This window comes from Rutidosis leptorrhynchoides, chromosome 4 (genome assembly GCF_046630445.1).
Source record: "Rutidosis leptorrhynchoides isolate AG116_Rl617_1_P2 chromosome 4, CSIRO_AGI_Rlap_v1, whole genome shotgun sequence".
Lineage (NCBI taxonomy): Eukaryota > Viridiplantae > Streptophyta > Magnoliopsida > Asterales > Asteraceae > Rutidosis > Rutidosis leptorrhynchoides.
The window spans coordinates 354,941,946-354,993,531 of record NC_092336.1 but is presented as its reverse complement, the minus strand read 5'-3'; the positions used below and the strand labels follow the sequence as shown (position 1 = coordinate 354,993,531).

The 51,586-nt window shown below is 31.5% G+C and overlaps 1 pseudogene; it reads right to left on the bottom strand.

Moving 5' to 3' along the window:
- Positions 1-3,766: 3,766 nt before the first annotated feature.
- On the bottom strand, positions 3,767-49,327 carry LOC139841782 (nucleobase-ascorbate transporter 6-like; annotated as a pseudogene).
- Positions 49,328-51,586: the final 2,259 nt, after the last annotated feature.

Here is a 51,586-nt window from a genome sequence, read left to right as displayed (position 1 = left end):
TGCTAGGCGTGTTTCTGTTTATTTATTTTCTTTGTATTTGTATATTTTACATCGATATGAATATAGATTGTGTTTGTAGGTTATGCGAGATGGGCATATCACACGTATAAAAGAATTGGGTAGTAACAATTGTCATATACCTACATGGGAAGTAGTACTATCAAAGTAGTTTGAATAACTGTGAAATTTGAATGATAAACTTCTGTAACTAGGTTGACTTTGGAAGTAGTACTAACAATTGTTCATATACCCTTTTGTAGTTGTCCTGGAAGTAGTTGGAGAAGTTAAGAATGGTACGCATCTTACATGTTCAATTTCCGATATTACTACTACAAGTTTATAAAGTGCAAATTTTTGTGTCCATTTAATTATAAAGCTTTTAGTTATTATAATCTCCATTATGCCGGAAAAATTGTATGACTTTGATAAATGGTGTTGTATGACTATGCTAAATGGTATGCTTATATAATGAACATAGAATAGGAATTAATAGGAACTGATATAGGTTTACGACTTTTTTTTATTACCTTAACTCCATTATATATACATTGTGGGTGAACTTTTATTTCACATTAATAGAAACTGATATAGGCTTTCCACTTTTTTCTTTGCAACTGTTATGTTACTTTTATTACAGTTTTGTTTAGTCCCGTTAATATTGCAGCCTGTTAGTTGTATGTTTACATGTTAGAAGAGAAACACAGACTCTATTTTAGTAACTTAGTAGTTGGTTCGAACATTCGAAGTTTTTCCCATAGTTTCTACTTCTTGACCAGTTCAACATTCAGCTATTGAGGTGTCCATTTTCTATTGCATAGTTAACTAAATAATACCTGGTTAAGAAATATTTTCTAATCAAGCTTTCAGGTCTACTCATGGAAAGCAATGTAATTGATAGGTAGTCCTCTCTTGCGATTCTCACTAAATTTATTATTTGTGAATTATATGTTTGAGTCATTAGGTAACTTGTCAATTCTTTTTCATTATACTCCCAACGTCCCTATATTATTGTCCACTATTCCATTTTGGGATGTCTCAAATTAATTGTCCACTTCCATAAATAAAACTGTGTGTTTTTTGTCTGGTGACAATAAATATGGGACGGAGGGAGTATCTTGCTTCAGTCCAACATAGTGAATCTGTTTTTTTAACTACCTTTTCGCAGGGATCTTAGCTTAATATACATTGAGATTTGTCTAAAACTTATGTTGTGCAGATGAATTGTAATTACGTATATCATTTATATACTTGCATAACCATAAACACTTGCACCATCTATGTGTATATCTTTGTAATTGATTGTATAACATTTTGTTAAACATTATTCAACATATCATTCAAGTATTCGGTTATTCAGTTAAACATTGTTGTTTTCTGTTTCGTATAACTTGAAGAATTATATTATTTTATCTAACATGATTGTATAGCATATCATTCAATAAATTCTCTTTAAAATCCCGTGATTTCACGGGTCTCTGGACTAGTAATAATATATAATATATAATACGGAGTATATAATATAATTAGTGAAATGACCCGTGGAACCACGGGTTTGTTTAAACAAAACAGTTTAATGATAGGTATTAAGTAAACGTAAATGCTAAAGTTATTTAGTTTTATGACTCGTGGAACCACATAGTCCGACTAAGAAACTCGTCAACTAAACATTTCATCAAACACCTAAAATGCATATTTAACAATCTACATCCAATTATAAGAGATAATATTGGTTGTCATTTTATTTTAAAAGTGGAAATCAAAATATAATTGTAGAATTAGTTTCCTTCTGCCTAACTTTTATACCTTCTCGTACTTAATTTAAAATAATTAATTAAAATTATTTAATTTTAAAAATTAAAATAATTATTAATAATATTTAATAATAATAATTAATTAATAAGATTTAATTTTAATTTAAAATTATTTAGATTAATGACATCACTCACAATGCTTAGATTTTTTTTTTTTTTTTGATTTTTTCTTAACAAATGAATTAGTCTAATAATGACATCATCATTTTAGCATTTTAATAGAAACTATAGATAGATAAGTGAGGATAAGGAATAAAGATAAGATAAAGAAAAAGATTCCCTTAAACTTCAAAATGCACGTATATTACTCTGATAATTTTTTTTCTATCATTTAGTGAAAAAAATCATTTTCATTTAATTATTTTGTGAAAAATATTTAGTGGTAGTTTGGATGGGTTTAAAAATAGTAAAGGACAAATCACGCTGGGCTACGCACATCAAGGTATAAGTATGAGATCGGATTATTCGTCTTCTCGTATATCCCGGGCATGAAAAACCTTCTACGGTTTTACCTACATATTTTGTGAAGAAATTTTGAGAAGACTATGTAAGACCATATATAAAGCAGCGTAAAAAAAGGGGTCAGATGAGTTGTCATAGTGCTTTGACGCCCCTGACGCCTCTAACGGGGTGTCACCTCTAACGCTCAAGGGGCGTCAGTCAAGAATCCGACGCAAAAAAACTAAGGCGTCAGACTTTTTGTAACCAAACAGAATTAACCATTAATTTTTATATATTATTTATTTATATATTTTATATCCAACTACCAATCATATTTTACCACATCACCCATCACAAATTTAACACTCAAATTTGGGTTAAAGCCAAAAATAGGCTACAAACTTACACAAATGTACCGATGTCGCCCACAAACTCATTTCCGTCCTACTGTCGCCTACAAACTTTCAAAAAGTGTGCTAATATCAACATTTTGGCGTTTTGACCTGTTTAGCCGGTAATTTTGAGCTGATAATTTTTTTTTATTTTTTTTATTTTTTTTTTATTTTTTAAGAGTTAAGATCCAATCAACGAACGACACGTGTCAATTTTGACCTGTTTAGCCGGTAGCAAGTCATTTTTGTTTACATTGGTACACTTTTTGAAAGTTTTTGTTTACATTGGTACACTTTTTGAAAGTTTGTAGGCGACAGTAGGACAGAAATGAGTTTGTGGGCGACATCGGTACATTTGTGTAAGTTTGTAGCCTATTTTGGCTTTAACCCTTTATTTAACTTCACTTCATGACATTGCCATATCACTCAAAAAGGGTACCATTTGACTACACATCACCACTAGGGTTATATATGGTCTAAACAAGATTGAGGGGTACGCGTACGCGCTACGCATCTATGAATTATTGAATGCTATTTTATAAAAACTAGTCAAAGACCCGCGAATTCGCGGGATTTTTTTAAAGAGATTTTTTAGATTAATTAGAAATAACATGAAACAATAATGATATTCAAATGTAATACTGCTAGAACATAAAACTACAAATTGAAATAATTCAAGTGAGTACATCAATCTTGTTACATTTTTGCAACTGAAAGATTTTAGTAATTTCATCATTAGTATTGCAATTCTTATCAGAAAGTTCCATGGGTCTTTTCTTCCTCTGAAGCAATAAAATGACACTATCATAGCACATCAAAACCACTAAATGGCAAGGCCTATAAATACTAACCCAGTAACTCATCCATAAAAACAATGACGATGCTACTAAAGAAGGCGTAATTGTTGAATATAACATACCATTAACTTGACTTTCCCTTTTTTGTTAAACCTTGGGAAGCAAAAAAGTAAATAAGTAAAAGAAGTACAACAAAAAATAGTTAGTGTCAAGACTCACCTACTGCATTCTCAAGACTCATTACAACTAATATAAATTATAAATAGGTCATAATAAGAATAAATTATGAAAATAACATATGCTGTGAAAGTCAAGTAATTATAGTTTATGTTCTGAAACTGTTAAGGTTGCAGAATTGAAGGAAACTTAAACCGGATGAACCTACACCAAATTTTTAAAAGACATTATTGTAATATATAAGCCTCTTGTTCAAACATTAAAAACGATGGAAAGAAATAGTATAGGATGTTCGTGTAAACTTACCCACGTAAGCAAAGAAAACGCAATACAGAGCAGCAACAATGGGTGCAGGAATTGAAGCAAAGACTGTTCAAAATTAACCTGCATGATCATTTATTTATGAACTATTATGGGACAAAAGGGTCAATTCGACCAAATGGATAGAAAGTTTTCCAAGCACCGAAGTATGCAACATGTCAACCTCTTATAGTTTTTTTGAGAACTGAAATTGTTATTGTAATAATATAGTTTAATAATCACTTAAAACACTAAAAATTTACAAAAAGAGGTTATAAAAAATTCAACCTACCCATATTGTCATATCCATTTGAAATAATTGCCTAATATAAAAAACCTATTTTAAAGCCTTAAGAAGATAAAACCTATTAAAAGATCGAAAAATTGAGTAAAAGGAAAGATAAAAAAAAAAAATATATATCAAGAACCGAAAAGAAATCATGAACCCTGTTGAGATCTGTACAACTCTTCTACTTCCTACACGGGTCACAGCCAAAAGACCAACATTGAAGGATTGATTACTCACATAGATGCCGATACAGTTCTAAACAAAGCATATAACATAATTTCAATTCCATATCAACAAAAAACAGTATCTATAACTAAAAAATATGTATGCAACGGTTTCCATTTTTGAATGCCCTTTTCAACCTCATACTTATATATGAAAACACAAGTGTTAAAATAATGGTAATTACCTGCCAACCGATACCACAGCTTAGAATAGATGGACGCACGGGAGTCACACTCGCATACCTTGAAACAGCAATGAAGCTACCAGTAGTAGACTGATGATACGATTACCACAAGTGAGAACAAATATATAATATAACTAAGCATAAAATAATAAAAAATGAAATAATAAACCATCAAGATTTGTTAAAAACAGACCTCTACAAAAGCAACAAAAGCAGACATCATCATTGCAAAAGCTTCACCGGCATCAAATGAGGGTGATCCTCATTGAAATGGAGATGGAACTCGTATCCTAATTATTTATTATTTAAATAAATATCATGTAACATTAGTAATGTATTTACAGCGTATACAATTATGTATGTACTTGCTAAATTTAAATTATTATATGCTTAAAATAAAACAATAAAACCTAAATAACTAATGAACTTAAACCCAGTCCCAATATGATGCATTAACTTACCATGGTACCCAGTCGCGATATGATGCATTAACTTACGATGGTGCAGTCTCAATTAGGATGGTGCTGTCTCAATTAGGCCAGATCGATCCATACGACAACTTAATTGCGTCTTTGGTGACATGTGATTGTAGTTCCCACCAACAGTAAGAAGGTGAGTGTAAGTCCAAATAATCACAATGGACATCAGAACAACAAATTTTTCAAATATCGATTCCCCGAATGTATCATATGAGCCACATACTGCATATAATTAAAATAATCAAATTCTCAAAGTTATTACAAAACAGATTAAAGTTAATAATCAACGCATTTGAACTAAACTTGAAAAATGAAACTGTTTTGTGAGTGACAATTAAACATTACCCGTGACAATACAAGTACGATAATGAGTTGAGGCGGCCTTATTTTAATGCATCTAGCAACCAACATAATATATTCATGTTTAAGTACACACACGCTCTTGAGAATATCTGTTAACAAAACCAAACCCACGGTTGCAAAACAAAAATTATCAGAAACACATAATATTAATCGAAAGATTTCATGGATTAATTCGCGAGTGACATTCAGATGATCAATAGATGATCTAACCATTCGGAAGAAATACTAACCGGATTCATTCCAAAGTAGCTCCTTACGATTTTAACATCAAAAACACTAAAAATAAATTTACTACGACAATAATTCCAAGAAATACTGGCTTAGTATGCAATAAAAAGATTAAACTAATACACATCAACTGAAGCATACCTTCAGATTTTAATATCCCATCATTACTATCATGAAGAGAACGACATATTTAAGCATTGTTAACAGATAACTGCATTAAAGAGCAGGTATGTGACAACCCGTAAATTTCCGGCAAAATTTAAACAAAAATCTTTATATGATTTCATTTAACCTCGACTAATTCCGACGATTCACGAACAATTATTTGTAAATAATTACGCATTAATTTGATATATTAATATTATTATTATTAATATCCTTTTTAAACAAGATATCAATAATTAATATCTTTATTATCAGTATTGTTATTATGAATAAAAAAAATATTGACAAATATTCTTGAAAAAGTAGTAAATCAATTTGTTTATTTTTAAAAAAATATATAAAAAAAATCCTTAAAATAAATGATTTTTTTAATAAAATAAATAAATAAATAAATAAATTACTTTTTAATTAAAAATTATAATGGAAAATTAATTTTATTATTTTATTTTGGGCATTATCCCATTACCTAACATTTAATACTTTTGAATTTTAAAATCCCATTAAAAATTAAAATATTTCTTTTTCTTTTAATTATTTTATTCTTTTTACCTAATTTTTTCAAGTATAAATACCCCTCATTTCTCATTCAAACTCACACCAAAATTTCTCTCATTCTCTCTTTGAAGAATTACTACTAGTAAGTATTCTTTTCTTACTTTTTACTTTTTACTATTTACTTCGGTTTATTATTTTTTACCGAAACATGTAAATAATGTTATAAATTATATTCAATTAAAATAAAAATAAATAACATGTTATAATTAGTAATATATGTTACTAAAAATTATAAAAGTATTTTTATGAATTAATATATTAATATATAGGAGTTATAATTAAAATCGAATTAATGAATATATATGTATATACGCACCTAACGTGAAGGTTATAATTAAAGATAGCGTACAAAGACTACAAACATCACCGCTACTTGTGGTCTAGGGTGATCCTTGTTACCATTATGGGAAGCTTGTGGATCTCGAATGTCAAGACTTAGATTCTGGTCAAGAGATCCTGGGCCACTCGGTAACAATAGATCATTCAAGTGACTTGCATGTTAGCGACGAAGTTTGGGCGAGATTGTACAACATCTTTGTTAAGAATTATAACCCGAACATTCTTAAACTAGAAGCTTACTATAAGTGGAAGTTTTTCATAAGTACTAGGTTTCCAAAAATAGAAACTTTTGAGAAATAGGAACTTTTCTCGAAAACCATCACTGTCAATATAGTTGCTATATTAATAAACAAACTTTATGTCAAGTTAGATATTAACTAATCAAACGTTATACCTCAAGGTTGATATCCAGATCACTTACTTGCTTTACTTTCCTTCTTGCGTGGAATACTTCAACTGCTATTTAATGTGAGTTCATCTGCTCCCTTTTTATATATTTTTGGGCTGAGAATACATGCACAACTTTTATAACTGTTTTACACGTATCAACTATTAAACTGTGATATGTTGGGCTATGACCAGCAAGTCCCCAACCGACAAGTATAAACGATAACTTGTACGGGGCAAACTTGAAAGTCTAGTCTAAATATCAGTACCAACCGTTAAAACTATGCTATACCCGGCTATGTCCGACTAAGTCCCTACAGTGATATTTTTAATTGCTGCGGCATTCTTAATTATTGGGGATAGGCCTATCGGGAGTAACGTCCCCGATACATTTGACTAAGTCTTTGTATTACTTGATAATGAAATTAAACGAAAAGGACAGAACAACTTGTCACAGGGCAAACAACGTTTAGTCTAAATATCACACACTGGCATAACTTTTTGATCCTGCGGGAGATCAACTTGACTAGATCTGAGTGATCTACTTATGAAAACAAATCTTGTGGTCTAACACTATTGCTGAAATCATTATATATGACAAACCTATGAACTCACTCAACCTCGTGTTGACTTTTTAAGCATGTTTATTCTCAGGTACTTAAATATTGCCTCCACTGTATATCTGCTGCTTTGATGATGATTGCTTGCTATGCTTGGAGTCTTCATTACATATCATATCAATTAAAGAAATATTTATCTTCCGCTGCAAAACTCAACAAAACGTCTCATGTAGAGTCGTTCTCGTTTATACAACTGTGATTTGATATATTAAGTCACGTTATTCTTCCAGGCCCTATCTGGAGGACGTGACAGATTGGTATCAGAGCTGGTTTAACTGCGTCCAAAGTAACGACCGATTAACATTACCAACATTCGGGTTCGGTTAACGGCAACGACTTTGGGTGATTTAGTCGTAGAGGGGGTTCTCACAGTGTTACCTGTGACGAAGCATTGGCTCTTACTCCTTGCGATCCTTTTATGGTTGGCCAAATAACAGTGGTGACGCGGGCTGTCACACCCCCCAAAATGGACCAGGGGTAATTGTGACCAATCATATCATAACACAGTTGTATAAACGAGAACGACTCTATATGAAACTTTTTGAATAAAACCTTTGTTAATAAAACAGCGGAAGCAGTAATACATGTTTACATTATTATTAAAACGTAAAATAAATGTTTATGAACTAAAATATAATATGCGATGTGGACTCCATGCAAGCATCAAATCTATCATCACAAAGTTGCAAACAGCTAGCTCAATCATCACCTGAGACAAAACATGCTTAAAGTGTCAACCAAAAAGGTTGAGTGAAATTCACAGGTTTATAAATAATATTCAAAGTTTTAGACCACAAGATTTAGTTTAAAGTTGATTGATATAGAAATATCAATCTAAAAGTGTTGCTACATTTTGTAATATCGCTACTAAACAAGTTTACCCTATGACACCTTGTACTGTCAGTGTCGTGGAATCATTATTATGTAACCAAAGACCAACGGTCGAATGGTTAGAGACGTTACTCTCAATAGGCCTACTCACAATAATTAAGTTTGCATTTAAACGTAGCAATTGACGATATTACGGTAGGGATTTAGCATGAATCAAAGCATGACAGCATAGTTAACAATTTAGTACTTGTGTCTAAGTGTAAAACAGTTATAAAGCAAGCATGTGTCTCACCCTAAAAGTTATAAATAGTTAAGTAAACAGTAAAAGTGGGGCTATGAAAATCACCTTAGTAGCACAAAAGAGTATTCCACGAAAGAATTGAACGGAAGGACGTGACCGAGATCTCAACCTAGAGATAAAACGTATGATCAGACATTGCCTAACAGACAATAGTATATAGTGCTATATTGATAGTAATGGTTCACTAAAGAATTTCCATTTTCGGAAGGTTACTATTTATGGAAAGTTTCCACTTATAGTAATTTTCAAATTTTAGAAAGTTCGGGTTAATCTTTAGCATGACGTTGTATAACTTTACTCAAACTTCGTTGCTATCAAATAAGTCAGGAATGACCAGATGTAATCGGGGGCCCAGGACTCTTGACCAGAATCTAAGTCATGGCATTCGAGATCCACAAGCTTACCCATAAATGGCAACCTAGACATCATTCACTTACGACCGTGAGTAGCGATGAAGTTCACATGAATTGTACATTATCTTTGATTAACCTTAACTTTAGGTTTATATGTTATTATATATGTTATATTATATTTATTAATGTATTAACAATTTGATTATCTTATATTATATACTATAAGTTATTATTATTAAATTAGTATAGTTATAAAATAAGTGTTTATTAATAATGTATTGTTATTAACTTACATTATCAGCATTATACTTTATTATATAGTATACTTAGTTATTAACCGTAAGTTATAATAATAATATTAATTTAGTATATGTAATATACTTATGTTAATCGAAAATCATACTAATATATGTTAATTCAAATATTAATTCATTAAATATTATATTTATAATTTTTATAAACTTAGTTAATTATACAATTCAGTAGGATATTTTATAAAATTAATTTTATCAAGTTTTTGTATTTATTTCCCACTTTTCTTTATATATATACTCAGTTTATATTAATCAAATTTAATTAAGTAATAAATATTAAATCGAGCTAAATAAATAATTTTATATTTTTTAAAGGTTCTATATTATGTAAAAATGTTATAAAAATTATTAAATCAAATTTTATATCAAAATATTATTTATTTAATGTTTTCTAATTATTTAACCATTGTAATCGGCTTATAATTAAATAAATAGGAAGAATAATTTAAAATTAATTTTTATATTTTTTTTAAAGTATCTAGTGATGCTACTAATCATATAAAAATTTTATAAAAATATTTAATACATGTTTGTATTTATTTTGTATTTTCTTTATTATTTCTCTCGGTTTAGAATAATGCAAAAGTAAATTATTTTTAAATATTAATCGTCCCATTTATTTAAGTTTTATAATTTTCACTTGTTTATAAAAGTATAATAATCTCAAAAAAAAAAATAATTATTTTTATTACTGTTTAATATTTTATTACGAATTTTATATTGTTTTTATGTTTAAATACTACATAATTCGTATTTAATTATAAATAATATTCCATAAATTATCAAAATTATTTTTATACATCATAATACTTATAATACTAATTATAACATGTAAAAATAATTTATATATATTAAATTCTAATTTTTAAAGAATATACAAAAAATAAAATTAATTCGATAAAAAAATAGAAAATACCTCAAGTACTTTCCCAAGTTTGTAAGGGAGTTTTTCCAAAGATTTGATACAAGTTTTTATGAAATGGAAGTGGGTATTTATTGGAAAAAAATGGTCGGTGAAAATAAAAAATATAAATAAAATAAAGGTGCCAATTTTGACAAAAAATAAAAACATGTTAAAAATGTTTTTAATAAGTTTTTGTTTTTGAAAATATTTAGTCAAAATTCATGGGCTCATTATTTAATTTATAAAAAAAAATCTCTTTTTTTTATAAGCTAAAAATATATATATAATGATTAAAATAACTTATCATTTAATTAATAATTATGTTTCATATAATTTTAAATATAATACGCATTAATATTAATATTAACTAAAGTTATTTTATATAATTAGTGTAAACTTTAGTTAACAAAAAGTGTCGACTAAAAATAAATATTTGATCAATGTCAAATTTAATTATATATTACGTATGGATAACAACCCTATAGTCAAATTAGTCAATTCAGGTATAGAAATATGAGGGTTGTTATAGTACCTACCCGTTAAAAGAAATTTTGTCCCGAAATTTAGTTGTTGCCATTAATCGGTGTTGTTCGTACATAGACGAGGATATTTACGTTTTATTTGGTTTTCACGTTCCCAGGTATGCTCGGGGCCTTGCGTGAATTCCAACGGATAGAATATTGTTCTGTTTCAAGAATTAAAATCATACAAACCATAATTTCTACAAGTTCTTCTACGAAGTGCATTTTATTATTAATGCGGAGATCATTCAAAATGATGATGTTTTACAAGTCATTTCAGTAAATTAGATACATAAAATATGTTATGAATAATATTGTGCTCATTTAAAACCTTGAGCATTTATGCCACAATATTGGGGCAGATAAGACAGAGAGGAGTTCGTGAAATCATATTCATGAAATTTGATAGAGATCATCGTTGTTTACAACAAGAATATCTTAATGATGAATATGAGTTGAAAAATAAAGTTTTATCACTATTTAATAATATGGATAAAACGATTCGATTATAGGAAGCGTATAAACGAAGCTATCGTAAAAGAGTGATTGAGAAAATTAAATGTTCGCCTTAACTTTTGACGTAGTCACGATTGATTTCCGGAATTCAAGGGATTAAAGGAAATCTTCGTAATCTATAAGATTTGATTCTCCGGTATTCACGGAATTTTGAGATTTCTTTGATTAAATGCGGATAATTGCCTTGATTGACGTTTTTGGAAATTTTGCTATAAATTAGCTTCTTCCGTTTCATTATCTTCACCACTTCTATACTTTCTTCCTAAATTCATACTTCCAAAAGATTTGTTAATATGTTCAATCCTGTATTGATACTTGTTATTATATTGACCATATATGCAGTCATTCTTCTTTTTCTTTTACCACCAGAGGAATCTGTTTACTTCTACTATGCTCTTGGGGTTATAGTGTTTTTAATTCTCCCGTGTCTTTATATTGCTATACGCATTGATATACACGGTTTATAGTTTCGGAGTCGTTATCGGGCTTTATATTTTCCCTTATATGTCAGAGCTTTATGCTTTTGTTTCTTCTTCCCGACTTCAAGTCAAGCAAATAATGGTCCAGAACTCGAAGGTATGAAGTTTCGAATGATCATAATTTATAAAGTAGAAAGGAAAGGTAATAGCACGATTTGATTTGTCAAATTACCAGAATATTTGGAAAAGACCGAATCATCAAGAAAAATATTTTCTTGATATGTTTAGAGGTTAAATAAAATGTAAGAGTCGTGTAACATGACGAATGATGATTTATACAGTCTATGAATCATCATCTTCCATTAAAAATTTAGCATGACTTACTGTAATATAATCACGTTGGCCTGACGTCATTATATTATACTAACTCATGCTTCAATTCCCAACACTTCTTCAAATCATTCATAATTTAAACTTGAATTTTACAGAATATAGAAACTAATACAGTTTCCTTTATGATGTGATAAAGATATCGCAAAGAGATAATTAATTGCTGACAAGAATCGTTATGATGATATCATCAGAAATATAGAGGATATTTATGATGATATTTTGAAATTTCTAAGTTCGAAAGTTGATGAAGAAAAATTTTTCGCAAGCTTTTAACATGACTTCGGAGCAAGATATTCTCTAAAGAATTCATCGGATCCAGAATTACCTGGATTCTTTGAATATAGGGTTTGGTCCTTGTATTTGTCCTTGGTCTCCTCCATGGTTAGCTCAATCCGTTTTTCAGTTTCAAATTTTCTTTTGAGCTTTTCCAACGTACCATTCTTTATTATAAAACTTTTGGCCATTGAGACCATCTACAATTTTGCTGTTTCCTCTGCATTTAATGCAGCCATATTTGAATCATTGGTTATCAATCCGAGATGGTTTCAAGAAATTTCGTTTTTAGATGATTAAACGCTGATTGTAATCGTCAACGGATCTAATGGTTGATGAATAGGCGTTGTTGATTACAAAAGAAATGAACGATAATTTCGGTGGTTTGATGTGATAATTCATCATAGAATATGAATGAATATATATATGTGAATTTAGTAATCTTTAGGAAGATAACACCTGCTAAAGCTTTACTTGGATTCTGATATGTCAAAATTAGAATATGTAATTGAATTTGTACGAAAATGGTTGTTCTTTAGTGAACGGATACATATATCTTGTGAACGTAAGTAGTATAGTTACTGATTATTGAATCAGAATTGAAGAATGTACAATGCAACATATTAATGTGAGATATAAATATTTCTCGGGTATTACCTACCCGTTAAAATATTTTCACAATTAACAGTTTGTACAAAAGAACTTTAATTACAATCTTTATGGAGATATACGTTCATATATGTATTCTTGAAATATAATATAGATTTAATGAGTTAATATAATATTAAAATCATTTGATTTGCGGTTGGAACAAGAATAAATAATCTTCAAAACTTGAGAGATTACATAATCGTCGCAGAATATTTCTTTAATGGAGTTATGAATCAATACTTCATCGTTCATTGTTATTGATATACCTCGGTATATGATGTTGGTGCTCGTGGAATTCTTGTGAAATTCACAAGACACGAATAATGTTTTCTAAAAAGTTTCGAGTACATCGAAAATGAAAGTGTAAAATCAGACATGTATTTGAATAATACACTTGATTTATTATGAAATGGAGTTTATTGTGCTGAAGCAGTGATTAACGATCATTAAGTCATTAACGAAGGATGTACATTATAGCATATTAGTGATATGAATTAACCAAGTAGTACATACTAGTTAAGATTTACACGTAATAGCTTAGTACGAAAAGATTTATTATTGTTTCAAACCATATATATATAAAGTATACATAGATAATTCTTCAGGAAGAATGAGTCAATACATCTTAACTCATTATTACTAATATTTCTTGGTATCTATGGGGCGTATGATGTTGATATCCGAGGTACTGAGTGTGATGTTAAGGCGTGAAATGCAGATGTTGTTGTTGGTGATGCTGATGTTGTTGGTGGTGATGCTGATGGTACTGGTTATGCTGCTGGTGCTGCCGCTGGTGTTCGTAGGTTTCACACCATATTCTCCAGAGCCACCACTCGAGCGCGAAGCTCGTTGACTTCTTCTATTATTCCGGGATGATTGGCAGTTCAGACAAGTGGATGAATAAGATCTAGAATTTTAGATATTATATATTCGTGACTGGATATCCTGGAAATGAGGGTGAAAATAGTGTTCCGAACGGGTTCGCCGGTAAGTGCTTCAGGTTCTTCACCAAGAGGTGAATTCGGTTGGTGGAAGGGATTACCTTCTTCTTGTCTCCATTGATTAAGTTTACTACGAACCCATCCCCAATTCATCCAAAATAGATGATGGCTGATTGGTTCGTTTGTTCCGGTTACGCTGCCATTGGAGCTCGAGGAATCGGTTGAGAAATCCATATTATGTGATTTGATTTAGGGTTTGATATGAGATTAGTGTTGAATACTGGATGATATATTCATCTCCTTGAATATGTATATGTAGCAAAAAGATTTCCGTAATTTACGGAGAAAATTTAGGAAAAGTGTTAGACAAAGATTATTGGGATAGATACGATAAGATATAATAAGATATGATGTGTCTATACTCTAATAATGGTAGTATGACGTGTGTAGATGATAAGTATGTAATCTGATAATCTTTTGATTAAAGATTTTCAATTCGTAATGTCCTATTCAGGTCTAGGGGCTTGAGCTATAGGATCCTTTAAATCAGTAATCCAAACGCTTTCTATTCTATAGTTTCGTAGACGTCTTCCGTCAGGAAAATTCAATGATCAAAACAACAAGAAAGCAAAGAAAGTAATGAATATAAATAGTGATGAAATTATAATGTCTTTGAGATTCTCGATAACTCAATAACATTTTCTGGTTCGCAAACCGATGCATAAAGGCATAAGGCATATAGGTACGTGATATAATAGGGAGTTATATACGTTTAAATATGAATAGTAACAAATATAGGAGTTTCAAAATTCATGGATAATATTTCATGTAATACATATGTAATACACAAACCATGATAGATGACTTAGGAATGTCAAGAATTTCAGAAATCGTAGTGTCGCATTTAAATGCGGTGGCGTAATTGGATAGTACTTAGAAAAGTGAACAGAGTTCTTAGATTGACTTGGCATTCTAAGATAAGTAAAGTTTCTAAAGTATAGTGTAGCATTTAATAATTAAAGGCAACAATTAAAGGCACTATAGTCAAGGAAAGTTGTAGTCCTACATTGCTAAGGTACCTAATTGTATAAAGCACACTTAAAATGCAATCATGGTTCTCTACAACAGCACTGCTCTGATACCAATCTGTCACACCCCCCAAAATGGACCAGGGGTAATTGTGACCAATCATATCATAACACAGTTGTATAAACGAGAACGACTCTATATGAGACTTTTTGAATAAAACCTTTGTTAATAAAACAGCGGAAGCAGTAATACATGTTTACATTATTATTAAAACGTAAAATAAATGTTTATGAACTAAAATATAATATGCGATGTGGACTCCATGCAAGCATCAAATCTATCATCACAAAGTTGCAAACAGCTAGCTCAATCATCACCTGAGACAAAACATGCTTAAAGTGTCAACCAAAAAGGTTGAGTGAAATTCACAGGTTTATAAATAATATCCAAAGTTTTAGACCACAAGATTTAGTTTAAAGTTGATTGATATAGAAATATCAATCTAAAAGTGTTGCTGCATTTTGTAATATCGCTACTAAACAAGTTTACCCTATGACACCTTGTACTGTCAGTGTCGTGGAATCATTATTATGTAACCAAAGACCAACGGTCGAATGGTTAGAGACGTTACTCTCAATAGGCCTACTCACAATAATTAAGTTTGCATTTAAACGTAGCAATTGACGATATTACGGTAGGGATTTAGCATGAATCAAAGCATGACAGCATAGTTAACAATTTAGTACTTGTGTCTAAGTGTAAAACAGTTATAAAGCAAGCATGTGTCTCACCCCAAAAGTTATAAATAGTTAAGTAAACAGTAAAAGTGGGGCTATGAAAATCACCTTAGTAGCACAAAAGAGTATTCCACGAAAGAATTGAACGGAAGGACATGACCGAGATCTCAACCTAGAGATAAAATGTATGATCAGACATTGCCTAACAGACAATAGTATATAGTACTATATTGATAGTAATGGTTCACTAAAGAATTTCCATTTTTGGAAGGTTACTATTTATGGAAAGTTTCCACTTATAGTAATTTTCAAATTTTAGAAAGTTCGGGTTAATCTTTAGCAAGACGTTGTTTAACTTTACTCAAACTTCGTTGCTATCAAATAAGTCAGGAATGACCAGATGTAACCGGGGGCCCAGGACTCTTGACCAGAATCTAAGTCATGGCATTCGAGATCCACAAGCTTACCCATAAATGGCAACCTAGACATCATTCACTTACGACCGTGAGTAGCTATGAAGTTCACATGAATTGTACATTATCTTTGATTAACCTTCACTTTAGGTTTATATGTTATTATATATGTTATATTATATTTATTAATGTATTAACAATTTGATTATCTTATATTATATACTATAAGTTATTATTATTAAATTAGTATAGTTATAAAATAAGTGTTTATTAATAATGTATTGTTATTAACTTGTATTATCAGCATTATACTTTATTATATAGTATACTTAGTTATTAACCGTAAGTTATAATAATAATATTAATTTAGTATATGTAATATACTTATGTTAATCGAAAATCATACTAATATATGTTAATTCGAATATTAATTCATTAAATATTATATTTATAATTTTTATAAACTTAGTTAATTATACAATTCAGTAGGATATTTTATAAAAATAATTTTATCAAGTTTTTGTATTTATTTCCCACTTTTCTTTATATATATACTCAGTTTATATTAATCAAATTTAATTAGGTAATAAATATTAAATCGAGCTAAATAAATAATTTTATATTTTTTAAAGGTTCTATATTATGTAAAAATGTTATAAAAATTATTAAATCAAATTTTATATCAAAATATTATTTATTTAATGTTTTCTAATTATTTAACCATTGTAATCGGCTTATAATTAAATAAATAGGAAGAATAATTTAAAATTAATTTTTATATTTTTTTTAAAGTATATAGTGATGCTACTAATCATATAAAAATTTTATAAAAATATTTAATACATGTTTGTATTTATTTTGTATTTTCTTTATTATTTCTCTCGGTTTAGAATAATGCAAAAGTAAATTCTTTTTAAATATTAATCGTCCCATTTATTTAAGTTTTATAATTTTCACTTATTTATAAAAGTATAATAATCTAAAAAAAATTATAATTATTTTTATTACTGTTTAATATTTTATTACGAATATTATATTGTTTTTATGTTTAAATACTACATAATTCGTATTTAATTATAAATAATATTCCATAAATTATCAAAATTATTTTTATACATCATAATACTTATAATACTAATTATAACATGTAAAAATAATTTATATATATTAAATTCTAATTTTTAAAGAATATATAAAAAAATAAAAGTAATTCGATAAAAAAATAGAAAATACCTCAAGTACTTTCCCAAGTTTGTAAGAGAGTTTTTCCAAAGATTTGATACAAGTTTTTATGAAATAGAAGTGGGTATTTATAGGAAAAAAATGGTTGGTGAAAAGAAAAAATATAAATAAAATAAAGGTGCCAATTTTGACAAAAAATAAAAACATGTTAAAAATGTTTTTAATAAGTTTTTATTTTTGAAAATATTTAGTCAAAATTCATGGGCTCATTATTTAATTTATAAAAAAAATCTCTTTTTTTTATAAACTAAAAATATATATATAATGATTAAAATAACTTATCATTTAATTAATAATTATGTTTCATATAATTTTAAATATAATACGCATTAATATTAATATTAACTAAAGTTATTTTATATAATTAGTGTAAACTTTAGTTAACAAAAAGTGTCGACTAAAAATAAATATTTGATCAATGTCAAATTTAATTATATATTACGTATGGATAACAACCCTATAGTCAAATTAGTCAATTCAGGTATGGAAATATGAGGGTTGTTATACGGGCTGTAAAATTAGAGTCTGAGGTATGCTCAGTGGTCACCCTATTCGTAGGAACGGCACTGTTTGGGAATAAATCCCCAATCTGTTGTGACATATTGGTATCAGAGCAGGTTGTTGTAGAGAACCAGGATTGCATTTTATGTATGCCTTATACAATTAGGTACCTTAGCAATGTAGGACTACAATTTTCCTTGACCGTAGTGCCTTTACTTGTTGCCTTTAACTGTTAAATGCTACACTATACTTTAGAAACTTTACTTATCTTAGAATGCCGAGCCAACCTAAGAACTCTGCTCATTTTCCTAAGTACTATCCAATTCCGCCACCACATTTAAATGCGCACGTCATACTGCCATTATTGCATACGTGGAGTATATCTTATCATATCTTATTATATCTATCTCAATAGACTTTGTCTAAAACTTTTTCTAAATTTCCTCCGTAAATCACGGAAATCTTTTGCTATATATACGTATTCAAGGAGACGAATATATCATTCAATATTCGACACCCATTTCATATCAAACCCTATTCCAAACACATAAAATGGATTTCTCACCTGATTCCTCAAGTTCCTCTCGCTCCGAAGATAGCGTGACGGGAACACACCCACCGATCAATTACCGTGATTTCTTCAGAAAATGGGGATGGGTTCGCGAAATACTCACCCTATGGAGAAATGAAGAAGGTACTCCTTATCACGAGCCAAACTTACCACCAAACGCCGGAGTACTCGATCCGCTTACCGGCGAACCTGTTCGCAATACCGTTTTCACTCTTTTCACAAGGATTTTCCGCCTCGAAGGTCAACTCAATGTAGCCCAAGACAGTATTCGTCCTCTGCTCCCGAACTCTAACCAGATAGGGTTATTAGAAGAAGTTAGAAGACTTCGAACTAAATATCAAGAATTGACAAACCTTACGGAGGAATGAGTAGAACAAATCCATAGACTCGAGTGTAAAGTAGAAACCCTGGAGGAAACAGTGCACGATTTGGAAGCTAGGCTCACACCTACTACCCAAATACCACAAGCAACACCAGCAACATAACCAGAACCATCAGTACCACCAACATCACCAACATCATCAACACCACAAGCAATACCAACAGCAACCGCAACACCACCAGCAGTATCGTCAACATCACCAGCACCGACGGCACTACCAGAATCAGCAACAGCCTCAACAGTACCGCCAACATCATCAACACAGCAAGCATTATAAGCACCAGCAGTTGCATCAGTATTAGCAACAACATCAGCACCATCAGCTTCATCAACAACAACATCCGCATCACAAGCCTCAACATCACAGTCTATGCTACGAGCATCAACATCATACGCACCATAGATACCAAGGAATACCCGTAACAACAAACGAAGAAGTATTGATTCATAACTACATTAAAGAAATACTCTGCAGAGAATATGTAGTTTCTAAAAGTTTTTGGAGATTATTTATTCTTGTTCCAACCTCAAATCAAATGAGTTTAATATTATATTAACTCATTAAATCCATGATTACATCTGAAGAAAAATATATATGTACGTATATTATCATAAAGATTGTAATTAAATATTCTGTTGTACAAACTGTTGATGGTGAAAATATTTTAACGGGTAGGTAATACCCGAGAAATATTTATATCTCACATTAATATGTTACATTGTACATTCTTCAAAAATTTTGAAAACACCTTAGAACTATAACCAACGATTCAGATTCGTTAACCCTAATAATGCTGATGAAGCAGCAAAGGCCGTAGATGGTCTTAATGACCAGAAGCTTGATAATAAAGAATTGTGCGTTAGAAAAGCTCAAAAGAAAATCTGGTATTGAAAGACGGATTGAGCAAAACATGAAGGAATCTGTGGACAAATCTCAAGGACTAAACCTGTATTCAAAGAATCTAGATGATTCAGTATCTGCTGAAATCATTAGCAATTACCCTGCTCCTTACTTATCTTAAATCCTTACAGAAGAACTTTCCTCATTATCATTTGATCTTAGAAAATTCTAAGATATCATCGTATCTTTCGTCATAAATATCCTCGATGTTTCTGAAGATATCTTCATAACTATTCTTGTCCGCAATAAATTATCTCTTTGCGATAACTTTATCACATCATAAAGGAAACTGTTTTAGTTTCTATATTCAAGTTTAAATTATAAATGTTTTGAAGAAGTGTTGGGAATTGAAGCACGAGTTAGTATAATATAATGACGTCAGGCCAACGTGATTATATTACAGTAAGTCATGCTAAATTTTTAATGGAAGATGATGATTCATAGACTTTATAATCATCATTTGCCATGTTACACGACTCTTACATTTAAACTCTAAAACATATCAAGAAAATATTTTTCTTGATGATTCGGTCTTTTTCGGATATTCTGGTAATTTGACAAATCAAATCGTGCTATTACCTTTCCTTTCTACTTTGTATATTATGATTATTCGAAACTTCATACCTACAAATTCTGGACCATTACTCGCTTTACTTGGAGTCGAGAGGAGAATAAAAGGCAAAGAGCTTCGACAAATAAGGGAAAATATAAAGCCCGATAACAATACCGAAATTACAAATAGTGTATATCAATGCGTATAGCAATATAAAGACACGGGAGAACTAAAAACACGATAAATCCTAGAGCATAATAGAAGTAAACACACTCCTCTGGTGGGAGTTGGAAAAGAAGGAAGATTGTGGCGATAACCAATATAAGGTCAAGAACAAGAACTGGATTGAGCATATTAAGAAATCTTTTGGAAGTATGAATTGTGGAAGAAAGTATAGAAGTGGTGAAGATAATGAAACGGAAGAAGCTAATTTATAGCGAAATTCTAGACACAGCAATCGAGACAATTCACCGTATTTAATTAAAGAAAATCCTAATTTTCTTAATTACCGGAGAATCAAATCTTATAAAGATTATGAAGATTTCTTTAAATCCCTTGAATTCCGGAAATCAACTTTAACCATATCAAAAGTTAAGGTGAACATTTAATTTCCTCATTTCACTCTTTTGTGATAGTTTCATTTATACTCTTTCTATAATCGAATCGTTTTATCCATATTATTTAATGTCGATAAAACTCTATTTTTCAACTCATATTCATCATTCTTGTTGTAAAGAATGACGATCTCTATCAAATTTCATAATTATGATTTTCATGAACTCCTCTCTATTTTGTCTATCCTAATATTGTAGCATAAACGCTCAAGGTTTAAATAAGCTCACTATTATTCATCACACATTTCATGTATATTGAAATGCTTGTATAACGTCATCATCTCTTTCTGAGGAAAACCTAATCAATGACACTCTTGTTAAATCCTTTAGATAACCTCCGCATTAATAATAAAATGCACTTCGTAGAATTTATGAATAGAAAGATTTAAACGCTAGGAACAAAATAATATCCTATTAGTTGGAATTCACGAAAGGCCTCGAGCATACCTGGGAATGTGAAGACCAAATAAAACGAAAATATCCTCACCTGTTTACAAACAACGCCGACTGATGGCAACAACTAAATTTCGGGACGAAATTTCTATTAACAGGGGGATACTGTGACAACCCGTAAATTTCCGGCAAAATTTAAACAAAAATCTTTATATGATTTCATTTAACCTCGACTAATTCCGACGATTCACGAACAATTATTTGTAAATAATTACGCATTAATTTGATATATTAATATTATTATTATTAATATCCTTTTTAAACAAGATATCAATAATTAATATCTTTATTATCAGTATTGTTATTATGAATAAAAAAAATATTGATAAATATTCTTGGAAAAGTAGTAAATCAATTTGTTTATTTTAAAAAAATATATAAAAAAATCCTTAAAATAAATGATTTTTTTTAATAAAATAAATAAATAAATAAATAAATTACTTTTTAATTAAAAATTATAATGGAAAATTACTTTTATTATTTTATTTTGTGCATTATCCCATTACCTAACATTTAATACTTTTGAATTTTAAAATTCCATTAAAAATTAAAATATTTCTTTTTCTTTTAATTATTTTATTTTTTTTACCTAATTTTTTCAAGTATAAATACCCCTCATTTCTCATTCAAACTCACACCAAAATTTCTCTCATTCTCTCTTTGAAAAATTACTACTAGTAAGTATTTTTTTCTTAATTTTTACTTTTTACTTTTTACTTTTTACTATTTACTTCGGTTTATTATTTTTTTACCGAAACATGTAAATAATGTTATAAATTATATGCAATTAAAATTAAAATAAATAACATGTTATAATTAGTAATATGTGTTACTAAAAATTATAAAAGTATTTTTATGAATTAATATATAGAAGTTATAATTAAAATCGAATTAATGAATATATATGTATATACGCACCTAACGTGAAGGTTATAATTAAAGATAGTGTACAAAGACTACAAACATTACCGCTACTTGTGGCCTAGGGTGATCCTTGTTACCATTATGGGACGCTTGTGGATCTCGAATGCCAAGACTTAGATTCTGGTCAAGAGATCCTGGGCCGCTCGGTAACAATAGATCATTCAAGTGACTTGCATGTTAGCGACGAAGTTTGGGCGAGATTGTACAAAATCTTTGTTAAGAATTATAACCCGAACATTCTTAAACTAGAAGCTTACTATAAGTGGAAGTTTTTCATAAATACTAGGTTTCCAAAAATAGAAACTTTTGAGAAATAGGAACTTTTCTCGAAAACCATCACTGTCAATATAGTTGCTATATTAATAAACATACTTTATGTCAAGTTAGACATTAACTAATCAAGCGTTATACCTCAAGGTTGATATCCAGACCACTTACTTGCTTTACTTTCCTTCTTGCGTGGAATACTTCAACTGCTATTTAATGTGAGTTCATCTACTCCCTTTTTATATATTTTTAGGCTGAGAATACATGCGCAACTTTTATAACTGTTTTACACGTATCAACTATTAAACTGTGATATGTTGGGCTATGACCAGCAAATCCCCAACCGACAAGTATAAACGATAACTTGTACGGGGCAAACTTGAAAGTCTAGTCTAAATATCAGTACCAACTATTAAAACTATGCTATACCCGGCTATGTCTGACTAAGTCCCTACAGTGATATTTTTAATTGCTGCGGCATTCTTAATTATTGGGGATAGGCCTATCAGGAGTAACGTCCCCGATACATTTGACTAAGTCTTTGTATTACTTGATAATGAAATTAAACGACAAGGACATAACAACTTGTCACAGGGCAAACAACGTTTAGTCTAAATATCACGCACTGGCATAACTTTTTGATCCTGCGGGAGATCAACTTGACTAGATCTGAGTGATCTACTTATGAAAACAAATCTTGTGGTCTAACACTATTGCTGAAATCATTATATATGACAAACCTATGAACTCACTCAACCTCGTGTTGACTTTTTAAGCATGTTTATTCTCAGGTACTTAAATATTGCTTCCACTGTATATCTACTGCTTTGATGATGATTGCTTGCTATGCTTGGAGTCTTCATTACATATCATATCAATTAAAGACATATTTATCTTCCGCTGCAAAACTCAACAAAACGTCTCATGTAGAGTCGTTCTCGTTTATACAACTGTGATTTGATATAATTAGTCAGAATTACCCCAGACCCTATTTGGAGGTGTGACAAGGTACCTATCAATGACATTTTAAAAAATGTTACATAAAAGAGATCACTATCTATAAGATGTCAAAATACCAAAAGCAACCCTAAAGTACAAAAAATAACAGTCGAATTTGCATTACCATCCGTGGAAGAACTATTAGCAATTAGAGACCCAAAACCCATCGCTTCCATTTAAAACAATATTACACAAAACATGTAAATATATATAGGACATATATATATTTTGAAATCAAAAGGTGGGAAAAGGATGGAGGATCACATCGTCAGATCAGTTTCGATTGTAATTGATACTGTATATTACTTTAATTTAGGAAAATTGAGTTAATAACTTCGGCTTATTTTGGTAGGTTACGATTTGATTAAAAAAAATGAACGTGTTCCAGTATTAATGGATAGAATCGACTGATTACCAAATCAAATGACTTTTACTATGGAATTTGATTATGAGCGATGATGAAGGTGTTTGATTGTAGAAGATAATTGTGGCGATATATGACCGTGAAGTATTGGGGGATATTTAGAATTTGGAGATTTTGACTCTTGAAAATCAATTTTCAAAATAAGTACAATTAAGGTAATAATTAATTGCCATTAAATTAAATTATAACCCATAGCAATAAAATTCCGAATTTTATGCCTGTAAAATTGTAATTGCATTAAATTAAATTTAGTAAACAGATTGCGTAGTTTCTAATTTGAATTTGAATTTGAATTATGATATATAAACGTAATTTTAAGTTAAAATTCGGGTATTGATGTCTTTGTTATTGAATTTGAAAAATTAATTAGGTAATAATCTTTTTAATATTGAAATCAATGGTTGGATTTAATTAATCTTTTAAAATGGATGGTCAAGATTGAATATTTGAAATAATTATTACATAATTTAGCTCCTCTTTTAATAAGAAGAGGGATAACGATTGTTGAAGTATTATATAATTCAAAATTTATCATTATAGGTATTTGAAACAACCCAACCCGTATTCAATACGATAATTTTTTTTTTTAAAATGATAAACCATTATAGCCAAAATTAAACGGTTACATATAACTCATTAAACAACATCACAAGTTAAATGTTTACAAACGGCACGAAGGCCCTTAACAAATGTAATACAAGTTTGACCCATTCACAAATGATAGTTTTAAACCAAGCAACACTTCGAGCATGGTTTGGGGCTAAACTACCCAAATCACTAGGCCAACTTCAAAAACTTCAACAAGCATCACCAAGGGACACCTAGTGCCCAACAACCCCTTTTCCCCTATCCGCACTTGCATCTAAAAAGACAAACAATGAGAGGGGTAAGCTAACGCTTAGTGAATGCAATAATTATACATGTTCATATATAACCTACTTACTTGCAATCACTTACCATACCGCATACAAGCTAGCAATTCAATAACCATGCAAACATCATGCATAAACTACTATCCACAATTCACAAGAAGCTAGCAACAACAATAGCATATAGTTCACAATTTAATTATGCTAGATACGAATTCACACAACCATGGTTAACCAATCGTACAAGGGAACGGTACTCGTAAAAGACCGTCGGATTTCATAACATCCATTAGTGTTACTTAAACACCGCGTAATCACTAATTCCCCGGGTGATGTCTTGAACACCGCGACTAACTCACCCTCATGACAATGTGGCGTCTTGAACACCGCGACGATTCCACATGTCAATCAAACCATGAGTGGTGCCTTGAACACCGCGACATCCACTCCCATGACAATGTGGTGTCTTAAACACCGAGACAATACTACATGTCAATCAAACAATGAGTAGTATCTTGAACACCGCGACAATACTAATCGTTACTTAGAATGTGGTGTCTTGAAAACCGCGACAATACCACATTCATACTACACAAATAAATATATTATATACGTACACGCATAATTATTCCACTCACTTTAATACAAGGATGATGATTATGCACTTTCGAACTTCAAAGCAATGTACCTAATACATTAAGTACACTTTCAATACACAACTAGTGGAGCTAACCACATTACTTACACTTGAGCATTTAATGACCCAATTTGCATTAAATATCTCAGCTAAACCAAAACTGCCCATAAATGGCCAAGACTCATATTCAATCACTAAAGCTAGCGATTTATAGTCTACTAACTTTAGCTAACACAAACTTAGGGTACTTCATACCCATTTCACCCAAACTAGGTCAACATTACTCGTTTGACTCATTTTAATACTTAAACTTACAATTTTAGTTAAACATGACCCATTTACAATTCTTCCTTCAATTACAAGTGTATTAGTGACTAAAAACACCATTTAACACTTACAACCTCAATTCATAAGACCAAACCCTAGATTATAGCTTTTAGGGTTTCCTTTCATCAATATAACCCAAATTCACCCATATTACCCCCAAATGGGTCTTACAAGTTCCAAATTAACCAAACCCTAGCATAAACTAATTAAAACTCAAAATATAGAGTTAAGACTTACCAACACTATCAACTCATAGCTAAGAACGAGGAGAACAACTTTATTTCTTGCTCCAAAGATCAACTCTAAATTCTTCACTCTCAAATCTCATATGAATCTAAGTGGGTTTTTATGTTTTGAGAGAAATTGGAGAAAGAAAATGAAAAAGAAATGAATTAAATGAGATAAGTGGTGGAGATTAAATGCTCCAATAAGATCTATACGTAAAAAGATGAATTTGCCCTTGAACCACTTATTTTAAAAACAAAATCCGGAACCAGCTCACCCAGTGGGTCGCGGCGTGACCTCAATTGTCGCGGCGCGGCAATTAACGTATTTTACGAGTTGTCTTAAACCACTCCTGGCTCAGATTATAGTTATTGGTCGCGGCACGGCCTTCTTCTCCACGGCGTGACATTTAAAGGAAAACTCGACCCTTTTTATCATGTCTCCTGACTCTGGTTTGAGTTCAATGTCGCGGCGCGACAAAGGCTTCCGCGGCACGGTAATGGCCTTCAACTGACCCATTTGACAACTTTACACAACTTAACGATTTATTCAACTTGTACACCTTGTTCACGCTTCCTATGCACGTCTAAACTTCATCTTTTAGTCTCACAAGACTTAACATCAACAAAGACCCATGCATATACTTATACATGCATATATTCTAAACACATATATATACACATACATATTCGTATATATATATTTACACAATAACTAGCGCTTAGGTCTTTTAATCACATACCCACAAGTTATAAGCGTACTAATTAATAAGTTTGTACCTTTAAATATGTACGGGAAAAACGGGATGTTACAACTCTCCCCCACTTGAATCGGAGCGCGTCCTCGCGATCCAAGCCGCATGACAAGCCGGAAGATAAACCAAAACAAACTCTTCGGATTCCCACGTAAACTCGGAACCCTTTCGATGTCGCCATTGAACTTTAAAGGTCCTCACTTCTTTGTTACGTAACAATTTAACCTTTTCATCGAGAATAGCTATTGTAGTGACCCGTCCTAATCCACCTGGACGAAGTCATCAACATCTGGTCCCATTGCGAGGTACTGTCCTAAGTATGCCATGTATGACTCCATATATTATCTTTATAATGAGCAAATGCACAGCGGAAGACTTAATTCGTACCTGAGAATAAACATGCTTAAAAGTGTCAACCAAAAGGTTGGTGAGTTCATAGGTTTATCATAACAATCATTTCAATATGTTAATAGACCACAATATTTCTTAATCATAAACATAATACACTCGCAAGTGTATGTAAAGCATTCTAAGTGGTTGAGCACTTGGTAACCATACTTAATATTTAATCAACGTCGCATATTCCCTTTATTATGAAATCTCACTACACTGTACCAAGTGTAGTCACTAAACGAAGTACTGTGCAATCGTTGAATACTGGTCGTCCAGTCCGGTTGGGGTTGTCAGGCCCGATAGATCTATCAACAGGTTTCGCGTTTACAATACCCATGTAAATAGTAGTTACCAAGCTACAGGGAAGTATGCCAGTGGTACAACTCAACGTAGAATATATTTTAAGTACTTGTGTCTATTTCGTAAACATTTATAAAAGCAGCGCATGTATTCTCAGCCCAAAAATATATTTTTCAAAAGCAATTAAAAGGGGAGCAAATGAAACTCACCATACTGTATTTTGTAGTAAAAATACATATAACCTCATTTAACAAGTGTAGGGTTGACCTCGGATTCACGAACCTATATCATTTGTACATTTATTAATACATGTAATGGAAATCTCATAATTTCATTTATTACTTATATAAGAATTATGTGTTTGTAGTTATATAACTTTTATAATAAATTTTTATTTAATACCTATACTTTATTTATAAGTATTATATCTTAAATTTTATGTTATATATCTATTTTGTATATATTCATTTAAATTAATTTTTATTTATTTTATTATATTAATATATCTGTAAATATATGTTTAGTATTATATTTAAATACCGATAGTTTATTATATGTAAGTATTTTTATAAATATAGTTCATAATAATAATACTAACATAAATGAAATTTTAATAAATATAATAACTTTAATAAAAATGTTAATTTTTGATAAGAAGATAGTTTTAATAAAAATAGTAGTAATAATCATATTAATATTAATAAATATAATGATAGTGTTGATAATAATACTTATGTTCATAATAATAATAATGATAATAATAATAACACTCATACTTATATCAATGATAATACATATATTAATAATAATAATAGTATTAATAATTATAATACTTGTAATAATATCAATAATTAATAATGATAACCATAATATAAATTTTAAGATTTAACATACATAATAATAAAACTAACAAATATTAATTATATTATCAATAATAACAATAATAAAACTAATATTAACAAATAATAATAATAATAATAATAATAATAATAATAATAATAATAATAATAATAATAATAATAATAATAATAATAATAATAATAATAATTCATTTAATATAACAATACCTTAAATAAAACCAAGTGGGTGTAGGCTGCCGACACCAAAAAAAAATAAATAAGCCGATTGATTGGGATAACAAGAAGCTCGGTTCTCTTCTTCATAACAACAACGGTTGTAGGGATTTTAATAGCATCAATTATCGATGATCTTGTTGGAGTCGAAGAAATAGGAAACAGAAAACAGTAACCAGTAAACAGATGGCGACTCCTGATAATAATAGCAGGTTATAGAGGAGTTGGTTGTGATTGATATGGCAATCGAATGGGGATAGTTAGGGTGGTGATCTCTGGTCGAACAGAAAATGAACAAAAGTGGCAATTGACTATTAACAGCAACAAGAGACGAGTATTAGATGCGAGATGGGGTCGATTTTGTTGCAATTCGAATAGAAAATTAGCAATAGATTTGATAGTTTGAATCAAGAAGATGATAGTGGTTGAACAGGAACATCAACGATGAGTGGTAGCAGGCCATCATGGTCAGTTTATTTATTTATTTATTTATTTATTTTTTATTTTTTTGAAAGGTTTTCATGTGGGTCGAATAAGAACCAGAGTAGTACCAGTTGTAGGTCTTTTTCATAGTGTGTTTCAGTTGTTCGATGATATTCTTGATAGTGGTTCAGTGATGGTTATCGATGGTGGGTTTGTCTCGGTTCATTAACAGAACCATTTCAACCGTAAGAGGTAATCGAAGGTGGTTTTGAGTTGGGTTTACAAAACTGCAGTAGTAATTAGAAAACATAAACAAGTGGGTTTGGCTTGAGGCCAATGGTGGTGGTTCTCGAGCAGCTGTAGCAACAAACAGAAGCAGGAACAGAAGTCTAAACAGGAGCGATTTGCAGCTGCAGGGTTGCACTCTTAGACTGAACAGAAGCAGATGCAACAGTAGCATATAACAGAAAAAGGGTTGGTTGTGTTGGTCCTCAAAACAGAGAGTAGTATCCTTCGTAATAGCTGCAATAGTTTGTGTTGATGTGGTATTCGACCCAAAAAACAAACATGAAGAATAGCAATAGTAGGAGTGATTGATAGTAGTTCGATGAAGACGGTGTTTGATTATTGAAAACAGAATAGAAATGAAGTAGTAGTAGTTGGTTGTTATGTGTGAGATGTTGATGAGCATGAATGTGTGTGTTATGTAAGAAAAATGGATACTTAGATGCATATGCATATAATCGTCCAAAAGGAAAACAAAAGAAAAACATGTTGCTACTTTTTCATGTTGACTTGTGACACCACATGAATCACAACCCGTGATTCTTTGTTGTTTGTATATTGACAAGCAATCGCATCAATTAAAAAAAATAAGAAAACATAAATATTCATTATTTCTTGTTCATCAGGCATGAGAAAAACAAAATATAAATAAAGAAATCTGGCCACACATGTTGAAAATTGTGATCTCTCTTGTTCTCAATTTTATCTGATTCATGAAAACAATTTGTTTTCGGGTTAACGATCTTATATCCCTTAAATATCACTGAGTAAAAATAATATAGTGTACCATGTAAGTAACCATGTAAGTAACGTGTGTATGTTTCAGTGAGGTAAAAGATCAAAGATAAAATAACTACAGTAATCTCAAATGAATCAATCAATAATAGTTTAGCCGTCTCATGATTAATATCTTACCGGCAGTTTTAACACGAAGAGTATTACAATTATTTAATTATTATTTTTAATTTACTTATATATATATATATATATATATATATATATATATATATATATATATATATATATATATATAGATTCATAACAACTTAATTAGATCGTTTGTTATTTTACAACTTAATTCTTACAATCCAATCATCTATTATTATATTTCATATATTTATATATTTACATACATATGTATCTTTTTACAAATAGTGGTTCGTGAATCGTCGAGAATAATCAAAGGTTAAATTAATTCATAACAGTAGTTCAAAAATTTTTGAGACTCAACATTACAGTCTTTGCTTATCGTGTCGAAATTATATAAAAATTTAGTTTAAATTTGGTTGGAAATTTCCGGGTCGTCACATCTATCGGTTCTTCAACATACTCTAGCTTGTTGTTCAAGGTAATCTCATCTAACGGCACCCAAGTTGAGTCATCCTCAAGACACTTACGGAGATGGGAAACATTAAACGTGCTATGAATCCCCGCAAGCTCTTCGGGCAACTCTAGTCTATAGGCAACTTCACCAACACGTGCCAAAACCTTGAAAGGACCAATAAACCGAGGAGCTAACTTTCCTCGTTTTCGAAACCGAATAACTCCTTTCCATGGCGAAACTTTAAGCATCACCATGTCGCCTTTTTGAAACTCAATCGTTCGCCTCCCTTTATCGGCATAAGATTTTTGTCTATCTTGCGCCGCCTTAAGTCGAGCCCGAATCATCTCAATTTTACTATTCGTCTCTAGGACCAAATCGGTACTCCCGATTTCTCGTTGTCCCACTTCACCCCAACAAATAGGAGTTCGACACCTACGCCCATAAAGCATATCATAAGGTGGCATTCCAATACTAGTGTGGTAACTATTATTGTACGAGAATTTCACCAATGGTAAGTGCTCATCCCAACTACTGCCGAAATCAATAACACACGCCCTTAACATATCCTCCAACGTTTGGTTCGTACGCTCGGTTTGACCGTCCGTTTGAGGATGATACGCCGTGCTCATTTTCAATTGAGTACCCATATCTTCATGAAACTTATTCCAAAACCGAGACGTGAAACGAATATCTCGATTCGAAACAATAGATATAGGAACCTCATGCCTCGATATCACCTCTTTGATAAATAACTTGGACAAAGTCTCTGATGATATCGTTTCCCGAATGGGAAGAAACAAAGCACTCTTTTTCAATCGATCAACTATCACCCAAATCGTATCATATTGGGTTCTCGCCATCTTTGGTAACTTTATAATGAAGTCCATGGTAATGTGCTCCCATTTCCATTTCGGGACTTCCAATGGCTGTAACTTACCGTACGGCTTTTGGTGTTTGGCTTTAACTTGCAAACATGTGACTCATTGTTCAACATACTTAACAACATCACGTTTCATGCCCGGCCACCAATACTCCTTCTTTAAATCAAGGTACATTTTCGTTGCACCCGGATGAATGGAATACTTTGACTTATGTGCTTCATCAAGGAGCACTTGTCGGTAACCACCCATCTTAGGCACCCACACTCTTCCTTGAAAAGATAACAAACCGTGCGAGCCTAAAGTAATAGACTCCGTTTGCCCCACAATTCGTTCTTTATGTTCGTTGTTAACAAAAGCTTCAATTTGAATCTCACCAAACTTTACAAGAAAATCATTAGTAATAATCATGCGTAACGATCCTACTCGTATCGCCGGATGTTGACTCTTTCTACTTAACGCATCCGCGACCACGTTCGCCTTACCCGGATGATAAAGTATCTCACAATCATAATCTTTTACCACATCCATCCACCTACGTTGACGATAATTCAAATCTCGTTGATTAAAGAGATGTTTCAAACTCTTATGATCCGAATAAATCGTACACTTGACACCATACAAGTAGTGGCGCCAAATTTTCAACGCATGAACCACCGCCGCCAATTCAAGATCATTAGTTGGGTATCTCTTTTCGTGTTCCTTTAATTTTCGAGAGGCGTAAGCGATGACTTTACCCCTTTGCATTAGAACACACCCGAGCCCATTTAAAGAAGCATCACAATAAACCGTCATGTCTTCTACCCTTTCCAGCAACACTAACACCGGAGCTTGACACAACTTCTCTTTTAACAATTGAAAAGCAATTTCTTGCTCGTTTTCCCAATTGAACCTTATGTTCTTCCTTGTCAACTTCGTCAAAGGAGAAGCAATCTTAGAAAAGTCTTGGATAAACCGACGATAATAACCGGCTAATCCGAGAAAACTTCGAATTTCCGTAGGCGTAGTCGGTTTCCCCCAACTCTTCATCGTCTCAATCTTCCCCAGATCTACTTGGATACCTTCTTTATTCACAATATGGCCAAGGAATTGAACTTCCCTTAGCCAAAATTCACATTTGGAGAATTTAGCATACAACTTCTCCTTCCGCAAAGTCTTCAACACTTCGCGCAAATGGTGCTCATGTTCCTTCATACTCTTAGAATAAACAAGTATGTCGTCAATGAACACAATTACTGACTTGTCCAACATAGATTGGCACACTCGGTTCATAAGATCCATGAATGCCGCCGGTGCATTCGTAAGACCAAAAGGCATAACTACAAACTCAAAATGCCCATAACGCGTTCGAAAAGCCATTTTCTATATGTCTTCCTCACGTACCCGTACTTGATGATAGCCGGACCGTAAGTCAATCTTAGAAAAATACGTAGCACCTTGGAGTTGGTCAAACAAATCGTCAATTCGAGGCAATGGATAGCAATTCTTGATCGTCACTTTGTTCAACTCCCGATAATCGATGCACACCCGCATACTACCGTCTTTCTTCTTCACAAATAAAACCGGAGCACCCCATGGCGGGGAACTCGGTCGAATAAAACCCTTTTCAAGTAACTCTTGGGTTTGATTTAACAATTCTTGCATTTCCGTTGGTACTAAACGATAAGGAGTTTTAGCAATGGGGGTAGCCCCCGGAACCAACTCGATGCGAAATTCAACTTGTCTTTTCGCCGGAACACCCGGTATCTCATCCAGAAAAACGTCTTCAAATTCATTTACCACTAAAATTTCACGAATGGGTGGTGGCTCATCACGAGTATCAACAACATGGGCAAGGAAAGCCGTGCCACCACTAACAAGGGACGACGTGCCCGTGCAAAAGTGCATATCGGCACAAGTCTTCTTCGCCTATCGCCATGAATAATTAACTCTCCCCCACTTGGGGTCTTCACACGAATGAATTTATCATGGCATGCAATATCGGCTTTATTACGATCGAGCCGATCCATACCAACAACAATATCAAAATCACCCAAAGTCATTGGAATGAGATCGATTTCAAAAGTTTCGGTACCAAACACAACATTACAATTTTTACAAACATCAAACCCTAGCATCGTTTTACCATCCGCTATTTCGACTTCTACCGGATGACTTAACTTAGCTAGCGGTTTATTCAACTTAGGCACAAATCTTGGAGACACAAACGACAAATTAGCACCACTATCAAAAAGTATCCGTGCCGGATTAGAGTTAACCATGAAAGTACCTGAGACGACTTCATTCGATTGTTTGGCTTCTTCATTCGTCATCAAGTGGTTGCGACCCCTAGCCGTACCCGCCGCTTTCTCTAATTTCTTAATGTGATCATTGTTCGAATTGGGACATTCCAGCCTCTTGTGCCCTTCTTTACCACAATTATAACAAGTGAGTTTGGTTGTAGAAGGAGGGTTGGTGCAATCACGGGCCATATGTCCCTTTCGTCCACAATTGTGACAAGAATAACGGAACTCTCCGGGAACACTTTCCTTCACACTACCGACACTTTCGGTTGCACCCTAACTCTTCTTGTTCAAATGACTTGTAGCTTCGAACTTCCTTTTGCCAAAAGTAAAGTCACTCTTTCTTAATACGAGCGCCTCAAAACCTTTGGCCATATTGAACAACTCATCGAAGCTTTTCACCACATTTACACTTATCTTCTCTTGATAACTATCATTCAAGATTCGATAGAAGTCTTCCTTCAACATTTTATCATTCCCAACATACTCCGGGCAAAATTGGGTCTTAAACAAGAAAACGAATTTGAGAGTGTTCAAATCCATCGATCCTTGGCTCAAGGAACGTAACTCGTCCTTAAGCCTCGTAAGATCGGCCGAAGTTCTGTATTCGTCGAAAAACTCCGCCTTGAACTCTTCCCAAGTAAAATCCATACATTGTTCTTCACCATAGAGTTGGATTTTCGTATCCCACCACAATTTAGCGTCACCTCTCAACATGCTACAACCATACCTTAAGCGGGCATTCACAAGTACGGAAAGCTCCCTCCATATCGGAGATCCACTGGGCACTCTTAAGTGGGTCCCGTTCGCCCTCAAAAGTAGGAGGTTGAGCATCTTTAAAATTCTTATAGAAAAAGTCTCGTCTCCCAACATTGTCCTCTTGAAGGACAACTTTAATTTGCTCCTTTACTACGTTGACTAATTGCTCGTCAATCGTATCTAGAAACGTTTTCCTAACATCTTCAAGGAAAGACGCATGATGACTTTTCAAGATGGCCTCAACTTTGGCCGTGAACTCGGGGTCCTCGCTCGTGCCCCCATTATCGGTGTCGTGTCCATTTCTCATCTTCATTCTATAAAACGAAAGAGGTTAAACAACGAATGAAAGACATGACACGCATATATACACATATACACCTTACCGCCCCATCTTGCTCAACAATCGTCGTACTTCGCTTGTTTGACATGATTTGCACCCGTAACAATGGTAGCTAGTCATTGTTACGCGAGCATCTCGCATTAGCTTGCTAGTACAACGTCTATCTCGCTTGATGGATTCCAAATACATCACAAAACAAATAGCGCAAGGTTAGTTCACATAAACCTATGCACTAACAATTCCCGATCCGACCCGAAGTCCTACAAGCCCCGCATAAAGCGCAAACACAATAAAGTCTAAGTCTAGGCACCTATCTCAAGTCACCTAAATCCCTTAGACCATGCTCTGATACCACTTGAAACAACCCAACCCGTATTCCATACGATATTTTTTTTTTAAAATGATAAACCATTAGCGCCAAAATTAAATGGTTACACATAACCCATTAAACAACATCACAAGTTAAATGTTTACAAACGGCACGAAGGCCCTTAACAAATGTAATACAAGTTTGAGCCATTCACAAATGATAGTTTTAAACCAAAAAACACTTCGAGCATGGTGTGGGGCTAAACTACCCAAATCACTAGGCCAACTTCAAAAGCTTCAAAAGCTTCAAAAAGCATCACCAAGGGACAACTTGTGCCCAACAACCCATTTTCCCCTATCTGCACCTGCATCTAAAAAGATAAACAACGAGAGAGGTAAGCTAATGCTTAGTGAATGCAATAATTATACATGTTCATATATAACCTACTTACTTGCAATCATTTACCATACCGCATATAAGCTAGCAATTCGATAACCATGCAAACATCATGCATAAACTACTATCCACAATTCACAAGAAGCTAGCAACAACAATAGCATATAGTTCACAATTTAATTATGCTAGATACGAATTCACACAACCATGGTTAACCAATCGTACAAGGGAACGGTACTCGTAAAAGATCGTCGGAGTTCATAACATCCATTGGTGTTACTTAAACACCGCGTAATCACTAATCCCCCCAGGTGATATCTTGAACACCACGACTAACTCACCCTCATGACAATGTGGCGTCTTGAACACCGCGACGATTCCACATGTCAATCAAACCATGAGTGGTGCCTTGAACATCGCGACATCCACTCCCATGACAATGTGGTGTCTTAAACACCGCGACAATACCACATGTCAATCAAACAATGAGTAGTGTCTTGAACACCGCAACAATACTACTCGTTACTTAGAATGTGGTGTCTTGAACACCGGGACAATGCCACATTTATACTACACAAATAAATATATTATATATGTACACGCATAATTATTCCACTCACTTTAATACAAGGATGATGATTATGCACTTCCGAACTTCAAAGCAATGTACCTAATACATTAAGTACACTTTCAATACACAACTAGTGGAGCTAACCACATTACTTACACTTAAGCATTTAATGACCCAATTTGCATTAAATATCTCAGCTAAACCAAAACTGCCCATAAATGGCCAAGACTCATATTCAATCACTAAAGCTAGCGATTTATAGTCTACTAACTTTAGCTAACACAAACTTAGGGTACTTCATACCCATTTCACCCAAACTAGGTCAACATTACTCGTTTGACTCATTTTAATACTTAAACTTACAATTTTAGTCAAACATGACCCATTTACAATTCTTCCTTCAATTACAAGTGTATTAGTGACTAAAAACACGATTTAACACTTACAACCTCAATTCATAAGACCAAACCCTAAATTATAGCTATTTAGGGTTTCCTTTCATCAACATAACCCAAATTGTCGCGGCGCGACAATTATCGCGGCGCGGCAATTAACAATTTATTCAACTTGTACACCTTGTTCACGCTTCCTATGCACGTCTAAACTTCATCTTTTAGTCTCACAAGACTTAACATCAACAAAGACCCATGCATATACTTATACATGCATATATTCTAAACACATATATATACACATACATATTCGTATATATATATATATATACACACACACAATAACTAGCACTTATGTCTTTTAATCACGTACGCACAAGTTATAAGCATACTAATTAATAAGTTTGTACCTTTAAATATGTACGGGAAAAATGGGATGTTACAGTATTCATTATAAAGAAGACTGTAACGACCCGACTTTTTTGACCTATATTTTTGTGCTCTATACTTTCACGAAACTGCGTATTTGTGCATACTGAGCTAGTTTATGCTCTGGGATCTTATTTCATGATAATTACTTTCGTTAATACCTTACAGCGTGTTATTAAGTGCGTAATCACTTAACTTGATCCTCGAATGCTTTTACGACCGTTAGTGTCACTTGTCGTTTGAAACGAGTTATGTACTCTGTACACGATTAATTTTGGTCATAATTGGACTATTAAGACTACGTAATACTAATTGTTGTTTTCTAATGACAATTACTTGGCTTATTGGTTGCTTAATTATGCTTAGTAATTTACTAATGCAAACTAGTTAGTCTTGTTGGACTTTCTACCTTATTGGACATAAGCCCACCCTACTCTAGTTATTAGACTTTTAAGTTAGCCTAATTTTAAATAGATTATGACCCATTAAGAAGTAGGACAAAAATCCATTAATATGAGCCAATATACTAGCATTTTTGTTAACCATTATCACACATGCTGCATGAGATCTCAACAATAAGCACCACCTTTAGACCACCACCGTACAAAAAGCAAAAAGTTATCCCCTTGTCCCCTCCATGTCCCTACGGTTTTGACACACCAAGCACCACCTCAACCACTATAAATATCAAGCCTCATTTACCCATTTCACACTTGATCTCATTCTCATTTTACACACACTCACTCTCTAATTTTCTCTCTAGTCTTTCTCACACAAAAAATTGTAAGTTTAAATTTTCTTCTTCTTCTTCTTCTCTTCTTCTACACGACATCATCATCATCATTAAAGGATCAAGCTTTTTAGCTTCTTGATCTTGTTATATCTTGAAGATTCAAACTTTGATTTGAATCCTTCAAGAACATGAAAGATTCAAGATTTCTAGCTTTGAATCTTCATTACTTTATTGGATCTAAGTTTTCTAGCTTATGATCTCTTTACTTTGTTAAACAGATCAAAACTTGTGTTTATGATCTTCATGAAATTTGAAGATCTAGCCTTTTGCTTTAAGAATCTTCAAGAACATTAAAGATCCAAGCTTTCTAGCTTAGGGTTTTATTATTTTGTTTAGATCTTAGCTTTTTAGCTTATGGTCTCATTACTTTTACTAGATCTTAGCTTTTTAGTTTATGGTCTCATTAATCTTGTAAAGATCTAAGCTTTCTAGCTTAGGGTTTCTTAACACTTGAGATCTAAGTTATTATTGTAGATCTCACTTACTTGGAACCTTTTTTTGATTTTTATGGTGATAAAAATCAAGTCTTCATCATCTCATATGATGAAGATGTATAAACTTGTGTCAAAAGGACAAAGGTTAAAGCTTTATTGTGTTTATGCAATAAAGAGACAACCTTGATGTTCAAAACTTGTAGAATGTTAGCTTTTACTCTTAGTTGTGTGTTTATGGTTGAAACTTGATCAAAGTGATGCTAAAACATCAAAGAGTTGTACACTTGAAGCTTACACGCATCAAGGATGAGAACCGTGATGAGCATCAAGCACCAAGAAACCCACCGGAGCACTTGTTTGCTGTTTTATGGGGTCTGATCAGACTCCTAGTGAAAGGACCCGTCCTAATCCATCCGGATGAAGTCCATATCGATTATAAACGATTCACAACAGTTGATTACATCGCGAGGTACTTGATCTCTATATGATACATTTTACAAACATTGCATTCGTTTTTTGAAAAGACAATCTTTCATTACATCTAAAGTTGACGGCATGCATACCATTTCATAATATATCTAACTATAATTGACTTAATAATAATCTTGATGATCTCAATGACTCGAATGCAACGTCTTTTGAAATAAATCATGAATAACTCCAAATAATATCTTTAAAATGAGCAATTACACAGCGGAAGATTTCTTTTGTACCTGAGAATAAACACGCTTTAAAGTGTCAACCAAAAGGTTGGTGAGTTCATTACTTTAACATAGATAATCATTTCATAATTTTAATAGACCACAAGATTTCATATTTCCATTTCTCATAAACATACGTCCCATGCATAGAGACAAAATATCATTCATATGGATTGAACACCTGGTAACCGACATTAACAAGATGCATATAAGAATATCCCCATCATTCCGGGATCCTTCTTCGGACATGATATAAATTTCGAAGTACTAAAGCATCCGGTACTTTGGATGGGGCTTGTTGGGCCCGATAGATCTATCTTTAGGATTCGCGTCAATTAGGGTGTCTGTTCCCTAATTCTTAGATTACCAGACTTAATAAAAAGGGGCATATTCGATTTCGATAATTCAACCATAGAATGTAGTTTCACGTACTTGTGTCTATTTTGTAAATCATTTATAAAACCTGCATGTATTCTCATCCCAAAAATATTAGATTTTAAAAGTGGGACTATAACTCACGCATATAATTATTGTAAAACAGTTAATAAAGCATTTGCATGTATTCTCAGCCCAAAAATGTAATGAGTAAAAAAAGGGAGCAAATGAAACTCACCTATTGTATTTTGTAGTAAAAATACATAGAACGACATTGAACAAGTATAGGGTTGGCCTCGGATTCACGAACCTAGATCATTCATATATATATTAAAATATATAATGGTAATCGAACAAATTGTATATTATTATTAATGATGAAATTTATATATTTAATATTTTATAAGTATTATTATTTATTCACGTATTTTCATTTCAAATATAAATATAGTTGAGTTATGCATATTAAATATACTTGTATATCAATATTATTTATTTGTTAAATTAATGATAATACCAAAATAATGATAATATATAACTAGGTTTAATAATGATATGGAAAATAATAATTTTTGGATACTAACATTCGTCACTTTATTTGTAGTAATAACAATGGTGATAATAATAATATTAATAAAGTAATAATAATAAAAATGTAACTTTTAATAAAAGATAATCTTAATAATCATGATAACAATAATACTTATTTTTATGATAATTCTAATAGTCTTAATAATGATACTTTTAATAATAACGATAATAAAATAATATTTATATAAGATCGTGTTGATGATAATAATACTAATAGTACTGATAATAATACTAGCTATAAGAATAACCATTTTAGTACAAGTAATAATAATAATATCGGTAATGATAATACTAATAAGTTTTATTTGATACTTATAATAATAATGATAATAACATTCATAATACTAACATTAGTGTTAATAATAATTAACTTAGTAATAATAATATAATTGATAATGATCATAATAATAATAAATATAATTCTAACAATAACAACATTAATAATAATAATAATTAGATTAGATTAATAATAACAATAATAATAATAATAATAATAATAATAATAATAATAATATTATTATTATTAAAAATAGGAGAACTACCTTTAAATCGACCAAAAAAAGAATACTGCCACTCCAGGGACTCGAACTCGTGACCTCTCGCTCATCCGAATAACCCCCTGACCATCCCTCCATCCATTATTTTCTGGTTTATAACGCATATGTATAATATCTAACCAATTAATCGTGTTCTATCTTCTTCTTCCTTACTAGCAATTCCACCAGAGTCAAGAACTACCATACTCATCATCTCTGACTCATCTAGCTTCGATCATCAAATCGCTGTGTATCATCAACGAATCATCTATCATTATTCATTCATGATTTCATGTTTTATCAAAAATCATGATTTCATGTATCGTCTTCTTTAGGATCACCCACCCTCATCCTTCATTCTTATCATCATAACACTTATATTAAATTCATCATTATAATCATTATTTTGATCATCGGTTATTTTCACGAATAAACTTCATCGTAATAGCCATCAAGGATTTGGCTTCGATGGTTTATACAAAAAAAAAAAAAATAAACATAGCAGCGACCCAATATGAAGTCTGATCATATTTGTAGTCTAAACGCAATTTGGCCCAAGAAAATAATTAATAAACCCGATAGCAACCAACAGTTTACGGCCCAGAAGAAATCATATTGGTTTGGGTCTGTATCATACGGCATTAAGAGTAATAACAAGGAAGTACGTGGTCAACAATCTTTATCCATGATACTTTAATAAAATAATGAACGCCACTTTTCTAAAGCTTCAATTTGTCGGCCATTTAAGGTAATTTGTTCCACTTGATCATTTGATAAAGCTTTATACATCTATATCTAAGTTGATACTTCGATAAAACTGTAAACATATATATCTTTATCCCTTTTGATAGCTTGCTCAAACAGAAAAATTATAAATTGTATTAGAAGGAGATGTATGTGATGTTTTAAACTGAAACGGCAGTTGTAGCAGCCATCGGTGTAAAAGAAAAATGTTTGTGCAGGAAGTAGAAGAAATGACGACTGCAGTTGCTAGGGTTTCTGGTTTGAGTTTAAAGTTATCGTGCTATAGTAGTGTACTAGATGAAGTAGCGGTTACAGCTCTTGGGTAACTATAACAGGAGGATCGATTAAAAAAAATTTGAAACAAGGAAGAGTAAACAACAGCAGCAGCCTTTGATTGGGGCTAAGGATGATGACGTGAATGAGTTTGGGTAGTAGTATTGGTTATGGTGGTGTAGGATTGTTAATCAACAAGAAGCGAGCAGAGTTGTCGATTCACATCAGAAACAGAAGTAGGCAAATATGGATCGATGGTGTTTGTTTTCTAATGGTGATGGTTGAATGGTTTTCATGACAATATCAATAGCAAGTAATAAGTCATTCCAGTGGGTTTTAAACCCGGAGAGAATAATGATCGGATAATGGTAATAGAAATCTAAGATTGAAAGTTGGTTTTGTGTTTTCCTTCTCCCCGAATGCAATCATGGGTGTATGTATAATATAGAGAGAATAATTGATTGTGTTGATGTTGAAATCTAACAGAAAGTGGAAAGTAAAAGTGATGATATATTCGATCGTACAGAGAAGAAAATAAAGTTGATGGATAATGGATATGATCATGTAATATGTATGAATGGATACAAAATTGACAAATAGTGTGATTGAATTGATTGGAAACAAAAAGTTATCTTAAATTACGGATGAATTCACAAATGATTGAGGTGGATGGATATATCACCTATAATTTATATTACTCCGTACTCCATCAATTTGTGAGGATAAAAAAATTCACCCAATAAATTAATAATAATAATATAATAATAATTATAATATAATATAAATATATAAATGTGTGATTAAGTTAGCCGTCGTCTACTATTTCATTCACGGACTGAATTTCGTACTCCGTCGTTATTCAGTGGCGGATAAAAGTCTTTGTAAAAATCCCAACTTAAATATCTTTAATTATTCTAATTATTATTTTATAAAAAATAGTTATTAATTGTTTAAGCTTATTAAATAAAAATGAAATCAACTGTATGCGCTCGATCTTGGGTAAAATATAAAAAGTGTTAAAATTTATTATTTAGCTTTCTAAATATATTTTTAATAGGACTATGGTTCATATAACTCCTTTTCGGATCACCATTTATTTTAAAATTCATTAAGTTTGAAATTAACCTGGTTAATATCAATATGAACATCAACGAGTATTACAATCATATAATATCTATTTTTAATATACATAATATATATATATATATATATATATATATATATATATATATATATTATGTATGTATTTATTTTAATAATAATATTTTATTTTATTATTATTTTACATAGTTAATTAAAGCATATAATATTTTAAATTATACTTCAAATTATTATTATATATGTATCTATTTACAAATAATGGTTCGTGAATCATCGAGAACAGTCGAAGGTCAATTGAATTTATGACAACAGTTCAAACTTTTTGAGACTTAACATAACAGACTTTGCTTATCGTGTCGAAATCATTTAAAGATTAAGTTTAAATTTGGTCAAAAATTCCCGGGTCATCACAGTACCTACCCGTTAAAGAAATTTCGTCCCGAAATTTGAGTGAGGTTGTCATGGCTAACACTAAGAATATTTTACTGACGAATATGAGCTGATAATTAGAGTTTTATTACTGTTGAGTAATATGAATTAGATAATTCGATTACTCGAAGAGTACGACTGAAGCTATCACAAATTAGTGAAAAGTTTCGTCTTAACTTTTGACGTAGTCACGATTGAATTTAGAAAATAAGGTACGTCTTGACTTTTGACGTTGTCTTGGTTGAATTCCGGAATTCAAGGGATCTAAAGAAAATCTTGGAAATCTATGAGATCTGGTTCTTCGGCGAATAATGAAATTAAAATCTCTCTAATTAAATATGGTGATCTGCTTCGATTAATCTGTCTGATATTTCCATTATAAATTAAGCTCTTCCGTTCCATTATTCTCACCATTCCTATACTTTCTTTCTCAGTTCATATATCCAAAAGATTATAATAATGCTTAATCCGGTTTTGATCCTTGTCCTCATCCTTATTATCGCAACAATTATTCTTCTTTTCCAACTTTCACCAGAGGAATCTGCTTACTTCTACTTTACCCTTGGGGTTATAGTACTTATAATTCTCCCGTGTCTTTATGTTGTGATAAACATTGATATACACGGTTTGTAATTTAGGTGTTGTTATCGGGCTTTATATCTTTCCTTATATTTCAATGTCCCTAAATCTGTTTTCTATAATTATTGTCATCCACAGTTAATACTCCTTCCTCTTTGCTGCAATTTATACCCCAATTTCTATTTCTTTTGGAGCTTTGTCTCTTCGTTTCTTCTTTTTACGATTGGACACCTCTTGTAATGGTCCAGAATTCGTAAGTATGGAGTTTCGAATGAATGTAATGTTCTAAACAAGAAAGAACATAATAACACGATTTGATTTGTCAAATTACCAGAGTCACTGAGAATAGAACTACCAAGAATATATTTTCTTGATATGTTCATAAGTTAATCAGAATGAAAGAGTTATGTAACATGTCACATGGTGACGTTATAATCTGTGAATCATCATGTTCCATTTAGAAACTCAGCATGACTTACTGTAATATAATCACATTGATCAAGTGTCATTATATTATACAAACTCATGCATCAGTTCCCAACATTACTTCAATAACATTCATATTTTTAAGCTTGAAAGTTTACAGAATATAGAAACTAACAGTTTCTATATGATGTAACACTGATATCAGGAAGAGATTAATAATTTCAGATAAGAATAGTTATGAAAATATCTTCAGAAATATGGAGGATATTTATAATGAAAGCTACGATGATATCTTGGAATTTCTAATATCAATGGATGATGAAGAAGATTTATCCGTAAGGGTTTAGAGTAAGGAGGAAAATATTCGCTAAAGACTTCAGCAGGCATTAAATCTTTTGGATTCTTTGAAGTCAAACTTATTCTTTGTAATTTGTCCACGGCTTCCTTCAGAGTTTCGCATAATTCGCTTTTCGGTACTAAATTTTCTATTGAATATTTCCAATATAATGATACACAGGAAGTACGAAGAGGTATATAATTTCGGACGAGAATATTTATGAAAATATCCTCAGAAATATCGAAGATATTGATGATGATATTTTGAAATTTCTAAGTTCGATGGTTGATGGAGAAAGATTTTCCGCAAGATTTTTAACATGACTTCGGAGCAAGATATTCTCTAAAGATTTCAACGGATCCAGAATTACCTGAATTCTTTGAATATAGGGTTTGGTCCTTGTATTTGTCTTTGGTCTCCTTCATGGGTAGTTCAATCTGTTTTTTTTTTTCAATACCCAATTTTCTATCGAGTGTTCCTAACACCCCTTTCTTTATCATCAAACTTTTGATCGTTTAGACCATCTACCATTTTTCTGTTTCCTCTGCATTTAATGCTATGATATCTGAATCATCAGATATTAATCCGAGGTGGTTTCAGGAAAATTGTGTTTTTAGATGATTAAACGCTGATGGTAATATGGTGGAATATGAAAGGTTCCCTGGTAACAATAAAAGAGCACGCGTATATATCAACGTTATAATAAGGTTGTTTTCGTATGAAAAGTCGAAGTTGTCTTGCTGGAGCTGTGACAAAACTGACTATCTCGAACAGCAGATGCAAAGTTATTTGTGGTAATAATAACGCTAAAGGAAATTAGCACAGCTACGTGTTAAACGTTTACTCAGATTCCGAGTGTCTTCAGGTGCATAATTATACGCATCAATCTTTTCTCCCGTAAATGAAGTGCGGTTGATTCATCCTCTCGATTGAGGTGTTTTCAAGAATCATGAAAGGTTTGAACGCAGAATGTAATCGTGAAGATACAAATGATGTTTAAGACGAAATCAAGTGGCAAACTTGGAGAATTGTTTAGTTTCATATGTTATAGTCAATATTTTAATTCATTTTAATTGTCCAATGTTATTAGTCCACAGTCGATAGCCCACAGTTAACAGTCCAATAATTCATATATAATTGAATATATAATATTTGAATTAATAATTATGTATCGTGACTCGATATTTAGAGTGCGTAAAATAAATAACAGAAAAAATAAATGACGATAAATAAAGTGCGTAAAGTAAATAACAGAAATTAAATGACGATAAATAGAATTGCGATAATTAAATTGCGATAAAATAAAATGTAATTCGGAATTAACAGTTATCTAGGAACAGTTAGCTAGGATTTTGTTTGCGTGGTTTCTTAATAAAAATTTAATATTGTTAATTAGTCTGTTTCTAATCAATTTTTATTGTGTCCATTATTTCTTCATTATGCCACTTGTTGGATTCTGATAGGTCAAAATCCAAATATGAAATTGAATTTGAATGAAAATAGTTATTCTTTGGTGAACGGATACGTATCTCGGTGGTTGTAAATAGGATAGTGAATAACTGTTGAATCAGATTCGAAGAATATACAGTGTAACTTATTAATGTGAAATTTAAATATTCCTCGGGTATTACCTACCCGTTAAAATATTTTCACCATTAACAGTTTGTACAAAAGAATTTTTAATTACAATCTTTTCGAAAACACATATACATATATATTTTCTTCAGATGTAATCATGGATTTAATGAGTCAATATTATATTAAACTCATTTGGTTTACCGTTATAACTAGAATACATAATCTCTAAAACATTTAGAGATTACTTAATCGCCATGAAGAACGAAGATAATCAATGTAGAACAATACGTAGAACGATGATTATACTCGAGGTACAGAATGAGATGTTGAGGCATGGATTGCTGATGGTACTGGTGCTGTTACTGATGGTACTGTTGGTGCCGGTGATGTTGCTGAAGCTGGTACATTTTGCACCATATTCTCCAAATTTATTTTTCGAGCGCGAAGTTTGTTGACTTCTTCTATTATTCCGGGGTGATTGTCGGTTGGAACAAGCGAATGAATAAGGTTTAGAATTTTAGATAGAATATAATTTTGGCAAGATATTCAGGAAATGAGAGAGAAAATAGTATTACAAACAGATTCACCGGTAATTGTTTCAGGTTCATCGCCAAGAGGTAAATTCAGTTGGTGGAATGGAAAGGATCGCTTTCTTCTTGTCTCTGTTGGTTTAGTCGACTACGAACACATCGCCAATTCATCCCGAATTGGTGATGACTAATTTTGTTGATCCATTCCAGTTATACTTCTTTCGAAGCTCAAGTGTGTTTCCATATCGGAATAGCTGTCGGAATTCGAGGAACTTGAACTGGTTGAGGGATTCATCTCGTACGATTAGATGAAGAATTTTCGATAAGAATTAGATGATAGGATGTAGCTTAGTATCCTGCTATACATAATTTACATATGCATATATAATACTAAAATCCCATATGTTACGGAGGAATTTACGGAAGTTGTCAGGTAAAGTTACAGTAACAGATATGCTAAGATATAAAGTAGCAGATACGCTAAGATATGAATTTTGTCTATACACTATTCATGCAGTCAATGCAGTAAAACGTGTCTAGACTAAGAATGATAAGCAAGTGATTCCCTAAGAATGATAAGCAGAAAATTTTCGACACGAAATGATAAACAAAACTTTTGACATGCAGACACGGTCGAAGTCCAGACTCACTAATGCCTCCTAACGACTTATCAGTTAGACACATTAATGCAGACATGGTTCACTAAGACCACCGCTCTGATACCAACTGAAAGGACCCGTCCTAATCCATCCGGATGAAGTCCATATCGATTATAAACGATTCACAACAGTTGATTACATCGCGAGGTACTTGATCTCTATATGATACATTTTACAAACATTGCATTCGTTTTTTGAAAAGACAATCTTTCATTACATCTAAAGTTGACGGCATGCATACCATTTCATAATATATCTAACTATAATTGACTTAATAATAATCTTGATGATCTCAATGACTCGAATGCAACGTCTTTTGAAATAAATCATGAATAACTCCAAATAATATCTTTAAAATGAGCAATTACACAGCGGAAGATTTCTTTTGTACCTGAGAATAAACACGCTTTAAAGTGTCAACCAAAAGGTTGGTGAGTTCATTACTTTAACATAGATAATCATTTCATAATTTTAATAGACCACAAGATTTCATATTTCCATTTCTCATAAACATACGTCCCATGCATAGAGACAAAATATCATTCATATGGATTGAACACCTGGTAACCGACATTAACAAGATGCATATAAGAATATCCCCATCATTCCGGGATCCTTCTTCGGACATGATATAAATTTCGAAGTACTAAAGCATCCGGTACTTTGGATGGGGCTTGTTGGGCCCGATAGATCTATCTTTAGGATTCGCGTCAATTAGGGTGTCTGTTCCCTAATTCTTAGATTACCAGACTTAATAAAAAGGGGCATATTCGATTTCGATAATTCAACCATAGAATGTAGTTTCACGTACTTGTGTCTATTTTGTAAATCATTTATAAAACCTGCATGTATTCTCATCCCAAAAATATTAGATTTTAAAAGTGGGACTATAACTCACGCATATAATTATTGTAAAACAGTTAATAAAGCATTTGCATGTATTCTCAGCCCAAAAATGTAATGAGTAAAAAAAGGGAGCAAATGAAACTCACCTATTGTATTTTGTAGTAAAAATACATAGAACGACATTGAACAAGTATAGGGTTGGCCTCGGATTCACGAACCTAGATCATTCATATATATATTAAAATATATAATGGTAATCGAACAAATTGTATATTATTATTAATGATGAAATTTATATATTTAATATTTTATAAGTATTATTATTTATTCACGTATTTTCATTTCAAATATAAATATAGTTGAGTTATGCATATTAAATATACTTGTATATCAATATTATTTATTTGTTAAATTAATGATAATACCAAAATAATGATAATATATAACTAGGTTTAATAATGATATGGAAAATAATAATTTTTGGATACTAACATTCGTCACTTTATTTGTAGTAATAACAATGGTGATAATAATAATATTAATAAAGTAATAATAATAAAAATGTAACTTTTAATAAAAGATAATCTTAATAATCATGATAACAATAATACTTATTTTTATGATAATTCTAATAGTCTTAATAATGATACTTTTAATAATAACGATAATAAAATAATATTTATATAAGATCGTGTTGATGATAATAATACTAATAGTACTGATAATAATACTAGCTATAAGAATAACCATTTTAGTACAAGTAATAATAATAATATCGGTAATGATAATACTAATAAGTTTTATTTGATACTTATAATAATAATGATAATAACATTCATAATACTAACATTAGTGTTAATAATAATTAACTTAGTAATAATAATATAATTGATAATGATCATAATAATAATAAATATAATTCTAACAATAACAACATTAATAATAATAATAATTAGATTAGATTAATAATAACAATAATAATAATAATAATAATAATAATAATAATAATAATATTATTATTATTAAAAATAGGAGAACTACCTTTAAATCGACCAAAAAAAGAATACTGCCACTCCAGGGACTCGAACTCGTGACCTCTCGCTCATCCGAATAACCCCCTGACCATCCCTCCATCCATTATTTTCTGGTTTATAACGCATATGTATAATATCTAACCAATTAATCGTGTTCTATCTTCTTCTTCCTTACTAGCAATTCCACCAGAGTCAAGAACTACCATACTCATCATCTCTGACTCATCTAGCTTCGATCATCAAATCGCTGTGTATCATCAACGAATCATCTATCATTATTCATTCATGATTTCATGTTTTATCAAAAATCATGATTTCATGTATCGTCTTCTTTAGGATCACCCACCCTCATCCTTCATTCTTATCATCATAACACTTATATTAAATTCATCATTATAATCATTATTTTGATCATCGGTTATTTTCACGAATAAACTTCATCGTAATAGCCATCAAGGATTTGGCTTCGATGGTTTATACAAAAAAAAAAAAAATAAACATAGCAGCGACCCAATATGAAGTCTGATCATATTTGTAGTCTAAACGCAATTTGGCCCAAGAAAATAATTAATAAACCCGATAGCAACCAACAGTTTACGGCCCAGAAGAAATCATATTGGTTTGGGTCTGTATCATACGGCATTAAGAGTAATAACAAGGAAGTACGTGGTCAACAATCTTTATCCATGATACTTTAATAAAATAATGAACGCCACTTTTCTAAAGCTTCAATTTGTCGGCCATTTAAGGTAATTTGTTCCACTTGATCATTTGATAAAGCTTTATACATCTATATCTAAGTTGATACTTCGATAAAACTGTAAACATATATATCTTTATCCCTTTTGATAGCTTGCTCAAACAGAAAAATTATAAATTGTATTAGAAGGAGATGTATGTGATGTTTTAAACTGAAACGGCAGTTGTAGCAGCCATCGGTGTAAAAGAAAAATGTTTGTGCAGGAAGTAGAAGAAATGACGACTGCAGTTGCTAGGGTTTCTGGTTTGAGTTTAAAGTTATCGTGCTATAGTAGTGTACTAGATGAAGTAGCGGTTACAGCTCTTGGGTAACTATAACAGGAGGATCGATTAAAAAAAATTTGAAACAAGGAAGAGTAAACAACAGCAGCAGCCTTTGATTGGGGCTAAGGATGATGACGTGAATGAGTTTGGGTAGTAGTATTGGTTATGGTGGTGTAGGATTGTTAATCAACAAGAAGCGAGCAGAGTTGTCGATTCACATCAGAAACAGAAGTAGGCAAATATGGATCGATGGTGTTTGTTTTCTAATGGTGATGGTTGAATGGTTTTCATGACAATATCAATAGCAAGTAATAAGTCATTCCAGTGGGTTTTAAACCCGGAGAGAATAATGATCGGATAATGGTAATAGAAATCTAAGATTGAAAGTTGGTTTTGTGTTTTCCTTCTCCCCGAATGCAATCATGGGTGTATGTATAATATAGAGAGAATAATTGATTGTGTTGATGTTGAAATCTAACAGAAAGTGGAAAGTAAAAGTGATGATATATTCGATCGTACAGAGAAGAAAATAAAGTTGATGGATAATGGATATGATCATGTAATATGTATGAATGGATACAAAATTGACAAATAGTGTGATTGAATTGATTGGAAACAAAAAGTTATCTTAAATTACGGATGAATTCACAAATGATTGAGGTGGATGGATATATCACCTATAATTTATATTACTCCGTACTCCATCAATTTGTGAGGATAAAAAAATTCACCCAATAAATTAATAATAATAATATAATAATAATTATAATATAATATAAATATATAAATGTGTGATTAAGTTAGCCGTCGTCTACTATTTCATTCACGGACTGAATTTCGTACTCCGTCGTTATTCAGTGGCGGATAAAAGTCTTTGTAAAAATCCCAACTTAAATATCTTTAATTATTCTAATTATTATTTTATAAAAAATAGTTATTAATTGTTTAAGCTTATTAAATAAAAATGAAATCAACTGTATGCGCTCGATCTTGGGTAAAATATAAAAAGTGTTAAAATTTATTATTTAGCTTTCTAAATATATTTTTAATAGGACTATGGTTCATATAACTCCTTTTCGGATCACCATTTATTTTAAAATTCATTAAGTTTGAAATTAACCTGGTTAATATCAATATGAACATCAACGAGTATTACAATCATATAATATCTATTTTTAATATACATAATATATATATATATATATATATATATATATATATATATATATATATATATATATTTATGTATGTATTTATTTTAATAATAATATTTTATTTTATTATTATTTTACATAGTTAATTAAAGCATATAATATTTTAAATTATACTTCAAATTATTATTATATATGTATCTATTTACAAATAATGGTTCGTGAATCATCGAGAACAGTCGAAGGTCAATTGAATTTATGACAACAGTTCAAACTTTTTGAGACTTAACATAACAGACT